General features: G+C 43.3%; 4 protein-coding genes across 4 annotated transcripts in view; 2 read left to right on the top strand and 2 right to left on the bottom strand.

The window, feature by feature from the left end:
- LOC105905191 (E3 ubiquitin-protein ligase HECW1) overlaps positions 1-10,780 on the top strand; it is a 74,963-nt gene extending 64,183 nt beyond the window's left edge. The window contains exons 20-28 of the mRNA XM_042710214.1: positions 1,943-2,057; positions 2,281-2,394; positions 2,940-3,092; positions 3,667-3,765; positions 4,123-4,252; positions 4,462-4,608; positions 5,011-5,125; positions 7,362-7,560; positions 10,315-10,780. Of these exons, the coding sequence (XP_042566148.1) occupies positions 1,943-2,057; positions 2,281-2,394; positions 2,940-3,092; positions 3,667-3,765; positions 4,123-4,252; positions 4,462-4,608; positions 5,011-5,125; positions 7,362-7,560; positions 10,315-10,426 (1,184 nt within the window). The 3' untranslated portion in view covers positions 10,427-10,780. The remainder of the gene's footprint in view (positions 1-1,942; positions 2,058-2,280; positions 2,395-2,939; positions 3,093-3,666; positions 3,766-4,122; positions 4,253-4,461; positions 4,609-5,010; positions 5,126-7,361; positions 7,561-10,314) is intronic.
- Positions 10,781-14,040: 3,260 nt separating this feature from the next.
- stk17a (serine/threonine kinase 17a) lies at positions 14,041-42,395 on the top strand. The gene is made up of 7 exons (XM_012833269.3): positions 14,041-14,752; positions 27,479-27,691; positions 39,217-39,361; positions 39,824-39,950; positions 40,080-40,128; positions 40,364-40,543; positions 41,191-42,395. Exons 1-7 carry the CDS (start codon positions 14,580-14,582, stop codon positions 41,537-41,539), a joined length of 1,236 nt encoding a protein of 411 aa, XP_012688723.2. The 5' UTR covers positions 14,041-14,579; the 3' UTR covers positions 41,540-42,395.
- Positions 42,396-56,318: 13,923 nt separating this feature from the next.
- On the bottom strand, positions 56,319-58,301 carry LOC116224459 (probable G-protein coupled receptor 141). Its single transcript, XM_031584348.1, has 2 exons — positions 57,702-58,301; positions 56,319-57,545 (listed from the first exon to the last, which is right to left on the bottom strand). The coding sequence occupies exons 1-2, from the start codon at positions 57,809-57,811 to the stop codon at positions 56,717-56,719; spliced, it is 939 nt and encodes a 312-aa protein (XP_031440208.1). The 5' UTR covers positions 57,812-58,301; the 3' UTR covers positions 56,319-56,716.
- A 72-nt stretch (positions 58,302-58,373) lies between these two features.
- Positions 58,374-71,213, bottom strand: part of pign (phosphatidylinositol glycan anchor biosynthesis, class N) — a 15,726-nt gene continuing 2,886 nt past the window's right edge. Inside the window, exons 8-29 of the mRNA XM_012833219.3 lie at positions 71,073-71,189; positions 70,898-70,938; positions 70,574-70,633; positions 70,369-70,461; positions 70,233-70,288; positions 69,820-69,898; positions 68,958-69,140; positions 67,481-67,620; positions 66,702-66,801; positions 66,435-66,527; positions 65,975-66,066; positions 65,396-65,501; positions 64,943-65,051; positions 62,526-62,628; positions 62,115-62,214; positions 61,707-61,793; positions 61,067-61,122; positions 60,874-60,949; positions 60,008-60,081; positions 59,880-59,922; positions 59,738-59,790; positions 58,374-59,454 (exon numbers count right to left, since the gene is read on the bottom strand). Of these exons, the coding sequence (XP_012688673.2) occupies positions 59,331-59,454; positions 59,738-59,790; positions 59,880-59,922; positions 60,008-60,081; positions 60,874-60,949; positions 61,067-61,122; positions 61,707-61,793; positions 62,115-62,214; positions 62,526-62,628; positions 64,943-65,051; positions 65,396-65,501; positions 65,975-66,066; positions 66,435-66,527; positions 66,702-66,801; positions 67,481-67,620; positions 68,958-69,140; positions 69,820-69,898; positions 70,233-70,288; positions 70,369-70,461; positions 70,574-70,633; positions 70,898-70,938; positions 71,073-71,189 (1,985 nt within the window). The 3' untranslated portion in view covers positions 58,374-59,330. The remainder of the gene's footprint in view (positions 59,455-59,737; positions 59,791-59,879; positions 59,923-60,007; positions 60,082-60,873; positions 60,950-61,066; positions 61,123-61,706; positions 61,794-62,114; positions 62,215-62,525; positions 62,629-64,942; positions 65,052-65,395; positions 65,502-65,974; positions 66,067-66,434; positions 66,528-66,701; positions 66,802-67,480; positions 67,621-68,957; positions 69,141-69,819; positions 69,899-70,232; positions 70,289-70,368; positions 70,462-70,573; positions 70,634-70,897; positions 70,939-71,072; positions 71,190-71,213) is intronic.

The raw sequence follows: 71,213 nt of genomic DNA, 5'->3' as shown, positions 1-71,213 counted from the left end.
CCAGAAGAGTGAAGTGCTATACTTAGAAAGGGGCCGTGGCTCATTATAAAGTACTGGCATCGCTTCTGTACATGGTTTTCACACTGTGCATCAGTGTGAGAGAACAGCTTTATTGATTTGTGTTGATAACTATTGCATAGCAACAACTATAACCGTTATTACCGTTGCAACTGAACAATGCTATTCTACAGTTAGCATTCATAATTACTGAGCCATCTAATTACCCGTCAGCATCTATCTACCATCGCAAATCAGTGACTAATCTAAACACCAACACCAAGCAGTGTTGACTGGCCTCCAAAATACAAACCATCTTTTGCCGTAGACTACAATAGCGTCTCTATTTCCAACCTTGTCTTCCTTGCACCATTTACCACGAGCCTGAAGAATCGGGCTTCTGAGCCAACAAAACTCCCATCAGGCTCTGCCACCGCAATGCCTCAGCCAATCAGCAATTACCAGGAGCCGCTTTGATCTTGAACATGAAGTAGCAGCTACTGCACGGGTTTCTGGGTATTTGAAGCTGTCGTTTGGCGCCCTGCTTAATTATAATGGTGGAGACAACAGCGGATCCCCCCCCCCCAGCGCAACCATGCATATTAAACTAGGACAAGACCTTTGGGGCGATGAGAGTTGCCTGCCATTTGTGCAGCACAGCACAGCAAGGAGCTCATGGTAATTCAGCCCAGTGTAGGCCTCGGAGGATCGAGGGCTAGTTTCTTGGTGTGCCTTGTTTTGAACTTCACAACACTGCCAAGTGTATTCGAGAAGCTTGTGTGATCCCTTGCTCTGGTACCCATGCCTCAGCCTTTTAAAACTACCTCCCTCCCTCTTTCTCCCTCTCTCCATCTCTTTTTCTGTCTCTCCCCCCATCTCGCCACCCCCCCCCCCCCCCCCCCGCTCTCTCTCTCACTCTCATTCCATGACTTCAATAATTTCAAAAGACTTGGAGTAGTCATTTCCCCCTGCCAGATTCCTGCTGTGCCAAAAAAAAAAAAAGAAAAAGAAGAAGCTTGATAGTGCTGGTCTAATGAACACACACAGCAGCTCCTCGTTAAAAAAAAAAGGGCTTCTGATGACTGTCGGGGCTGTTGGGTTTTTAATATTGATGAGAAGCAGCGGGCGAGTGACAGACAGGAGGAAAACAGTTAGGGGAATGAGGAGGAAAGAGAGAGTGAAGAAAACGATTGAAGGGAAAGGCACGGAGAAAGGGAGCGGTGGGGTGAGGGTGAGGGGGGATGTGGGAGCTGTGAATGGGAGGAATGCATCGCATGGAGGAAAACGACTGCCTGTGTCCCACTTCCCTTGATTTCTGTCCTGCTCTGATGATGAACATGACCCACAAATGCACAAACAAGGAAAGTGACACACAAGGAACAGACGTCTTCTTCAGCTACTCCCAAACACTATTGTGTGTTAGCGGGTCAAAGAGGGTCATTTGCCTACTGGTCAGGCAGTCAATAGATTTGTCATTTGCTTTTATGTGTCTGTCTCCTTTCATCTCTTTTGTGTGTTTGTGTTTGTGCCTATGTTTCCCTTTTCTTGTGCACAGTCGCGTGTGTTTGTGTGTTTGTGTGTTTGTGTGTATGTGTTTATCTGTTTGTAAGTGTGTGTGTGTGCGTGAGTTAGGGTATTTCGTTTTTGTTGATTTGTATGCATGTGTGTGTGTGTGTGTGTGTGTGTGTATTTACCCAATGAATGTGCTTATTCCTTTCTTTGCATATGTTTACCTTTATGTGTATATGTGCAGGTATATTTGTTTGTTTGGTCTGTGTCTGTCTGTGTGTGTTTCCCCAACATATGCGTGTTGGTCTGAATTTATGTGTGCATTTGTTTGTGTGTGCTTGTTTTGTGCTTGCGTGATGGTATTTATCTATTGTCGGTGTGCATGGAAGTGAATGTGTATGCAAAGTTCTTTACCCACCACGGTGTCCTCTGGCAGGCTTGCAGAGAGCCAGAGCACCCGCCCCGTACCGCAGAGACTTCGAAGCCAAGCTGCGCAACTTTTACAGGAAGCTGGAGGCCAAGGGCTATGGCCAGGGGCCAGGAAAAATCAAGTAAGTAGAAGTTAGCATGTTCTCAGCCTCATGTGGGTAGGCGGCTGGGGTGTGCTCAGAATGAGGACCCAGTTTCTGATCAGTAAATGCTCTCACAAAAGCAACATTGAATGTTGACACTTTTGCAGATGCTTTTTTTTGCCATCTAAGGCTCCATGTAACAGAGGGGTAGTGAATGAAACAATGTTAATGAATATCTATGCTTTTTGTTCTTGTCCCATAGACTCCTCATCAGAAGAGAACATCTTCTGGAGGGTACCTTTAATCAGGTGATGGCCTACTCTCGCAAAGAGCTGCAGAGGAGCAAGCTCTACATCACGTTTGTTGGAGAGGAAGGGTACGTAACCATACCAGGACCATGACTATTTCTTGTATTCTATTCTTCTATTATTGTACGAAATAATCAAACTTACAACTTACATTGCTACACATTATTTAGAACTCTATATATTAAAGTTATAGGGCCCTAATTTCATTGATGGGCAACGAGCAATGAGCAAAGCCTGTCACGCATGAACTAAAGTTATCAGCAGTGGGAGCATTGCGCTGACCCACCCATGTTTGCACTTAGAGTCTTGCCCATGGTATTCAATTACCAAGATGATTTGAATAGGTTACTAATTGACTAGATACGCGGTTGAGTTTGCTGCTCATTGCTTTGCTCGTTGCCACTCAATAGAATTAGGGCCCATAAGATCAAACACTGATTTCTGACTTGACTGCCCTATTGATTGTTTAATAGATTGATTCCGTGGTTGATTAACTGTGGATTTGCAATAACAATGGAAAAGAAATATCTATATAGATGAGGATGCATTTAAAATGCATTTGTATATCCAGCATATTAATGACATTCCCTCTGTCTCTCCTACCCCGCATTAGTCTGGACTACAGTGGGCCTTCTCGGGAGTTCTTCTTCCTGTTGTCTCAGGAACTGTTCAACCCTTATTATGGGCTCTTTGAGTACTCGGCCAATGACACCTACACCGTCCAGATCAGTCCCATGTCCGCCTTCGTAGAGAACCATCTGGAATGGTGAGACTCGTGTGATGTCCTCTGAAGAGTTCACTGTAAATTCACGGTTTTATGGTCACCAAAAATGTAATGGTTCAGAACGAATGGCCTGTTAGGGCTGGCTATATTGACCTAAAGGCTCCAGTAATTATTGATCTTAGTGTCCTGGGGAAGGCAGTGGTAACTGGGAACAGATGTTCACAGGGGGTTTGTTGTGCACATTGAGGTCCTTTATGGTGAGGTCACTTTAAAATGAGAGCCTTTCAGGCTACATTGTACTTTTGTGTCTCCTTAAATACACCAAACTACTCTGGTGACTACCACACCATAGAGGTGCAATTAGAAAAACATGTCATTGAACAAATTACACACATTTTAGTCCAACTCTGTTACAGGAATTTCCACTACTATTCTGTGTATCCTTCATAAACGTTTTAGAAATCAAATGTATATGTGAATGAGGAAAATGACATTGCTAAGCACACTGTGTGTGTGTGTGTGTGTGTGTGTGTGTGTGTGTGTGTGTGTGTGTGTGTGTGTGTGTGTGTGTGTGTGTGTGTGTGTGTGTGTGTGTGTGTGTGTGTGTGTGTGTCAGGTTTCGGTTCAGTGGTCGTATCCTCGGCCTGGCTCTAATCCATCAGTACCTGCTGGATGCCTTCTTCACGCGACCCTTTTACAAAGCTCTGCTCAGACTGTGAGTCCAAGTCACTGCTACTCTTCCCAGGCACGACACTTGTGTTGTGAATGAAAGTATACCAAAGGTGTATCTTGCATTGTAGGGCACTGAAGGTTGTCCCTGAAATCCCATTTTATAAACATTTTATTTACAGTTAATTATTTATGAAATTCTTTTTTGTCAACAATGTAAACGCATGAAAAGTTATCTCTCTCCTCCCTGTCTTCACTACCAGCTCTCTGCCACTTTTCCTTCATAAAATCCTCATTAAATGTCTAGCTCTATGTCCAAATAACTCCTCTCTTTACTCCTCCATGTACTTTTAGAATGACTTATAATCAGCTAATTCCATGCCCTACCCTTGTTGCTGTTTAGAGCGACAGACCTGAGTGATCTCGAGTACCTTGACGAGGAGTTTCACCAGAGCCTGCAGTGGATGAAGGACAATGACATCACTGACATCCTGGATCTGACCTTCACGGTCAATGAAGAGGTCTTCGGACAGGTATGGCAGAATGTGCATAACTCCAGTAACGGTCTTCCTCTCAACTGTCAGCTCACTATAAAGAAGTGCATAGTACATAACAAAAGACAAAAACAGCTGACTATGAAGAAGTGCATAGTACATAACAAAAGACAAAAAAAGTACCCAATGGTCCCCTGTTACTCGCTCTAAGTCAGTGCAAAATGACATCATGTATTTGTTCTCCACAGGTGACAGAGAGGGAGCTGAAATCGGGCGGCTCAAACCTCCAGGTGACGGAGAAGAACAAGAAGGAGTACATTGAGCGCATGGCCAAGTGGAGAGTGGAGCGGGGAGTGGTGCAGCAGACGGAGGCGATGGTCCGAGGTTTCTATGAGGTACCATACAGGAACCAGAACCAATCCTATTAGAGCATACTTACAGTCTTTACAGTACTCCTTTGTTTCATACTGCTGACCTGTGTCTTTTTTGTTTGGAATTCGGTACCATAGCTTACCTAACAGATTCCCTGATCATATTTCTCATGTCAGGGTTTTTTATGAGGGAATTCAGTTTGGTTTGAAGGGCTAACAGTCATGGATGCAATGATATAACCAGTCAGTATATCCCAGTATATTCAGTATATCCCAGTCTAACCTGTGTCATGTTTAACCTCGTTGCAGCCGGTAGGAACAGCTAGTGCCGGTCCCCGGTGGAGCTCCCCAAACAAACTCCCTGGGCCTGTAAGAAATAAAGGGCGGTGTTATAATTTACCAAATGTTTTGTTTTTATTTCCACAGGTGGTGGATTCCCGGCTGGTGTCTGTGTTTGATGCCCGTGAACTGGAGTTGGTCATCGCGGGGACGGCAGAGATCGACCTGATCGACTGGAGGAGCAACACGGAGTACAGAGGTGGTAAGAGAAGAAACCTCGTCGAATTACCCACAAGCACCGGGCTCTGTTGTGTAAACATGAGGGATAATACCCCTTCAGGTGCACAGGGGATATGGCGTCACGCTGATACAGAAAATATCTCTGTGTTGGAACATAAATGGCGTTCTAAACGGAAGTTCGGGAGGAGATGTAATGAATTTGGCATGCCCCTCTCATATCAATCACCCACACTTCATTTAAATCCGTTCCCATCAGCTGCGCCACTTGCTTGGCGCTCGTTCGGAACCCACCACCTCCCCTTACACCATCTGTCTTCCTCTGGTATAGAATAGGAGGTGCATGCACGGATCCTGCCTGACTCCTGCCAACACACAGTTGACTTCTGCACGATCCCTGCCAGGCGTTTTAGGGCTGCGCCAAATACACTCTTCTGATTGCAGTTCTTAGGCAACTTCAGAACACCAACTTTTGAATTGCATTATGACACTGTGGTCATCTATCAGCGTTGGCCAGCAGAGCCGTCTAAATCAGATGTCTAAACCAGATGTCTAAATCAGATATCTAAATCAGATGTCTAAATCTGATGTCAAAATCAGATATCTAAATCAGATGTCTAAATCAGATATCTAGATCAGATATCTAAATCAGATGCTCTGCTGCACCATGGGGCCTTGATCATCCCGTTTGTATTCATGTTTCAAGAATGGCCAGCGGACTCTACATTATCCCTTGGTTGTCACACTAGTGACTTTATAGACACCCTATTGAGAACAGGCACTGTGGCAGTAATTGAGCGATTACCCATCCATATATCTTGTGCAGTTGCCCATCACACCATGACCTGACACAGTGACTGTAGATTAAACTGTTCAATTTTAAAACTGCTTATTTACTCTTATTTAATTTTTTCACCATATCTGTATCTCTGATAGTAACTAATAGTTTTCAGAGGTCTGTTGGTGGTGTTGTCTCTTCATTGGAATGTATTATTCATACTGTGGGCCCTGCTTAGCATCGTAGCCAAACGCCAACACAGAACAACCCAAACAGAGACGGATCTGTGGCGCGTTCCCGCCAGGGGGGCGATGCGGTGAATCCCTGGCCACGCCGAACCGTCCATAAAAGCCCCCGAATCATTAATCACTCAGAAACCCCGGGCAGCTTCTTGCCAAAAACGTTCATGTGTTTCTCATTGCTGCTAAGCTCTTAATTGCCCCTGGATAATCATCTGCTCCGTCTGAGCTGTTTGACCCCCTTTTTCCCTCCACCGCGGCGCTTTCTGGAAGCCTTAGGAGGGTCCGTAGCCTCTGGCCGATGGTTGCCGACCGTCGCCGCCGCCAAAGCAAACATTTGCTTGTTTAGCTTGCTGTTCTTCATCTAGAGTGGGGAACATGATGTGTGAAGAAAAACGGCTGTGCTCCCCCCAGTGCGCTTACAACCTTTGCGGTCTGGCAGGAAGGTTTTTGTTTTACAAGGCGGGGAGAGTAAAAGTATTTGCAACCGTAACACCTCTGATGGTTTTATATGCTGAATACGAGGAGTTTATGTATCGGTTATCAAACTCTGTTTTCCCAGGCTAGTGGGAGGTTTGCTTAAGTGTTGCTTGATGTGGGATCGAGCTGTACCGCATCCATCCCATGCCATGCCTCTCACCTTTCCCTTGGCCTCCCCTCCCCCACCTCCTTGCCTCCTTCGGCCCCACTACTCCTCACCTTCACCTCCTCTGCATCTCACCTCCACGTCTTGTCTCCTGCAGCCATCTGGTTTTTTTTTTTTTCATTATTATTCATCAGGGTATCGATTATTTTGTGTTTGCGAAGCTCTGGTGAAATAGTGTTGTATCCAATTAGGTCAAAATGTTGCCTCACACACATTTAAAACACGAGAATACTGTCCTGACCAAGCCAGAGGCCAAGCCGAGTGCTTTCATGTAGACGCCACACATGACCCACTGTTTCTCTTCAAGCAGACTACATTCATCAAGGCTCAAAATAAGTCACAGTTTACATTACACTTGTGCTGCTCTGATTCATTTGGCAGACACAGATATCCAGAGAGATTTCCATGTGGGAAAGCTAACGGCCTACGTTTGTGTGGAAGTTACACTTTCACATTTGTACAGCTGGATTTACATTTTTCGATTATAATCAAAGTCTAGAGATTCTTGATATGGGCACTGTGTAACTCAAATAACCAACATATACTTCACTACCTCTCTCTCTCTCTCTCTCTCTCTCTCTCTCCCTCTCTCTGACAGGATATCACGATGGTCACATTGTGATCCGGTGGTTTTGGGGTGCAGTGGAGCGCTTTAATAACGAGCAGCGTCTGCGTCTACTGCAGTTTGTGACGGGCACGTCCAGCGTTCCGTACGAGGGCTTTGCCGCGCTGCGTGGGAGCAACGGTCTGCGTCGCTTCTGCATCGAGAAGTGGGGCAAAATCACTTCACTACCCAGGTATGGTTCTACACACCACCAGACACTGGGCACTTTCATGGTCAGAGGAATCACGATGCAGGTCCAATAATTCAGTCCTGTTTGCTTCAGTCGAAACACTATTGGAGTCATCTCACTACCCAGATAGTAGGTAGAGCCTGACTGTCAAATGTTAAAATATTAAGGTATCACAAAGTGTACTACAGTATATGACATGTACAAAGCAGGAGGTAACACTGCCATCAAGCTAGAAGAATTTGGAAAAGTGATAAAGAAAATTTATATTAATTGTTAGGTCTGTTTAAGCTTATTTTGTTGGTGTGATTTATGTTGCTAGTGTTGAAAACAACGTCCTGAAAATAGTTGTTCATCATCAAAGCTATTAATCCCACAACGTGTCCTTAGCAATGAACCAAGAGGTGGTGTTCACGTACTGTTTACTGTTTCACCATCCATACATTGCCCAAAATGACCTCTGTTAGAGTCTGGTTCAACCTGATGAGCCACCTTTCAAACTCCAGTGAATGAATGAATGAATGAATAGAACGTTTCTTGAAACTTAATAGGAACAACCCTGGTTCATCTGCAGGCTTGTGTAACGCGATCAAATTCATAGTTTGGAAATTTTTTTGTGTTCACCTATTCCGTCACTGTACTCCTGTGACATGAGGGCAATGAGGAAAATGAAAAGAGTGTAAAATAATGACCATGAAAGAAAAGTAAATACCGTACAGTAGATGACATTTACATTTACATTTAGTCAATTAGCAGACACTTTTATCCAAAGCGACGTACAAGGGAGATGAATGAATGCATTTATGAAAACTCTCCTCTGGGAGGGTCCAGTAATGCTTTGTTGTGGGTACAACTCATTTTTATGTATGCATGTCGACTTATTCATTCAAACCAGATTAATGGGGTAATATATATCCCAACTAGGAACAGGAATGGAAAACTACAGAGAGACATGTGCCATTGTATCCCTCTCTTACTGAACCTCTTACTGAGTAACCATTACTCACCTTGATCATTTCACTTTTTACAAATGGGTGAAGCTCATACAAATGTATCAACAATGAGCAATAATGAGCAATAATGAGCAATCAGTCATGGCTATTATTACGTGGATTCGCTATTATCCTTGTGTATTTAAGACGTATGTTCCTAAAACATCAAGACTGGCTGATAGAGAATATTCCAATAATATGTGGCCCGTGAACATGGCTTAAAATCCACAAAACACAACCAGTCTCAGTACTTTCTGAACACACCTCATTTTCTCATAAAATGGAAAAAAACACAGCTGTTTTTCCAGTTTAATTCACTGCTCCAATTGACCTGTTTGCAGAGGGAAATGCAGTAGGTAGTGCAAACCAGTTGATTCAACACTGGTTCACTGACAGATGGATACAGGGCAGTCTTTGGAGGGGGAAAACCCAACTAAGAAAACAGCTACTTGGAGAGTCGGTGGCTTTGCTAATGGATCCAGACAAAAAAAACGATTAAAAAGGCTATGATAAAATGGATGTTGTTTGTACAACACCCTGTGCCTGGAGAGACAAGGAGCTGCTTGATAGACAGACTGCCCAGCGTTGACCAAGCTGGAGCGGTCGGGCGGACTGTTTTTCTTGGCCCCAGTGCCCATTTGTAAGGCAAATGTCGTGGTCCCTGTGCGCAGTGAAAGCCAAATTCCTTTGGCATGTCATATTTCACAATGTAACTCACCCCATTCCTATATGTTAAAAGAAAAGAAAAACAGTCCAAGTGCCTGTGATTCAATCCATCAGACACACTAAATCCACATATGTTTCTGTGTGAGTTGGTGATAACACCTACCTGTACTTTAACACAATAGATTTGATAACAGCGTGGATAAAGGGGGCCTCTGGACCTAATAATGATGATTGCAAGCTCTTGCAAGGCGCCTTGCAAAGATAACACACATATATGAAAGGAATGGCAGCACAGGTTTCCTCCTGATCCCCCCCCTAATCGCTGTTGCATTGCTTTGGTCCTGTGTGGATGATTGTCACATTGACCTGTTGGACTGAACAGAGGGGTAAAGCATGTAGACTTGATCTCCTTACATAAACAGATGGTGCTTTGTTGAAAACTGTGTGATGTTGGTGGTGCATTGCGAGTTTTGTGCTTCACCTTGAGATGTGCTTGTCGCACTCTGACTTGGCAGACAACAAAGGTTCTGGTTGGGGAGTGTGCACCATCAGCACAATGTTCCACGGGGCTAATATTTCACTGTCAGAGGCAGAATCAGTCAGCGTTTGGAGCATCACAGAGGCTGTAGCTGAAAGAGGGAGATCGCAACTATGGTAGTAAAGATGCTGCTCTCATTCTTCAATCAGATGTAACCTACATTTCCTAGCCAAAGTTGAGATGGCTTTGTGCCAAGCTGGAGGAAGCAAAAAAATGAATCGAGCATCGTGTTCTGTCAAACTGACGGTAATTGATGGAACAGCCTTATTTGCAAGATGTAAAGTTTGAGCTCCAGAATTTCTCTGCATAGATATTGCAGTGAACAACCATGCAGTATTTTGGCTTGCATTTTTGAGCACTATATTTTAGGCACAACCAGCTATGAATAGTTTTCTATGCACTCCCTGCATCTCAGATAAAACAGTTTTAAAAAAGTAGTTAAAAGTAAACCTGCACTGTTTTAAAAAAAACGTATGTGTTCTAATGTCCTGTTCTAGTAATATCATCAATCCAATACAGGCAATTCAGTGTGACCTTTGACCCCACCTCTCGTTCCCCCTGCAGGGCTCACACGTGCTTCAATCGTCTGGACCTCCCAACATACCCTTCGTTCACTATGCTGTATGAGAAGCTCCTGATTGCTGTGGAGGAGACCAGTACATTTGGCCTGGAGTGATGCCCTCAAGTCTGTGTGGGGGCGCAGTGACTGGCATCTTTTTTTTTAAATGTGAATATGATTTTTTCGATAACAAAAAAAAAAGGTGTATTCTCACTTTATTTTTTACTAAATCTACCAGAAGATTCTTACAAAACAAAAACAAAATGGATCCACAGAGACTGATTACTGAAAACTTCTGCATGTTATGTACTGTAATGAATATGTGGCGTAATTGTACATATTGTGCTGTGGGGTGGATACGAGGTAGGCTTGCGTATGTCAAGCTGTGGGCACTAGTTATGACCGGGCTCCAGCCTGAGCTATATGCTGTCCACAAACCTCTGCTGTAGCCCTGCTGTTCAGGCCATCATTGCCATGAAGGCACTGAAGTCTGCCCTCTCACCCGAGACTCATCAAACACTTCCATCGGGAGTGACCTTTTGGATTCCCCACCTCCCTAACGTCTACACGTGAACATAACTTATTTCTCTTGCCTAAAAAGAGCGGAAGGAGGCATTCAGGTTTGATGACCGTTAATCCATCAAACTAGTGACAGCTTCTCTCTGTTCGTGCAGGTAAATTAGCATGCTTGCGCTGGCAAAAGCTCCCATGCCCATGGCCATCACAGTGTATGGATATGCAGCACTACTAGAAACTGAGAGCCATATTAATTTACCTTTGAGTGTTCACTCGAAATCATTCACAAATGTCTTGAGGTAGTGTGGTGCGAAGCCTTATTTCACTACACACAGTAAAGATTGCATTTCATAAATGAAGGGTAAAAACCTGTGTGAATTTAAGGTTAATTCCCCTGAAGCTGACTAGTCATCTTTCAGGTAGGAAAGCTCAGCTGACTCAGGTGATGTAACCGATCGCAGCGAGAAAGAGAGCTCAGATTAGAAGAGAGAACATTCAGGCTTTGTCAAAGCTGTTCCGTCGCTCTGGCTGTGTGTCAGTCTCTAGCTCAAGCCAAAAACAAGGACTTAATCATCTTCTGAATGACCTTGAGCAGTACATCAGAGATGAGAAGCAGAGAATGACAGAGCGTAGGGGAGAAACCCTGTTTATGTCTCTGAGTGTCTGAGTGATAATGTTTTTCAGTATGGAAATTCAAGCCATTGTCCATACATTTGTTTACTATCTATTTAATGATCCTAATTTGGCTTCACAAGTTCGACTTCTAACCATATATAGAATCCTTTCACAGAATTTTATTTTGGATGTGCATAAGATGCCTTTGTGAATAGAGTAATATGCCTTTTATGCACTCCAATGCTGTATCTGAGTGATGTAAACAGAAGGTCAGATCTAATAATTACTAAATTATCTAAATTATAAATGTATTTATATTGAAGCATATACAGTATCTGAAGACCCAGAGAGTCTTTCCAATATGTAAGATGAAGTGAATAAATGATCTTCTTACACAATGGCATTGGGCAATATTATCATGTTTTTTCTTTCTTATGTATGAAAACAAAAATGATCAATTAATTTATTGTGTTTTAATGTTTTGTTTTTTTTATGAATTTTTATCATGTCACAAACCTGTTCTTCTAGTTCTGCTTCTTTTTGTTTTAAATGATGTGGGTTTTCAGAACTAAAAGACCCTGACGATTGTACTAGGTCTTTTTCTATCGTAGCTTTGATTGCAGACTTGCGCCACTTAACCTGCGTGAATTCCTGTGTTTTCACCTCGCCTCAGTGTCCTGGGCTTAGGAGCTGTAATTTGGATGATGGAGATGGGACTCTTTTCAATGGGAAACATTCCTGCGGAGGCTTGTGAGTGTGTGTTATATGGTGTGAAAGGGGAAACGCCTACCGTGTGTGGCAGTTGCTTTCGGAACCACAATGCTCTTGCACTATTTTCTCAATACATGCTATAAAAAGGGAACCTGTCAGCTCTAACTATAGTTGATTAATATTTACGTTAGTATCAGATTTAATATATTTCTCCCCCAGCAGGAGGAAAACAACTTTTTGTCACTGTCAACAATGCATGTAAGAGGATACTGTGAATGGATTTGTGGGAAAATATGTCTTCCTGTCTATTGCACTGTAGCTGTTTTTTTTTCTTACTGGATGAACTACTTGCATTGTTTTTAGAGTTTCTCATATCAGTTGCAAGACTAAGGATATCCTGTTTAATTGTCCAGAAGTCAAATATTGAACTTTTGTGTGTCGATACTTATCTTGGAAAATACTAGATTCATCATTTGAAATGTATTAGTGTTCATGAGTAGATTATGGATTATGTGAAGGCTATGGTGGTATTGGGAGAATTTCATTGTAAGAAGACATGTTTAGTTTGCTTGTCATGTTGGGGTTTTTGAAGTGTGTTAGTTTGGGTTTTGCACTGTGGAAATACTGTGGTATATTTTGAAATGGCTGTGGCCATGACGTTTCCTGTTATTTGTTTCTGGGTGTTTCTGGAATATATTTTAATTGTTATTGGTTGAGAAGATGGTTAAGGGTTTGAGCTGTCCCTTGTCAGGTGGACACAAATACGTTTTGTCGGATTTGCCAGATTTGTCGTACAATTTGACCATAGAATGTGGATCAGTCTACTATTCCTCCTGCATATTAAATATCTCGAAACACAGATTCCGAATCTATTTACTTGAATGAAAAGCCACCTGATAAGTGGAATTAAGTGCTCTCCAACAAAAAGACACTTTCCACAAGAATAAATGAGGTACATGCAGTATCATATAGGAATGTGTCATAACAATGTATTTTGTTCTGTACATGTTGTTTATGTCTCTCATGCTGTACTTGTTTTTAATTTATTTGCCTTTTTATATTTTTTTAAATGAATGCTCACATATAAGTAAAAAAAAAAATCAGCAGATGGATGGGGGAAACTGTCAGTGTCAGGTCACGAAATTCTCAGGCTGTGCTTTTGTTTTGTCTTCTCATAACAGTGTACACGAATGTCAATAAACAATCACTTTGTACAACCTGTCCTTTCAGAATTTTCTGTTCACAATTATGTTGCGGTTTTGAAAGGGTCTATGTTTATTCATGTGCAAGATTTCTTTTCAAGCTTTTTAGAGGGAATTTCTTGTCAGTGGGTTATTACCTGTTCTGGTTGCTGCAAGCCAAGGGGAACGCTAACTTCCTCATTTTTTTTTCTTGCACCCCTATACAGGTAAAGCCAATGCCTGAGCACCATGCCACCCTGCATTCACCTTGTTTTCCAGCAGAGGGCAAAGTTAGGTTTTCGATTTTCAGCGCTGACCAAAAATTAGCCTACACACTGACGTTGGAGCTAGAAAAATAATGAATATGCTACGTTTTTATATGATTTGACGCACGACGTTGTAAGTGTTCAATGGCAATTTTAGTTTTTTTCATTAATCTTTGCTATTCCACATTACATTTTATTTAGCCTGTTATTTTTACGTTTGAGCCTACTTTTGTTAAAGAAACGACAGTGTGCAAAAAGGTACCTCTCTAACCATGTTTTCTTATCTCACACGACTTGCATTATTGAGGCTTGTAGTGTTGTATGCTGAAATGAGAGAGTTGACGATTGAAGTTAATTGAATAAAGCACAGGGCCTACCGAATCCAGTGTGAGAGCAGGGAAACCCTCCCGGTCGGTAGCACCATCCTATATGGCTGAGCGACCTATCAATCAAGATCGTTACCACGGTTACTAAAGGCAAAGTATGAGGCTAGCTGCCAAGTATCCAGAGAGCTAAACAGAAGCCAAACTGCACAGTGTGAAGGACCGCATCATCAGCAGAGAGTAAATGATAACGGATTGTCGTCGTTTCAGTTTAATATCGGGATCACCTAATTCAGTTTAACAGATAAACAAGATGCAAAAGCCTATTGTACCGTAAGGTATATTAACATTTTCTCAGAAATACTGTTAGACAGGCAACAGCCATCAGTCTAGCGGTCTGTGACCGGGGGAAAGTAACTTAACTAAGCCAGCGGCTGCCAACGTTGGCTAGTTTAAGAGAGAACATTCTGAAAGTTTTGCAACTTTTTAACTGTGATAGACTGTCTTAATTAAAACAGTCGCGTAAGTTGCTGGCTGGTGCAGGTTAACGCAGGCGTTTGCCAGGTTTTTGGCTAACTAGTTAGCTAACGTGACCAGTTCGGGTTTGCATCTAACGTAAACGAAGCCAAGAAGTGAGTCTGTGGTCAAAACTGCAGCGATGATTCCTGAATGCCCTCGGACCACCGAGGCAAGAAGCCGAACACGGTACCATGGCCAGACGGCTGAATCTAACCAGAACCGGTCTGGTTTGCTCTGCGAGATCAAAACCCCCATTCAGACCGAAGCTTTTACTGAGCACTACAACATCATACCGGGCAAAGAGTTGGGCAGGTGAGTGTATTTACTGCATGCAGTAACCACCCAATATGCAGCTAGGCATTGCTGTTCCTGCGTTGCTGTTTAACATCAGTAACATCGTCAGTCTTTGCGAACGATATAAGGTGAATCAATTTGGTGGCTACATTGAATATCCTTTTTAATTGACTCGGCGTGGTTTGCCGTCATGTCATCGAATGCTTGGCTTGTTTCTTCCTTTAACTTCGCTGCAAATGATCATTTGCTAAGAGTAACCGTTACTTGTTAACGTATAGTAATCTAAATGGCAGGGCATTTAACGTTATGTTGCCTTTTGACCACCACAACATCAACCTCACAGGGTAGTCTGCTTTGGACGTCATTGTATTAATCATGAATGAGAAGAACATTAGTCTGTCTTAACTTGAATGGATTTTCATTTGGCAATGGTAACAAAGTTTTAAGGGTAACTTGCATCTGTGGGTTCCCTTGCCTTGACTTTTACATGACATTGGACTTGAGCCATAGACGCTTGCCTTCCAATGTTGTCACTTAATGCCATTCAGTTTAGCCAGAACAGTTCTAATTAGGCAGAGATATGCACTGTTCTATATTGCGGTAATACACAAGACATGCTGATGTTTTTTATGTTGTTTAGTGGGCCTTCCATAATAGTTGAAACAGGGAATCAGAATATTATGCAGCATACTAAGGAATTCATTTGATTGACTGGATCATTAACTCCGTCCTTTAAATGAAATTCACATGAGATTCACACCAAAAAAGGCAACCATAGCAATAGCATCCCATAGGAAGTAAGGAAATCCAAGTTCTGTATGGAAGTGCATGGACAACAACTGTGATGCATTTTGCACTAACTTGAGTATGCTATTTTGGTTTGGCACTTGTGATTCGAGATTACTTCATTTGTTGGACCTAGGCCACAGAACAGACTTAACCGAGACTCTTGTCTCACAATGAAACAGGTAGCCTACTCTAATCTGTCTAACACTTTCAGCACCGGCCTTATGCACATTATTCTAAAGCACTTTTTGTTTACGGAGGTTTTTGGCACGTCACTGAAGTGCTGAATCATTTGGCAGCCTAGCCTCATAGTCTGCTCTCTTTGGGGGTGAATGTCCAGCTCAGCTCTCATTTTTTTATGCAGCACTGTTCTGTATGACCCAGCAGTTTTCCAGATAGCTGAAGGTTGCATTATTATAATGCTCCTGCTCGCTTTTATTGTGCGGTCGTTTGATGAAATGCCCTTAAGACGTGGCTTGCAGTTCGTTTCATGTTCCGTAGAAAAGACCAGACCTCTGGTATCCGTCCTAGCTTAATGTTTTCTGCAGGATAATATCACGTGACTTGCTCTGAACACAGCCCTAGTTGTAGTCCTGGCCTGAAACATATTTTAATTCCTTTTTTTTGGAACAGTTTACCTCTTACTCTTTGATGTCAAACACATAGTGTGCCTAGTCTAGCCCTGACTTTGTGTTGTGTCGGCTGAATTTGTCTCCAGTGTCCTTGTTGCTTGAGATTGCTTGAGCAAACAGTAATGCAGAGAAGTGTTTACTCAAGAAAACAGTGGATAATCAGTCTCCGCTAAAATGTAATCTAGGCCAACTGAACTAAAGTGGCCTTTGAGACCAGACACTTTCATGTTACTTATAAAGGGACATTTGGTCTTAACTACCTCCCTCGTTCTGCAATAGGCTAGAGGTTAAGGGAAACTTACAGTGTGGCCGTGATCAAGGGTAGATCCTGTTACATATCAGATTAGTAAGAAACATGTAGTGCACTTCAAAGGAACAGCTTAGCTTTATCCATATAAACAATTCCTATGCATTAGCCATAGTGTGCAGAAAAACCTTCATTTTGAGTTAAGACTTGAAAGGCTGTTGCAATTTACATTTATCTCATAATTATTCTTTCATGTACTATATGTATTATATAGCCATCTAAAATGTTGCTGCAATAGATGATAGGCCTAAAGTTCTGCTATGGAGATCAGACGAATGGCTCTCATTAAGATGGTAGCAAAACAACATAACTCCTCAGTATGGGGCGTCATGCAGTGTTGATGGTCCATACCGATCTCCCTCTCAACAGTACATCCACTCTTCTGGGTCAGGGGAGCACAAAAAATCATGTGGTAAAGTGCTTAAGAAGGCAAACAAACTGAAGGAACCTTTTGGCTGTTGTCAGCCATTCCACAATAACAGATGCAAAAAATAGCTGTCGGCCATGAATTTTGTCTGCTTGGTTCCAGCAAACCTGTTTTAGTCATCTTTAGGCCCAGCGTCTCTGGTCCGGATTGGACGAGCTTGTAGAAGCCTCTGCACATCCGGATTGGCTGCTGGGGGTTTGTGTTTGTGTTTGTGTTTGTGTTTGTGTTTGTGTTTGGCTGGCCATGCTGAAGCAGCTCCCATAGGAGACCAGCCTGGCTAGAGCATCCATGCCTCGTTTGCTTCCAGCACGGGGAAGTAAGAAAAGCTTCACTTTCAGCTCAGGCTATTTTTAGATGTCCATATAGGCCAGGCCTGCCCGTTGCAAGGCACGAGAATACTGTCTATAGAGTCTCGGATGTAAACTGAATTACCCTCAAATTGACTTCTTGAGTGTGAGCAAGGGTTGGGGGGGGATCCCTGGTGTAACGTTAGAAATGTCCTATCTGCTGGCTACTGGATGATTTTGCCTAGTGTGTTTCACAGATTTCTGCACAGAGCTCCAGATCTCAAGTAACTCTTCACCTCAGAGCCCAAAAGATCTTCGCTTTATTAAGTGCAAACAATGACGGCCGTACTACGTCTGTTGTAGAGGTATTTCACCGATGGTAAATTTTATTGTTGGGCTGTATGGAATGAACAATAGACTAGGAATGTGTCGGGCTGGCTGGCAGTAGCCCATTCTTTTGTTTGGTTTGGTTTTAGGTGCTAATATCTGTAATGCTGTAATTAATGAATTAGCTGATCTTGTGGCACTACTGAGGTAAGCCCTTGCTAAGCTGTTTGAATTCCAAGTCTTAATGAATTTTACTGGCTTGGTCGTACCATTTTTTTACACAACCAGACCAAAACATGACCCTTGTTAAACAGCATGGCAGATACTTTTATTTTCTTTCAGCCAGTAGCTCAACTTTTTGGTTGGTTTGGTCTCTCCATGAATTTGTAGGGAAAACTTTTAACCTTAATGAACAGTGTCTTTCCTTCATGATCCAAAGGTCAGTTTTGATTAAACTTAGTTTGTTTCTTTTGGTTATTTGGGACATTTCTTCTTGTTCTCTACCTCATCTGATTCTCATGACATGAACATAATTTAATAAAGTCCTTGTTTTTGTCTCATTGTTTTCCACTTCAAAGGTAGGTCAGACCATAACTTGTATCCCGTGCTACCATCCTGTGTTTTTTTTTTTTTTTTTTTCATTTGCAATTTTGGCTACAGTAATTTTAGAGCCTCTCTTGAGCAGGGCCAAACTGCCCCAGAATGACGTGTTTCACCATAGACAACCAATGTATCACTCTGATGATATTGGAAGCGTCTCTTAACTCCCATACTTCACATGTGGATAGTGTATGTTGGATTTAACCTCAATAATGCCCTTCCACAGCTATTTGATTTATTGTGTGGATAACGCAGGCTAACACTAGCAATGTTAATAAAATTTGTGATGGCTCATTGCGTTCATATTATGTAGATATTTATTAAGAATGTTTAATATTCGATCTACTACGCCTGTGAGGTTAAGGAATACAAACAGTAGACCTGGCTTTTAATTGACTCCTGGTTTTTATTTGAATAAATAAAAACAAACAAAAAACGTATTCTCTCATTGTGACAAGTGGTATAAACTTGATAAATTCTAAGGTTAAAGAACATTGTTATCTGGAGAATTAGCAGGCTGGCAAGGTAACCCACATGGAATTACAAAACGCTAACATTAATTACGAAACAGTTTGGTTTCTTTTTAGACTACATCAAATGTTTCCTTTGTAGGCTAATGTTATATATTCCTAAATACATAGACTACTGGGGTATAAATGGAGAATGCATTGTGAAGTTCATGAAGTTGTCATTGAGCGTTTGCCTCCACTTCGACAAATATTTATGTCGGGACACCTCGGTGGCCTTTATCCCATACTTGAAGAGATACCCTCAAGCGAGCAGACTCTGATGTATGGAAATGCAAATCCTGGCTGTGCTTAGTCGACAGGCTGTGCCGAGCAATGCCATTCATATGGGAAAAACCGCACAGGATGTTCCTTTTAACAGAAAGGTTTTCATTCTTGTGTACAATAAACACTTTTTACGTGCTCTTATAAAATTCCTGTAGTCACCTGACCTCCCAATGATCTTTCATCAAAGAGGAATCTTTGCCATCTTTCATTAAAGAAGGGAATGCAGCTGGAGTCTATTTGCGACTGCTGGGATGTACCAGGCTGGCACTCGCAGTATTTAGTGGGGGGGTTACCCCTCTCTCTGGCCATCTAATGCATCATGTCATTAGAAGAGTATTTCGAACGTTGCAGACAGGCAGGCATATTAAGAAAGGCCCATGTGTGGGTGCTTGTTGGTTAGTTGTGTGCAGTGTGTTCCCCAGACAGACAGACAGACAGACCACTAAATCTCCCCATAACGATTTTGAACTCCAGTCACCCCCCTTTCCCACAGAAGAGGACCTCTGTCCCAGCATTGACAGCCAGATAGAATGCCATGACATCATCGCCTCGCTTTTCACGGTGTTTGGTTCTCGGGGCCTCAGACGGTGGCAGCATCTGCTGAGCGCCGTGGAAACGGTTTCAGGGAGGGAGCTGGAGTGTGTGTGTGTGTGTGTGTTGGGGGGGTGGTGGTGAATAGAAAGTATGTTATTAAGCCTCAGCGTTTTGTTCCCTGCTAGTCTAGTGGACTGGTGTTAAAGAGATTTGGGGTGTGATGTCAGGGAGTGGATGAAGGAAAAGCTGTCATGCTCTCCTCCTCCGTAGTCATCCCGTTAAGTTGATTTCCTTCCTTTTGGTCACGGGCCTCTCCACTAACCACACAGCTGTCCGGCAAGCTTTAGACCAGAACCCCTCACATTTCCCTCAACCTCAGCTTGGCGTAATCCATTTGATTAAAACTGATTTAATACTAAGGACTTTTTAGTCTCCAAGGAAGTTTTCATGGTCTCCTTGAGCCAGACTAAGAGAGCATCATGGTGTGTCCTCCACCCCCTCACCCAGATTTAATTTATCAGATTATTCCTCGTTCCATGTTCCAAGGTGTACCAACAAAGACCCTGATGAAGTCCCCCAGAATAAGGCATTTGTCTGTGTCCACAAAGGCGTTGCAACGTTAAGCCTGGGCCTGATTGTTTGCAATTAGAACCGTGTAACAGAGAGTGAACGAGTGATGAAAGGCCCACGGCCTGCTTTAACAAAATAAAGCACAGGCACACACAGATGAGGTAATGCTCTTTCCCAAGGTATTTAGAGAATGTCTAGTGCCCCTGTGCTGGGAGACCATGTGAATCGGTGGCCCCCTTCTATGTGTGAGGGGTCACATGTCAGAGTTCATTATATCCTTCATAGGCCCTAAGTAAACAGGCCTCCTAGTTTCAATCTAGGAACCGGGTAAAGAGCTCGAACTTTCTCATTCAGGGAAGGTATTTTTTTGGGGGGGGGGAAGCTACTTGAGCGGTACCCTTGTTTTGATTCCTCGATTGGCGGGGATTTAGCCCGTGTCGGGGGGAAGGAACTGCCTCATTACTCAGGCACGAGGTGCTCGTTGTTGATTTAAAATGTGTCGTCTTTGAGAAGAGCAGCAAGGTTTGGAGATGTCATGGTTAAAACCATAATAGCTTCTGCACTCAAGTCAACAGAGCACGAGTTGTTGATTAGCCCAAGTGCACTTGCTCTCGCAACATTAGGAAATCGGCATCTCCCACAGTGTCATTAACTTTCCTTTTGTGCGATATCACCTTTCAGTCGCAGCGAGTGTTCAGTGTGTTCAGACTGTAGTGTATAAGTGTGTTTTTATTTATTTTTATTTATTTTTTTATTTTAAATGGTTTGACAGCTGTACTGACCCGGGAGTGGCCCAGCTAAGTGATTGTCTATTTGTGTCCTACTTAGGGGGGTGGGGGGGGGATTCAATTCCTTAAACACTCACATGCACCCACCCGCAACAGCTGGAGAGAGTAGACAGGGGAATCAGTCCCCAGGCTTACAGTGCGCTCTCTCTCTCTCTCTCTCTCTCTCTCTCTCTCTCTCTCTTCTCTCCTGGCCATCAGACAACACCCAATATCACTTAGCCTCGTTGTTCTGAGCATCCCACTCGCTGTACTCAGAACCAAAGCCAACCTGTCAAATTCCAAAAAGCATCCCTCCCCTTTTTCTTTTTCTTAACAAGGACAACTCATTGGAGGATGCATGCTTGCTTAATTTCCTGCCACATTGTCTGTGAGTCCAGAGCCGGATGGTCAGAGAATGACTGTATGCAGGACTCTCGGGTAATACCCTCTGACTGCTCATGTTAAATGGCACGTGTCCAGATGGTTCAAACAAGAGCTCCATTAGTCCGCAGATCAACCTGCTGCTTCGGCACATGAGGGCAGGGCTGTCTTTTGGGGGCTTTGCAGTCAACTGTTAAATGCACAACAAGAGCTGAGAGGATTTGCACGAGTCGTCTGTCTTTAGTCTCTGTCTGTTAGTCTTTATTTCTGGTCACTTGGATGATGACAACGTAGCACAGAAACTGGTGACCCCTGAGTAGTGAAAGCAAACAAATCAGCTGTATCAGTGAATACTCCAATTACAGAATTACACCCACACCCAATTATTTCCAACATGTGATTCCAGCTGTGGCTTTGTGTACCATTGAAACCCCAGTATAAGGTAATCTCTCTCTGGAGAATGTGTCCATCATGTGTCACTCTCTCCGGTTCTTGCCAGTGGCTCCATGCCTGTTTGTCAGGAGTCGTCCACTTCATGTCCTTTTGCTTATCAACAAACTGACAGAGCCCCTCTTTATCCATCTGTCAGCATCCCTAAGGCTTGAACTGCGACTTAGAGTGACCCAGTGATCTCCTCAAGGGTCAAAGCCCACACTTTGTCTCTAGGCTAGGACAAAGCTTTTTGTCCAGCTTGGGGGCCAACTGGCGAAGACCACGCACCTAATGTTAATACAGTGAGCTGAGAGATTAGATCTGTCAACAGGTCTATCTTATGGCTGGCCCATACAGTACAGTAAGCTAGAAGGGAAAGGATATGAATTCCTCAAATTCCTCCCTAGACAAAAAAAAAAAAAAAAGCACCTGTAGCTTCTTTATAAGCACTAAGGAGAAAGTGTGATTTTTGCATCTCTGCAGAATGAATGAGGAGGATACTGTATGGAAGCCATTCAAGTGGGGAGGTATTCAGCCCTTGGCATGCAATCATTGCTGGAATTTGTCCATGGCCAGCCTTATCAAATTAAATCCTCTCTCGGCTTGGAGGCACGCCACCCCAGATATGTGTATGAGGGAATAAAGATGTCCATTAATTTTCGAGGGAAGAGGGCTTGGGGTGCCCAGACCATTACTGATTAAAAATAGAGCTGGCCAAGCCAACCAAAAGAGCCAAAAGAAAGCGCGTGCACACACACACACACACACACACACACACACACACACACACACACAAATTCCTCCCCTCATAGTCCCTTTATTCTGCCCATGCCATTAATGTCACTGGCCAAGCTGTTGTCTGTGACCGAAAAAGCCATATGTTCCCAAATATGTTTCTTTCTTCTTTTTTTTTTTCAGGCATTGAGTTCAACTGTTGGCCTCGCACACATGAAAGCCACCTCTTTTCAGGGTGTTGCCTGCATGAGGCCACAGGCTTTTGGAAATGTGCTGACGGCGCTGCAGGAAGGGCTTGCGGCTCGTTTTTTTAAAAAGGCAGCAAAGCAGCAGAGCTCTGGTCACCCGAAATCACAGCCCCGATGCTCCTGCTCCTGCTCCAGCTCCAGCTGCAGCAGCGCTCGGCATGACATCAAGGCCTTTGGACAGGCAGTGGACTGTAGTTTGTACTTGGCGTACGCCCTGCACTGTCAATGGTTGAGTTGGTAAAAGATTCTTAGCCTTATCACAAGCGATTTTTAATGAGTTTAGAAAGAAGTTGGGAGGGCAAAAAAAAATGCCTTTTTCATATCCACAAGCAGCAGAATTTGGACAGTTCCTTCACGTCTCATTGAACTTCACACTTAGGTAAACCGGAGGTATTCGGACCAGTGGGCTTCAAAGCTTCATTATTCACACTTACTGAGTGCAAGGCATGCCAGAGGTGCTGCCTGGATTTGAGTCCGGCAGTAAGTCACCCCCTCGCTCCATTTTCAACACACCTCCTTAGAAAGCAACAAGTTTTTATGTAAGGAGATTAGTGGATCACCTGCTCCCAAAAGGTCTAGGGCCCTTTGATTTCCGCGTTGTGGAAAATGCGGATGGAATTGCGGAATTCAGTAAGGAAAATGCCCTGTGGGAGTTGACACTGGCACGTCAAAGATGTTGTCAGAGACAGCTAGCAAAAGTAAACGACTCTGTAAATCTCATATCAACCTCTCGTGTTCGGTGGTTTTAAAATGAATAGTTTGCCTCGTTGATGGTGAACTGACACGTCCCGAAGCATTGTGAACCAAGTACAGTCATTCGTATTTTTATTACATTTGCAGGAAGTTATTACGTTTCTGGGGAAGGTAAAATTGAATCCAATGTAATAAATCACTAATATAGGGAATTTCTACCTATATAAGTTGCATAGGGTTATGTTCATCTAATGAAATTTCCTCAAAATATCATGCAATAATTAGTATTGTGTGTACTATGTCCAGATTATAGTTAGGGGCCAAACAGAAAAGCTCAAGTCAGCTATTGTTGTCAGTTATGAAATGTTTTGTCAAAATTGTAATGATGTAGTACCTCATTACATGATGACTGAATAATGATTAATAATCAGACTGAGGGTTGTCCTCTGCCATTGTGTATTCACCAACCCTACTGGTGTTGCGAGTTCATCCCTGTTGGGACTGGGGTGTTTGGCTTCGATTTCATAGGGCCCTAAAGTTCCTCAGTGGCAAGCGTGTTTTTTTTCAGGAAGCCAGTTTTGGATGGCAGGAGCTAAAAGAAAGACAGAAAGACATGCCTAAAGGAATGCCGTAACTGAGAAGTTAAGTGTGGGGAAAAGCCTATTAGCCTGGTTGATTGGCCTGTTTCAAAAGCGTGGAAGGTGCCTTATTATACTGGTGGTTGTAAGCTGTCAGCCTGTGCGATTGACCTTGCGGCTGCTAAGTTGTAATGAATGCTTTAGATTACGCCGAGACTGTCATGAGACCTGCCCCCTGAAGAATTTTCACACTATTATGTAAAAGTTGGTTATTGCCATCTGTTTGGCTGGTCTGTTTTTCCCATCCTTTGTAAGCCATGTGGTTTTTTTTTTTTCTAACTCTTGCCCTAAAACACACAATATTTCTCATGAATAAACAATCTTATACTCATTGTCTTCTGTAGTCACATACTTGCAGACCTATACAACCATAAACATACTCTTATACACATATACACACAGTTTGATATACTCAGACATCCAGGCAAACACACCCAAACAAACACACAGACACACACACACACACACAAACAAAGGCCTAAGTATAACTAACAACAGGTCCCGCAGTGACATCTGTGGCTTGCCAGGACCCTGAGGTTCAATGGGAGTGAACGGTAGGCTAATTAACGATCTAATGGGATTGGGTGATTGTGGTAGTGCCCGCGTCACTGACCTCCCTCTCACTGTCATGTCCCTTGTCATCCTCCCGTGGGCGACGTAAACACTGTCTGTCCAGCAATCTGACTACTCCTCCGCTCTTATCTCATCCAGACAGTGTCCTCAGAACTGGTCTTAACTCTACGGGGGAAACTGCTCTTTCTTCACTTCCACTCCTCCATTCACAGGGGTTCCAAATCCAGAAGGCCCAGAACAGACACTAATCCTCACAGCTTTTTATCATGCCTGCATTAACCCAAGGAGCCCCCCCTCCCTACCTCCCGTTCTCTGAAGTTTTCCTTTTTTTTTTGTTTTTGAGGACATGTTTTCAAAAGGAAGGTGGACCCCAGCTGCTGGTAGTAAATCTGAGGGGCGCTGGACAGATTGGGGCTGAGGGCAGAGCAGATTGCTTCCTGCCGAGCCCGGAGGCCCAATCCAAACCCATGACGATCACATGAGGTCGGATCAGCACACACAGATACACTCCCCGCGGGCCAGACTCAACACTGACCTGGGCTGTGCTATTCACTGTCAATTATAGCACTTCAGGACATGATTGAACAATAGGGCTATGTTGGGACTTTGTTAGTTAGTTTCAGGGCATGTTTTGTCTGAGACTTACTTGTGTGAGCGCTCATGAACCGTCTTCAGCCCTTTTCTCTTACTCATTTAAATCTTTGTTTTCTGCCTGTTTTTCTCATCTATCTTTCTTTCTTTCTTTCTTTCTTTCTTTCTTTCTCTTTCTTTCTTTGCTTCCTTTTTTCTTTCTCTCCCTCTCTCATTGGAATGTTAACCTTGGTCTTCAGTGGCTCTCTCGAGTATTGAGTTTATTCCTGTCTGCCTCCGTATCTGCCCCCTGGATCATGCTTCTGATTTCTGACGATCTGTGGAAGCATAAATATCTGGAAGACCGCTTCCTCTCTCAATCCAGTTTTGCGACGGGCCTGTGGGTTCAAGCATTGTAGGCCATGCACAACCATTCAACCTGTACAGCCCCCAAAGAGACAGTGAGACTGGAGCATTTGAATGGGACGGCAGTGGCGGCATCTTTTTTGAAATTGACAGACTCCCATAACTGAACAGAAATTTGGTAGTTGTGTGTGTGTGTGTGCTCTAAAACTCAGACTTTAAGTCCTGTTAGCAAAAGGGAGAACGACAGTTTGCAAACATGGAAATATATTTTATCAGTCGTTAATCCTGTTAATATGCAATCTCTCAAACATGTGGTTGTTCGCTACCTTTTAAAGGTAGGTTCGGCAATTCTGGAGAGACCAGCAAGGGTTCAATAGATTTTGAAAGTATACAACCGAAGAAAATGTTAGCCCCTTCCTTCAGACCCCTCCAAAGCCACTCTTCCAAATCATATCAACGCCTGTCTACTGGAGCAAGAGTCCACGACAGCGAGAGAGAAGGAGAGTGCTCAGAGGGAAAAGCGCCGCAAACTGTCGTTGCCAACTGTATCTACCTCATGTCTCTCTTTCTGTACAAGAATACACAAATAAGACATTTGTAAAACGTTCCGTTCAAAGCCAATATAGACTAACATAAGATAAATACCCTAAAATGACACTTGCTCACAAATACAATACAAACACCTGCGAACATGCACACCGGTAGATCACATACAAAGTGCATGTTAACATAGCTACAGTCTACTAGCGTTAGTGCCTTTTTTTTTCTTTTTGTTATCAGAGCATTCATTTATCCATTGCTATCGGGATGTAAAGACGATTTCAAGAAGAGTAACAAATAAATAAATCGCCTACCCTGCCTTCAATGATAAAGTCTAAATAAAGAATGCAAAAGAAAACCAAAACCACTAGAAAAGAAGTTTTAGTTGGCCAGGGGGCAGATGGATCAGCGAGGCCAGCTCAGGACAGAAGCCCTCCAACCAGGCTGCTCTTAAGTCTCTCGACAGCTTGGCCTAAATCTTCCCGGCCTCTCACAGCTTGAGTGGAGCGGACCCTGACGAGTGAAGAGTGTTTTTCCTCACACCATGCCTCACTGAGTCTTGATCATTCACTCGAGGTCCGCGCTGACTTCACAGGCTCTAAAGCACTTGTCTGAAGGCAGGGTTTTCTTTTTATGAATTTTGACCGTTTCTGAAGGAAGACATGATGATGGGCATCTTAAACAGACACGTGTGTTATTCCATCCTAAGATAATGCTCAGACTTTTTTTTTTTTTTCTGACCCAAGTACTTATTTGCTTACTGGCACAGTAACGTGGACATTAAGTGGCTTGTCTGTAAGTGGCTTGGCTTCATTTAGTGCAAGCCTTTTCTCAGCATCACTGGTAAACATAAACTGAAGTTCATACAAGCCCTTGGCACTCTATTAAACAAGGCCCCAGTAATGAGCCAAGTCTCTGTTTAGCTGCTTGTTGTGGCGCTGCACCTTGAGGCCCGCCGAGCTAAAAATGGGTCAGACCCTCATTCTCTCTCTCTCTCTCTCTCTCGCGCTGTGAAAGCAGCTGCTTGTGTGCTTGGAAAATGGACGCGGGATTCCCAATGACTTCATCCCACAGCCATGCCGGCCGGGGACAAAGGGATGTTCAGCTCCAATGATAACAAGCGTGCCAGTCTCCCAATATACAACACCCCCCTCCCGCACACACACACATACTCCCCCAACTCAATACACCCCACTCGTGAGCCATTACCCTCAAGTCTTGTCTCTTAGTGGCTTGAAAAAACGTGTGTGTGTGTGTGTGAGACAGTGGGAGAGTGAGAGAGAGAGTTTGCTTGAGGATTCTGATACAATAAATTCACCTCATTTTTGCCGTATTTGCTTTTAATGTACAGATAGTACACCATGTTTAGAAATGCTGTATTGTAATCTTATTGAATGGCAAGTTGGTTTGCCAGAACAAAATCACTTCCATACATCTGTTATCTGATCCACTTCAGTTGCGTATCAACTCTAAGACCAGTTTGTATGGTAGTACTGAGGTGTGAACTGATTTTTCTCTCTCTTCTCTTGTCTGTTAGAGGGAAGTTTGCGGTGGTGCGGAAGTGCGTGGAGAAGTGCTCGAACCGAGAGTATGCTGCCAAGTACATGAGGAAGAGGAGGAAGGGCCAGGACTGCCGCTCCGAGATCATCCACGAGATCGCCGTGCTGGAGCTTGCCACAGCCAGCTGCCGTGTGGTTAACCTGTACCAGGTCTACGAGATGGCCAGCGAGATGGTGCTCGTGCTCGAATTGTGAGTGGCACGCACACACACACACACACACACACACACACACACACACACACACACACACACACACACACACACACTGTCTCATACTCTCTCACACGCACTCATACACACATTAGCATGTGGATAATCCTGAGCCAAGTCTCCAAAATGGCCAACACGATGATCAGACGCACACACACACGCACGCATACAGTCACACACACACACACCCACACACTGCATACAGACATACATACACGCACACTCCCACACACTGCATACAGACATACACACACACACACGGCAGTCATTAGCCCGCTACAGAATGCCCAGCAAAGTGATGCTAGTGCTTGATTTGTGTTCTAACACACGCACACACGCACACACGCACACATTCCTGTCTCCCATCCCTTTTTTCTTTACATTAACACACACAACACACCAGCGCATCTACATATCTACCGTTTCCCATTGTCTTTTAATTAAAGCACAGGCAACAATAGAAAAAGGAATTAAGTAGGGTGGTCGGTTGTCGAGGTGGCGATTGTGTTGGACCCAAGTCTCAAGTGGGTGAAAGTTCAAGTCCTGGAACTGTCACGTTGGGTGTCACGCATGGCAAACTCCCCTCCTGACACACACACACACACACACACACACACACACACCTCGGACTCTGGGCAGCACACTGGCCCACATGGAGACCGTAATTGGGGGGCAGAACCATGACCGCTGGTTAAAATATTAAGGGAGGAATTTCCTATACCCATTGTGCCCCTACTCCGCATTAGGCAGGGGGAGAGGAAGGGGGGGGAGGGTAGGTAGGGAGAGGGGTGGTTCAGTGAAGAGAACGAAAAAAAAATGACCCTGAGCAAGAGCAAGACAAAGAGTGAGGAAAAGACCCAAATGCATAGAGTGACATGAAAAATGGATTTGGAAAGAGGGGTACAGTGAGTAGCAGAGAGCCACGCGAAGAGCACACGAAGAAAGGGAGATGTGAAAAGGTAAAGGGAGCAGGAGAGAGAGAGACACTGAGGGAAATCTGGAGAGACTGGGAGCGGTAAACGAGAGAGCAGCAAGGGAGGACGGAGAGAGGGAGAAGGGAAGAGCTAGAAATGGAGAGAGAGAGAGAGAGAGAGAGAGAGAGGGAGAGAGAGAGGGAGCGGGAGCGAGGGAGAGGGAGCGAGCGACAGGGGTGAGCAGTAATCCGGTTGTAAGGCCTGGGGCGATATCCAGCACGCTCCAGTGAGCCAGCGCTATTTAAGCAACGTGCCACACTGGTCACCCCACCCACTACCCAATGCTCCTGATACAGGGGCAGTGTGTGTGTGTGTGTGTGTGTGTGTGTGTGTGTGTGTGTGTGTGTGTGTGTGTGTGTGCTTGTGGGGGGCACACACACACACACACACACACAAACATACAGCACACCACAATAAAAAAAAAAAAAACTTTTGTGCATGTATGTGTTTGTGTAAGAGAGTAATATGTATCAAATGAAAACTAAGGTGTGTGTGTGTGTGTGTGTGTCTGACTGTTTGTTGATGGTACTGCTCAGGTCATGCTACCCCAGAGGCTTGAGCCCTGAGCACGCAGTGTTTTGAACTGCATGGTCAAAGGTGGCCTCGTGTCTCACTGTTGTCACTCTGGAGATGGAGGCCTTTAAACCATCACGTGAACCCAGCCTCTGATTTCTACAGCGCCAGTAGCACCTCATCTCTCCCGCTCCACTGTGCGTGTCATGAACGCATGTCAACTCCTAAGCCCAGTTGAGCGTGGCATTGATCCTCGAGTCATTTAAATGCAGCTGAAATCCTCTCGTTCTGAGTGAACTTGCGAGCGAGGTCACGTTATTGGAGCCCGGACCGCTCTGGCCGTGTTTGTCTGCATGTGGCACCATTCGGGCGGTTTGAGCCATCGGCAGGCAGGCAGGCAGGCTGGCCGGCCACAGAGTGACCTGGTTCCCAGCGAGTGTCCAGTGAGAAAGGGCTGCCCTCTGCTTTGGACAGGGGTCAGCAGAGGCCTTTAAATCTGCCAGAGATGCACAGCCATTGAAACCGCACAGGGACTGTTTATAGAGCAGCACAGGGGCACGTGAGGGAGGGAGGGAGGGAGGGAGGGAGGGAGAGGGGGAGGGGGAGAGGGGGAGAGAGAGAAAGAGAGCTAGAGAGAGAGCTAGAGGGAGAGTGAGAGAGATAAAGAGGGGGTGAGAGAGAGATGGAGGGAGATGAGGGGAGCTAGAGAAGCAGAGAGAGAGAGAGAGAAAAAGAGAAACCCAAACCCAGAGAGAGTAAGTGAGGATGTTGGGAGCAGGGGTATGGCTAGATAGGGACTGTGAAAAGTGTGATTAAGTGAACGACAGAGGAGGAAGGTGGGGTGAAGGCTTAGGTTGATAGAGTATGTATGAGGATCCATGTGCTGGTTGTTGTTTTGTTTTGTTTTATTTTGGTGTGTGTGTGTGTGTGTGTGTGTGTGTGTGTGTGTGTGTGTGTGTGTGTGTGTGTGTGTGTGTGTGTGTGTGTGTGTGTGTGTGTGTGTCAGCATTGGTCCTTTCTCATGCCTGGCTTCCAAAACCATGTCCATAGGCTCCTTGTTTCCATGCCAGTGGTGCCGTTGTTTGTAGTGGGTGGGGGGACGCTGAATAGCCTTCACTCAGTATGTGGTCATTCTCATTTCCTTTGCCCTGCCAGTGAAAGGCATGTGCTGGGATGGATTGAGTTCAAGTCCAGCATCATCATCTAACTGTCCTGTGTATCTACCCCCTACCTCCTAATACCCAGAGGGCAACAGGCCCAGTATGGATCGAGCCAGTGTGCCACAGATATTGACCCTCTGGAGCGTTGCTGGCATACCATGCCAGATACACTACAGCACAAAGCCGCTGTGGAGTAAGGAATGCTTGGCTTCACACTTCAGGCCAAATGGAAAAGACTAGTATAGTGCGCTTATATATCTCTGTGTGTGTGTGTGTGTGTGTGTGTGTGTGTGTGTGTGTGTGTGTGTGTGTGTGTGTGTGTGTGTGTGTGTGTGTGTGTGTGTGTGATGACTGCTGGGTGGTGTGTGTGAGAGAATTCAGGGCATGGATATGTGAAATGCCTTTCCCAAGTCTGGAGCCTTTGTGTGTTGTGTTTGCGTTCAAAGTTGAACACCAGAAAGACAGATGATATTCCATTTAGTAAGTCTAGATGCCTACTTTCCAACGGCACAGATGAGGATCGGTTTCCCTCCCTTGGCCACCCTCCTATTTGTAGCCCATAGCATCAATGTTTGATTGGTCAGTCAGTTGCGTTGAGGCTTCTCTCTCTCTCTCTCTCTCTCTCTCTCTCTCTCTCTCTCTCTCTCTCTCTCTCTCTCTCTCTCTCTCAGAGCAAGTCGCGTGCCAAGCACAGGTGGCACAGGCCGTCATCACATGTCACCTTCACCAGCTCATAAAGCGCCGTCGGGGATGTGAAGCACATGTGCCCGCCGCCTGGCAGACATGTGGGTCAGGGCCGCCTCGCTCCACGAGGTCCGGTCCCGCAACAGATCCATCAGATCATAGCCAGCACACACAGAAACAGCCCAGGCTACAAATTAGCAGGTGTTGTGCCGTTTCCTACCCCCCTCACCCCCCTCACCCCACCCACCATGATTAATCCCTTCCAGGTTTTCTTCCAATGACTGCTTTAAGCGCTGTTGCTGGTGGAGTTGTGGGTTTCAGTGCCCAGTTCTAATTATAAACATGCCCCTGTTCCAGAAACATTGTTTTTTATAACTAATAGCTTTAGTTTTTGAAATTACACTAAGTTCTCACCGATTTCATCTGTTATCAGACAGCTTTAGTGCAAATGTGTGAGTGTACGTGTCCTATTTTACTTTTCCCTGCAAGAGGAGTTGGGCTGGCCGGCGAATAATGTGCCACAAATTGTGAGTGCAAGCTAAGCCCGGCGGCCCATGTGGCACCAGATTCATCGGCGTTAAGTTTTCATGGCGACTGCCCGCTGGTTTTCCAGTAAAGCTGCTTCTGGCCGGGCCTGCTGGGATGGGGGCAGCAGGGGTTATTGGAGAGATAATTGATTGCCCCTGCAGATTAGCATGCTAAGCTCAAGGCCAAGGGCATTGTGTTGGTGCTCATTTAGCTGAAACACCCAGTCACTGAGGATTCCTCATAAAATTCATCTCAGCTAATATTTAAACTGATACAACTCCAACTTTTGCACTCACAGGTGTGCCTTGATTTGTACTGTCGTTGACTTTTTTGAGGTGTTGAGCAAGAACAGAAAACGGCAACAACCAACACAGACTCTGCAAAAAAAAAAAAAAAACAGCTGCTCATTCGAGTTTCCAGATCACTTCACGCTATTTGATCAATTTGAGACCAAACCCATTTTGCAGACAACCAGCGACCAGACAAAACATGGATTGAAAAATATGACCCAAGTCAAAAGCTTTTCCAGGACAGCAGGGGAGAAGCTCTTGTGTTTGTGAGAGAGAGAGAGAGAGAGAGAGACTGACCCACTCGACTCAGATTTGGCATCCAGTATTGCCCCAGCGAGATTACATTGTGTTTGTTGCGTGTATTAGTATTTAATCTTCCTTGAAAATATCCCTTAATTGCCGCGGAGCTTCCCCAGTCTTAAATCCCCCCCTCAGCCAGGGCCGACCGGCTGGCAAATCCCAGCTTCCTCTGCTCTTCCTCTTCCTCTTCCTCTGCTGAGTGTGAGAGGGGGCGCTCCATAGGAGACACGAGCCAGAGGGGGGGACGCAGGGGAGGAAGAAAGAGAGAATAAAATGTAATAAAAGAAAGAGGATGCCTCCCCCTCTACACACAGAACTGGCCCTGGTAGTGCTATTCACAACTGATGATAATGGAGCCATTTTATCTTTCTTTTTTTTTTTCTTTCGAGGGGAAGTAGAGCGGAATGCATGGTGTCATTGTGAGGATCTCGCACATGAAATAAAGAGGGAGAAAGAGAGAGCACAGCTGTAAAGGACGGGTCATTTTTTTTTTTTTTTTTTTCTTCTTCCTCTTTCTCTGGGCTTTCTCTTGTCTGTCGTATGTTTTAGACTGATGGATATTTTGGGGCACTGGGCCAGTTTGGAGGGGGAGGGGAGGGGAGGGCAGGGTAAGGGGGGATGTATGTGGGAGCTTTGGATGACAGTCAAGCAGTGATGATAGGGCGCTATTCATGCGTATGAGGGACCGCGAGTCCAGGCAGGGGTGGGGTAAGGGGGGTGCGCACAGCTCCTCTGGGCCGGTCCGGCTGGGCTGTGCTGTGGAATCCAGCCTCCCTCCTCCTCCTCCTCCTCCTCCTCCTCTCTACTCTGTGACTCCAGAGGAGAGTTCATTATGTCAGTGTGCTCAGAGGCAGCACGTGAGTGCCCAGACCATGGCTGCCAGCCCAGTGGGGGGGGGGGGGGGGGGGGAGCACTATAGCGCTGTAATCTCCAGAGAGATGGGGGGGGGGGGGGGGTTGTGATTGCCCTTCTCTGATGGGACTTGCTCTTTATCTGACAATGACTAGGGTAGTGCTTTCAGCTTAGTGTAACTGAGTGCACTAATGTAAAATATAGGCCTATATGTGTAAGTGTATGAGCGATATTTTTTTATTTTATATTTTTATATTTTTTTATTTGATTTAATTTTTTGGGCAATCAACAGAGATATTTGAGTGGGAATTTTATGCCTTAGTTGTAAAGTATTTGAGAATTGAGAACTCAGCAGGTGGCAAGCAGAAGTATAGACTAAGTGTAGGTGGACGAAGGCTCGCCTCCTTTCGGTGGTTTCCAGTTTTTCGGTTGGTATGGGGTCATGGAAAAAAGAATTGGGTCAGTGCAGTTGAAAGCCGTTGTCCGACAGGAAAGAACAGTTTCTCATTGTGATGGCTCTGAAGTTCAAATGTGTTTTGTAGCCGTCACGTTACAGTTTCATATACAAATCCCGGGTTGGCTGAAGTGTGTGTGTGTGTGTGTGTGTGTGTGTGTGTGTGTGTGTGTGTGTGTGTGTGTGTGTGTGTGTGTGTGTGTGTGTGTGTGTGTGTGTGTGTGTGTGTGTGTGTGTGTGTGTGTGTGTGTGTGTGTGTGTGTGTGTGTGTGTGTGTGTGTGTGTGTGTGTGTGTGTGTGTGGGGGAGTGGAATGGGGTAATTACTGTCAGCTTGGACAGAACTCTGCTCTCCATTTGCTGGAAGTGGGCAGATCAAACATGGATCAATGCTCTCCCTTTCCCGGCCTATTGATTTATGAATGTTCGGCACGCTCGGCCTCACTGTAGCTAGCTCTGGAAATGCATGTCGGTTTTTACAGCTAATTCCATTGTTAAACAGCAGCCTGTCGAAAGAATGGAGGGACAGGTTTATTGAGGTGGTTTTAATCGAGAACACAAGCAATTCAGCATGCAGAGGTCTGTGTAGCGTGGCCTTTAAAACAAACAGGGCAGGTGTACCTGTAATGTTATAGCCTCAAGTTATCATTAAAAGACCTGGCACACTGCAGGTTAATGAACTGTGGAGTGACAACACACGTTTCGCATTTGCCCTCACATAAACTTTCTCTAACTCACTCCCTTTCTCTCTCTCGCTCACTCTGTCTTTCTCACACACACACACACATACCCCCCCCCCCCCCACACACACACACACACACACACATTTTGATACACAGGCGTACCAGGAAACACACGCCAGCTATTACACAGCATATACAGTTTCGCGCTACACTCATCCAAGTAACAACGTGGTAGTGGGGTTGCGTGTTAAAAACGGTCAAACAAAGCACAGCGAAAAACAAAAGCCCAGGCTCCAGCCAGCCCCAAACTCCAGACACCCTCGAAGGTGCAGAGGGCGTTCCCCCTCCACGCAGCCGAAACCACGCCAGCAGGCGCACACACACAGAGCACTCATGACACCTGAGACTCGTCAGAGGCCGCACCCAGGAATTTGGTGGGTGTCTGGCAGGGGGAGTTTCGGCTCATATGGGAAACACGGGTGGGGGTGGGGGAGGGGGGGGGGGTGCCACACCTACATCCAGACTCCAGAGGTCACGCAATCTCCCAGTCTCCCTCCCAGATGCTGCCAGCTGGACACGCCACACCACCAAACACAGCAGTGATGTGGGCCAGTGGAAATGTTGCACTTGCAGGCTTTTTAGGGAAGAGGTCTGAGTCCTCTGTACAGTCTGTAAAAAAACAAACACATTCCAACTTCTGAACATACACATTTAAGTGTTGCAGATGGATAAACTGCTATATTGTAATTTCCTGACTATTAGCTGGATGACTGTGTTTGTTTTATATGATTTTATAAAACAAACCCGTATTGACCGCAACATAAAACATGGAGCGGAAGGAGCCGCGTTACTATGAAGATTGAAACCAAAGGCTTCATTGATGAAAGCGCGCACACACACGCTTGTTTAAAGCACACACAAGCACAATGAAGATATTTCTTTTTATTTTATTCTTTTTGAGAAACAAATTCATACCCATGCATAGGACGCACCAGGAAGTTTACAAAATCAATATATAATCCGCAGTTTATAGTCGGAAAATCACAGTCCATGTTTTAGCCCAGTGAGATCAAGGCACTTTTAAACTGTGTCTCTGTGAGTTACTTGGGTTTGCCAACCCTCCTGTTAGTGAATGACTGGGAACCCTCCCCAATAGAGCATCCACACCTAGGATGCACTTCCCCAAACTGTGGACTAACATGGTGATAAATTATTGTTCCATGTATTGCCCACACTAGTGAACACATGCTCTTTTTGTTCTCTTTCTTCCGACTTACCATTTACTTATTTACCATTTCTTATTCTGTCTCTCTTCCCCTGCTTTCTCTCTCTCTCTCTCTCTCTCTCTCTCTCTCTCTCTCTCTCTCTCTCTCTCTCTCTCTCTGAGGTTGCCAGTAAGGCTTTGATTTAAGGGCCTAGTCCAATTAAACGGCCTCCTGTGTTTTCACGCTGGGCTCCTAGCTCCTGGGCATGCTGGGAGTCTTCATCTCTGCGATTACTCACACAGGTCCAGTGAGCAGGAGCCAGCCAAGGTCAAACAGGGCTCTGCAGATAGGCCACAGCAAAAACATCCTCACTCAGTTTGATCTCCTCAAGGCTGCCCTCAAGGCCACGGAACTGAGGGGTGTGTTTGTGTGTGTGTGTGTGAGAGAGAGAAAGAGAAAGGGTTTATTAAAAAGTGTGTGTGTGTGTCTGTTTTGCAGTATGTTTGTGTGGGAGAACGAGACACACAGCTTGGAATAGAGAGAGAGTGTGTGTGTGTGTGTGTGTGTGTGTGTGTGTGTGTGTGTGAGAGAGTAAGAGAGAGCAAGAGATTATAGAGGCCTCATCCTGCAGCCTTTAGCCCCTGATTGCCCAGACTTGGTCTCATCCATCCAAAAACATGACCCACATCTTTCTTTTCTACTTCCTCCTTCTCCCTTTTTCTTGCACTTATGTTTAGACTGAAGAAAAGGGAAAAAAAAAATACAGAATTATCTTGGCACTGCAGGTTGTCATTACTGGCTGCTACCAATGGCACAGCCGCCGCCGCCGCCTCCTCCACACACACACACACACACACACACACACACACACACACACACACACACACACACACACTGGGCAACTCTGCACACTGTCAGAAATATGTTTTTCCTGATGGCCCCTCCTGGGCCGGGGTCACAGGGGCCAAACGCAGGGCGCGCTCCTTGTGTTTGGTAAACACGGGCAGCCCACGACTCGCACAGTCACACGGAGATGCCCGCTCAGGGTGGTTAGGAGGTCACCAAATTACAGGAGACCAGCGGAAAGAGTAAACGGTTCAGAGAAGATTCTGCCGCTTTCTTTTTTCCTTCAATGCCATCGTGTGTGTGTGTGTGTGTGTGTGTGTGTGTGTGTGTGTGTGTGTGTGTGTGTGTGTGTGTGTGTGTGTGTGTGTGTGTGTGTGTGTGTGTGTGTGTGTGTGTGTGTGTGTGTGTGTGTGTGTGTGTGTGTGTGTGTGTGTGTGTGTGTGTGTGTGTGTGTGTGTGTGTGTGTGTGTGTGTCCTCCCTCCCTCAATCAGGGACTTTCCTCCAGCAGCTCCACTTTTACCCAAACAAGTGTCAAATCTGGCTGCTGTTGACACCTACTGGCCAGTCTGGGAAACTACAGGGATTTCCCCCCTCTCCCTAAACCCTGTCATTAAGCATCTCAGCCTGCAAAGCTCATGTCAGCTACCCACATCTCAGTGTCAGCTTAGGTCAGGTACCTGTTGGTGAGGTTTTACCCACAGAAGTCAAGCGCAGCCAGAGTGACACACGCCAAGCCATTAAAGTAATCTCTCAGGAAAGGCCAAGCCTGTGTGTGTGTGTCTGAGCCCTCGCTCCTTTCGTGCCTTAACATCCTCCTCTACGTCAATTGAATTTGTCACAGCAGAGGAGGAGAACAGGCAGACTGGATCAGCTGCACACATGTGACCAAGTTAAGGCTGAGGACACGAGGGCTCTTTTTTTAGAGAGCGAGCGAGAGAGAGAGAGAGAGAGAGACACTGTTCCTATTTGTGGCTGTACCCAGGAAGTGGCATGCTTTTGTCTTTTAACAGGCTCTGTCTTGTATGTCCAGGTGTGACTTCCTGTCGTGTGTGTGAAGTTTTGTTTATGCAGGAGAAATGGTCAGAAAATGTCTTTGAAACATGAGGTAAAAACATCGCACTGCAGCCTGTAGATCATGCTGTTATTGTGGTGATGTTGGCTTTTTCAGAGAATTTGAGTAGCATTTGAAAGTGCCATAATGTTTGCATTATACATGTTTTTCTTTCCTACGGCACATGTTTCACGTACCATAATCGCCTAAGGAGACCCTAAGGTGAGTGATTTGCCTCATCCAAAGGGTCATCCACGCCAGACAGTCAAAAACTCCCCCTGCAAGTTCTAAGCCTATATTTAGTCAGTGATGTTTTTGGTGGTGGGTTATCTATTTCCGGTAATCCTGGTGTCGTCTTGCTCACGTGCACTAAGCCTTTGATTTCCTCCACCTGCCCTCTGATACAGCACTCTCTCATGTGAGGACACCTGGGTTTATTTTGGTGCTGACCCCAGTCTGCTCTCACTTGGCATCTCGCATGACTCCGTCTTTAAGGAGATTTGGTTTTCTGTTCGGGGCTCCAGACTATTAAGATTTAATAGTAGTTTGATGGAATCAAATCAAGTTTTGTGGCTCTTGTTTGTGGCTTTGTTTTGTATCAGGCCGAGGTGGGTGACTGGGCTATGATGGGTTCGGTTGGGCTGCAAAGCTTGCTTTTGGAGACGATTGGAACACTTGGATATAGTGCAGTATTTGGTTTTGGGCTAAGGTCAGTTAAAGGTACAGTACGTACCGTTGCCTGTAAGGAGAAAACTGGTGAGTGGGATTTTCCGTGAGTTCGGAGAAGAGACGGTGAAAGAGTAGGATATAGTCTGGCGTAAACTGCCTCGGACACAATACTAAGACTTTCTTCATGATGCCAGTCATTTCCTGTGAATATGTTGCTTAATTCAAAGAGCCTCCGTGTAATGTGTGGACTAGTAAGGCACAATTTTAGCTTCCTTGTTTTGTGATTCATATTTTGTCTTATTTTTAAAAAAATCAGCTGATTAAACCCTATTTGTATATACTATACTCTACATAAACACACACTGTCAACTGACTTTGACGTGAGTTGTCTGAGCTTTATTTAATAGGTTTAAACCCTGGTTATACATCAACTAAACAGCATCACTGTCATTGCTGCTCAGGCAGTTTCACTCAACAGTCTGTGTGTGGTAACTATATTTCTCCATGCAAGGCATGTAGAGAGCTCTACAGGTTAGGCATATTGCTCAGTAGAGGAAGACACTCACTGATAGTCATGCAACAGTTAACCACCTGGATTGGCTGTACCGTACCACCAGTCCTTACTGCCCCTAAGCTCTCGGTCATGGGCCATGTTTTCCCATCATGGTCTAGAGGGTGCGTTCACTGGCCTGAGACTGAAGCACCTGACCAGGAAAGGTCATGTTCTGTTATTAATGATCAGCTGATGTTCCTGCATGCTTTCTTCCATTAGAGTTTAACCAAATTATATTTTTGGTTTGTTGTGTCGTGACATGACACACTGGTCACTGTTTACTGATTAAGGTCTCGTATTCAATTTGAGTGTGTGTGTGTGTGTGTGTGTGTGTCTGTGTGCGTCTTTCAGCTTATGTTCCTACATATTTTCTTCCATTATAGTTAGCTGAAATGTTGATGTTCTTTGGTTTGTGTTGGGATATGAAGTACATTATTGTGCACTGTTGTCCTGAATATAGTTGTGTGTTGAATTTAAAAGCTGTGTGTATGTTATTGTTCATTTACAGCCCACTCTGAGCAGACTATGTGTGTGTGTGTGTGTGTGTGTGTGTGTGTGTGTGTGTGTGTGTGTGTGTGTGTGTGTGTGTGTGTGTGCTCATGTTTGAATGCACAAACTAGCATCATGCATGTTTGTTTTATGACACAATATACACAAAAAATGAGAGCACGCATACACAATCATGATGGTAAACCATGCCGGGAAAACCTCTAACTTTAGTGTGTGTGTGTGTGTCCATCCAGTGCTGCGGGTGGAGAGATCTTTAACCAGTGTGTTGCGGAGCGGGACGAGGCGTTTAAGGAGGACGACGTCAAGCGGCTCATGAGGCAGATTCTGGAGGGAGTGGCCTTCCTGCACAGGAACAACGTGGTGCACCTGGACCTCAAGGTGAGTCTGGGACCCCACTGTGCACCCTAACAGCTGAACACCTACATGTGGTCTCGTTTACAGCAAAACAGGGTTTGCTCACATATTTAGCTCTTGGACAAAACTTTACCAGAATGAAATAAAATTAATTTCTAGGTTTAGCCACTAGGGAGTAGTATCTTTTCTGCACTGAAATGCTGTGTGTGCCACTCTGTGGAATGACCTTGCCACACAGAGAAACCTTTCACGTGGCGCGTGCACACACACACACACACACACACACACACACACACACACACACACACACAGGTTGGAGCATTACAAATGAGCTGCACACACATAATCACAAAGTGTGTCTGCAGCAGAGACAGGCAGACTCCTGAGACTCCATTCTTGTATGATTTGAATGATTTGGCTGTAACGTTAAATGAACCTGCTTAAAGGTCTCTAACTGTGTCCCCTCACTCTCCTCCTGTGTTGCAGCCTCAGAACATCCTCCTCACCAGCGACGCTCTCCTTGGAGAAATAAAGATTGTGGACTTTGGCCTCTCCAGGATAATGAGCAGCAACCAGGAGATTCGAGAGATCATGGGGACACCGGAGTACGTAGGTGAGTGACTGCTCTCCGGCCCACACGAACACACAGACCTGGATCAGAGTTGGTTCCCAAAACTGGTTGTGGAGAAAAGGCCAGCGATGGTGAAATGTTCATCCTAACAGTACTTGTTTCCTCTCACAGCACCCGAAATCCTGAATTATGAGCCAATCAGCACAGCAACTGACATGTGGTAAGTTTACATTTATGCGCTAATCTTCTTTACATTTGTTTTTGGTGCAAAAAAGAACTTGAGCTCATCAGTGAGTTGCACACTCTCCATCTGATGAATGGATGAGCTTCTTTTTTTTTATTTGAATGACTAGTGGGCTATATTTGATCTCCTGGATGGGGCCCCGTGTTAAACCAGATGGGGCCCCGTGTTAAACCAGATGAGGCCCCTTGTTAAACCAGTGTTTCTGTTTCAGGAGTATCGGTGTTCTAGCGTACGTGATGCTCACCGGCATCTCTCCGTTCCTGGGGGACGATAAGCAGGAGACGTTCCTCAACATCTCCCAGATCAACGTCAGCTACGCCGAGGAGGAGCTGGACTGCCTGGACAAGGCGGCCATCCGCTTCATCGAGTCAGTCCTCATCAAAGACCCACAGTAAGTGGAGCCCACTGAGCAGGAGGAAGTGATCTAGACAGACTAACCCTGTGGACACAGGACGGAGACGAACGGGGCGCGCCTAGCTCGTGGTTCCCAGGTTACAGAACTTGACAAGTAGGCTAGACCCGATCGCTCATTCTTTCAGCAACGTGTGTAACGCTGCCTTCACCCCCATTGGTAGTCACCATGTGGTGTCGCTCAGTATTTGCACAAAATAGAGCTCTAGCCTTATTTCGCCCCACCAAGTTGGTGACGCAACGGTCACTTGTCCAGAGTGGTTATCCATTAAGAAGCTGGACTGAACCGAGGCATCTGCTAATTATGATTCTCATAAATCGTATTGAAAAATCTGCTAATCACTAGATGTGTATGTAAATTAGCACTCCATGCTCAGAGCGCTGTTGTACTCGAGAATAATACGAACATTCAGTGTGCTGTTGGAAAAGTCATGCAGTTATTTAGAGTGTTACTATTCATATTCCACTCGCTCATTCATTTATCTATGGACAGTATATCGCCTCTTAATCCCTGTGTGTGTGTGTGTGTGTGTGTGTGTGTGTGTCCGTGTGTGTCCGTGTGTGTCCGTGTGTGTCCGTGTGTGTCCGTGTGTGTCCGTGTGTGTCCGTGTGTGTGTGTGTGTGTAGGGAACGTGCTACTGCGGAGGAGTGTCTCCAGCACCCCTGGCTCCATCAGCCATCCGAGGCCCTGAAGGAGGACGCCGATCCCCTGGAGAAGCCTGTGGGCGAGTGCCTCCTGGTGCCCCCCAGCCCCGGGAGCACCGGCTCCAGCTACAGCGCCGAGTCCGACCCGGACGCCGACCCAGAAGAGGTCACCGAGGAGCTCATCGTCATGGCCGCATACACCCTGGGCCAGTGTCGCCAGACGTCTGACAAGGAGACACTCACACCAGACCAGAAGGCCATCTCCAAGCGCTTCAAGTTTGAGGAGCCCTTCTCTGCCCTCCAAGAGGTGCCGGGGGAGTTCATTTACTGAGGCGCCAGAGCACACCTCAGACTGCCAACGACCGCTACGAAAAGAAGTAGTAGCAGAGAAAACCAAACGAAAAAAAAAAAAACACACACACTCACACACAACGCACTTCAAATAAGCAAACAAGTCTACTATTACTTTTAACCCCAACCTCATCATTTGAAGTCACAAGCCAAACTTTTGTTTTATTTGTTTTATTTTTTTGTTTCCTTTTTGTTTGTCATTTTTTTTTTTTTTTTTTCTTCTTTTTTTTTCTAATGTTTGTGCTGCTTTGCTTCTTGACTTTTAATGGGTATGTTGCTTCAGACGACGCCTTGCTGTGGTACTTTTTTTTTTATTATTTTTAATCTTTTTTTCTCCAACTTTGGTGCCATGCTTGAAACTTTTTGGGAGTTCATGTTGGGCCATACAGTATATGGAACCCAATCACTTTTTATTTTTTAACCGTTTCTGTGTTTTTCATTTTCAGTAAGTTTCCTTTGCCATTTATCTGAAAGTGAATATTGTATGTTTAAAAGTTTAGATGTCCGTTGGGGATGGGGGTGGCATAATTATATGTAAATGAAACATAATTAATATTTGTTTTAAAAGTATGTCTATATATAAAAAAAACTGTTTAATAAGCCATTATACACATAAACATCTTCCTTCTCATCTTTTGGGTATTCGCTCCTCAGCAATAATAGAAAACATTTTCCATTCCTATGTTCATGCAGAATGTCTTTTTTTCACTCTGTAGTCATTTTTACTGTACATTGGTCCAATGCTGTTTTCATTGGGGGTCAGTCATCCTTTCATGGAAACACATTTGAAAATGACTTCTGATATTGTAAATAAAAGTTAATCTCTGAGACCACTCCATCTGTGTCTTTGTTTTATTTAAAGTGATTCTTAGGTTGCCGCTAACTGCGTCACATCAGCAGCAGAAAACAAATTGACAAACAAGATATAAATAGGAGGAGATTGCTTTTGTAAGACTGTACACTGATTCAATAATGCAGAGGCCAACATGTGCCTTGGGCTAATGGTTAGAGGCCAAACACAATGGCCAGCTCTCTCAACATCATGTGTATCTTCAATATACTTGAATTTACGTTAAATCTGACTCTAATAATGACCTGTGATCTCTTATAACATGAACATTGGCTCTTTTAATCGTATCAACTTTAAAATCTCGCTTGTCTAAAAGAAAATGTATGTACTATGTATTTATTTCCTGAGGTGAGCTACCTTACTAGCTAAAGTGTGAGGTTTTTTTTTTAATCCCAGTTTATGTTTTGCTGATGTAACAGGGCTTAGTATTGAATAAATACCAGCCTCATCTTGCAGGTGGGTCTCCAGGTGAATTCAGTAAATAAAGCAAATAAGCCCGGGCCCTTACTGGGAGTGTGGTTATGGTTTTAACATGTCCACAAGCCGAGGCTGCTCCTTTGTGAGCAGAATTATTATAGTTAACTAAAACTAAAACTAACTCTGGGAAAAATAATTTCGTTAACTCCAATAGAAAAAAAAGTTTTCAAAAACGGCTTCAAAACTACAATAAACAATGCCACACGAAATAAAAATGAAACTGACAAAATCAGCATTGTTCCCCTTGATTTGCACTGTGGTTGCTGTACCACTTTGCCCTGTTCTGTTTGACTTCTCGAGATACACTGGCCTAATACAAATCATCACAGCATCACAGATGAGTGTAAAAGTGGTCATGGAGTTGTGACCGTGACAGAATTAATTTAGAAACACTGTTCATGACTTAATGAATGTATTAATCAAGTGCCTTGTATAAATAATTACCTTGTATGAATCATGTGCTTATGTAAGCTGGAACATGGCTTTTCTGTGTTTCTCTGTGTGTGTAACTTAGATTATTAGGAGCTGAAGCCACTTAGCCACTTAGGCTTCATATGAGCTATACGTGTAAGAGAAGGAACTGTTTGAATGGTCAGAGGTGATAAGAAGGGTCGAACTGTGCTTGTTAAACTGACATCCTTGCATTACAGAAAGCGCAGTTGGGATGACACAAAAGGACTTTTAATTGAGCGTGGCTATTATTGCTGACATTAGAAACATTTATGGCGTCAGAGTTAGATAAATCTTTAGTATATAAACCCTGTTTGATGTTTAAAAAGACAGCCTGTCTCTAGACGTATGAAGAACCAGTATAACTAGTTGTAGAAGTGATCTGATCCAGATAGGCATTTGTGTGTTCAGTGTAAGAAGGCTCTGATTGGTGAGCAGTAGTAATGCTCCCTCCAGCCTCTGCGCTTAAAAGCATTGCTGTGCTGGATAAGGTGAGACTTCTTTCAGGGGGACAGAGGAGCAGAATATCACTTGCATCTTTTGCTGAGATTAGGTATGGCCACTGCTCCTCACAGAAACTCAACCTAAACGCACACATCACAGTATAGCAGTTATGTTCAGTAGTGATCTTAAACATTACTACACACTGTGGTACACATTTGAGAAATCTCACTAATGTTTACATGCTGATATATCCATGTACATTAGATGATGCCATTTTCAAGATGATTTTTTTAGGTTTTCCTAATATGTGTGTGTGTGTGTGTGTGTGTGTGTGTGTTACACATTTATTTTACATTAGGGGTGAAAGCTGTGTGTGTTGAGCATGAAGACTCCCGGTGCTGTGCTGCTGTTGTTGTGGTCTGGTCAGAGGTGTAAAGTAACGAATTACTTTTACTCACGTTACTGTAATTGAGTAGTTTTTTTGTGTACTTTGTAATTTTTAAGTAGTTTTTTAAATCGGTAATTTTACTTTTACTTAAGTAGATTTTGACTGAAGTATTGTACTTCGCTACATTGGAAATTACATCCGTTACTGAGTAAAAAAAAAAAACATAGTTCAAGGCAGGAATCGCGCACCACAATGCTCACTGCAGTGGTGGATGCTGCATAGAGTGGATGATGGAGTCGATGCAAGGCACCAGTACGGTGCCGAGTCACGAGAGATAGATATGGAGGAAGATGATAGTGCGGACTACCAACAAGCTGCGGACCACCAACAAGCTGAAGCACCGAACTTTCCGCCAGTTGAAATTAAAGAAGATGAAGAAAACCCGTGGCCACATCTCAGCAAGCAGTTTGCCTTCCAACGTAAAAGAGGCAACAGCTATATGCTGTGTAAACTGTGCCTAATCCGTCAGTCAGAACTTTCTGCTTATACAAATTCATCTTCAAATCTGCGCAAGCATGTGTTGGTAAGTACAGTATTTGTCCCTTTCCATTAGTAGTTCAGACAGCGTTTTTGTCATTTAGTTAGCTTTGCTCCATTAAGCAAAATATGCGTTTCATGGCACTAGTAGGTAGTAGCCTAATTTTGGCTAGCACTTGCAACCGACCTGAGTATGCTAACGTCGACAGCGGTCATAGACTAATAATACCATTCCTGTCTTCCATTCGTTTCAGGTCATAGAATTATTATGTTCAGTCTCTCATATTGTGTTAAAAACCGCAGATCAGTCATCAGCAATGAAATACACCACATAAACTGATATTAGGCTAATCATTTGGCTGCCTCCCATGCCTTGAAACAGAACAATGTGAATGCGCACACCATCGTTTTCAGACAGTTGGACAAGTCAATGTGTATGTCGTTATCTGCAATTTATCACGATGTTTAGTCAGATATTGATAACGATAAGTGGTGGCTTTGCAACGTGCACGTCTTTCATGTTCATGCTAAGGGGTCCCGGTTAGCAAGAATTGAGGATTATGAATTGTGATGCATGTAGAAATAGAAAATAATGCTATAATTCTGTATACTGTAGGTCTGTCATCTCAAGTAGCTATTTATAGCTATTTCTGTGTTATGATGCACTCTTGAATCTTGATGGCAGCTCAATACTTAATTGTCAGAAATGTTGTTTGTCATTCTACAGGTCTAGTCTATGTCAGACAACACCTTGACCGGATGTTGGAGGCTGGAGCAAGTTGGACAACATTCATCAGATGAAGATGATTTATTTTCCTCAATGAAGTCCAGAAGGTACAGGGGAGTTAGAAGGGTACCTAGCCTGTGTCTCAGTAAATATGGATCTGCTGAACGCCTTTCAGAATATAAAAAAAACTGTCCCTGAAACTCAATACTGGCCTACCTGCCTCGGCCGCCTGCGAGCGACTCTTCAGCTGTGCTGGATTGCTGTTCAATGCAAAGCTAGCCCGGATGAACTCTACTCATCTTGAAAATCAGCTGCTGCTCAAACTCAACAAGAAGTTTGTAGACTAATGCTCTAAAGGTGGACACAAGTAAAGTAACCAAAGTTTAAGTGGGGCAGCGGTATTTTAACTTTTTTATTTTAGCTGTCATGTCTTGACATGTCCTCCCAAAAGTTCTTAAATGTTGTGTTGACATGTTTAATGTTTGACATGTTTAATGTCATTGCACTTATATTTCTAAAGATTCTCCTTTAATAAAAAATAACTAGTTTTTGTATTGGATTTATGACCCCTTGTCCTTTTTTGCACTATATAGGAGCGGCCCCCATCAAGTTGTTGAAAGTAACTAAGTAACTTTTACTTAAAGTACATTTTAAATGAACTACTTTTTACTTTTACTTGAGTAGATTTTTAGATGGGTAATTTTACTTGTACTTAAGTAAAATTTCATCAAAGTAATTGTACTTTTACTTGAGTACAACATTTCAGTACTTTTTACACCTCTGGGTCTGGTCTAGTTGTGGTTGCAGGATTTGGTGAAGATCTCCAACACACCTGCCAGCCTGACATCCACACTGTGCTGAGAGAGATGAGCGCACTGATGGCGGAGCAGAGAGTGGAGCTCAGATACACTAAGACACAAATGGAAGTCTTGGAGGCCAGACTGAGAGCCAGTGAGAATAAAGCAAAGACTGTGGAGACTAGACTGAGAGCCAGTGAGAATAAAGCAGAGACCAGACTGAGAGCCAATGAGAATAAAGCAGAGACCAGACTGAGAGCCAGTGAGAATAAATATTTTTCTATTTTACTGTAGGTATCTTTACAGCTCCAGTCAGAGGTGTATACTACTTTTCTGTATTCCTGTATCTACATGGTGATAGACCAACAGGAGTTTCTCTCTATTAGAATATAGAACATGTTGTCAGCGCTCCTAGAGGGAACACGTCTAATGGAGCTTCTCTGCTGCTGGAGAAGGGAGATGTGGTCTATGTGAAGCTGGGGCAAAATGTACGGGTGATGGGGCAAAATGTACGGGTGTTGGACCAGTATAACCACCACCACAACACCTTCTCTGGTCACCTGCTCTTCTCTATGTAAGGGGAAGAAGCAGACTGACGTAGAAGTTATGCTGGGTGTGGAGTGACACTAGCAGTGAGAAACGCAGACATAATGGAACACACTCCTCTCCTTGTTTCCTACATTGTCACTGGGTGGGTCTGGGCAAGACTTTTAGTGTGACATGTATGGGTGATGGGGCAAAATGTATGGGTGTTGGACCAGTATAACCACCACCACAACACCTTCTCTGGTCACCTGCTCTTCTCCATGTGAGGGGAAGAAGCAGACTGACGTAGAAGTTATGCTGGGTGTGGAGTGACACTAGCAGTGAGAAACGCAGACATAATGGAACACACTCCTCTCCTTGTTTCCTACATGGTCACTGGGTGGGTCTGGGCAAGACTTTTGGTGTGACATAAAGTTAATTCTCCTTGATTACTATCCATCTATTGTGCTGTTTGTTGACATGTTAATGTTAGTATGTCAGTGTGGAACTGAAATCACTAGTGATGAAATGTGCTTTGTCAGGCTTTCCCTTTGTATATCCATCTCTTACTAAATGAAATACATCTTTAATTGACTAATACAAATATATTTGTTACAACACACTGGCATTCCTATTTGCCATGGCTTTCATGCCACCTGAAGACATCCTACATAACATTACAGGTACAGTATATACTAACCAAGTTCAAAATAAGGGACTAGGCCTAATTATCATGTCATCCAGAAATAAGAGCAAGAGCCGCTGTTTAGTAAACTCAGATATTCAACTGAAATAATGATGGGTCCATTCAACCCATCTGCTGCTTTCACCACTCTAGCTATGGTACTGGGAAGCAGGTGCAAAGGGGTTCACATTAATCTCAGCTTAGCGCAAGCTCCTTTAACATAGTGCATTAAACACTAGAGGTGTAATTGTCATACATACTGAGAGGGGATGAATATGACTGTAACACAGCTCAGTAGCTAAGCTAAACTAGTTATGGTTGCAAACATACTGAAAAAGAAAAGCACAGACATAAAGGTCAAGGAAATTGTACAAGGGGAGACCACCATTGGGGGCAAAAAAACCTTCTCCATTAGTTTGCTGTGTATAACCCCACTAGGTAGTGTTTGGAGGCCCTCAGTAGAAAACTGACCCATCCCCTCAGTACGATGGTGACATTCATGTACTGCCCCCCTTTCCCTTACACTAAAACAGCTATATGAGTGTACTGTAACAGAATGATAAACTTATACTGTTCGCTTCCTGAACACATAGTTCATAGAATTGTCAAACACGCACACACACACACACACAAGCCTGTGTATTTCTAATGTAAATGGCCTATTTCAAACTCTAGTCTTAGAGCATGTGTTCAGAAGTTCATAGGAGTGTAAATAACATATGTTAAGATCCCGTCAAATTCTTAGATGTACTATATTAAAGTGGCCACTTGGTGGCGCCAGTGGCTCAGATGGAACATAAAGAGGATCTTCTTCCTCTGGCTCTTCCCCATAGATGATTTTCAGGCCCTCATTGCAGGTGCACAAAGGTTTTGCATAGATGGAATCAAATAAAAACAAACAAACTAAATCTTTCAAATCCACTTCAGGAAAAAAACCTCTGCATGTTCCTCTGTATCAATCGACCTCTGCATAGACACAAGTGTAACAGTTGCTTTTAATGTTGAACAACAGCGTTAAACGTGACACAACATTAAAAGTTAGGCAATCGACATCGTAGCTCAACGAAAAAGTAAAGGTCCTGATATTAGCCAATCAGACGTGATGCGTTTTCCATTCTGGTCAGGTGACTGATCTTAACCAATCATCAATTGGAATTGCTTCCGGTAAGCGGATTGTGGATTCTTCCACCCATCTTTGACCGACAGAGTTTGTCTGTAAAGGATGGGTGGTAACCAAAGTATTGGTGGTAAATCAAGAAGTAAAGAAGTATTTCTGGTCTCTGATTGGTTAAGACCTGTGACCTGATCGGAACGGAAAACACTATAAGTTTGCTTGGCTAATATCAGGACCATATACACATAAACATCTTCCTTCTCCTCTTTTGTGTATTTGCTCCTCAGCAATAATAGAAAACATTTTTCAGTCAGAGTCAGTCATCCTTTCATGGAAACACATTTGAAAATGACTTCTGATATTGTAAATAAAAGTTAATCTCTGAGACCACTTAATCTGTGTCTTGTTTTATTTAAAGTGATTCTTAGGTTGCTGCTAACTGCATCACATCAGCAGCAGAAAACAAATTGACAAACAAGATATAAATAAAGAAAATGGGAAGGAGCAGATTGCTTCTGTAATACTGTACACTGATTCAGTAATGCAGAGGCCAACGTGTGCCTTGGGCTAATGGTTAGAGGCCAAACACAATGGCCAGCTCTCTCAACATCATGTGTATGTGTACTTAAACCTCCTCCAACCATGATTTTGTTAACTACAACAGAACTAAATCACTTGTTACTACCTTTGTAAAATGTCATGGTGTTACTTCCTGTCTACTAAGAAAAACCTGTTTGTACTCTGCAGTAGTCTATTTGTATGACGCAGCTGAACAGAAAAAATATGTACTTTAAATATGTTTTGATGACAATTTTTTTAAATATATGTACACATTCAAAATTGGCTCAATACATATTTTAGTGTAATATATATTACTAATGGAATATATTTACTATTTTTATGCTACATGTGCATTTTGAACCCTTGGCCTTTAAAGTGTTGTAGCTATGAGATTTTATAAATGTGCGTGCATATAGTCCTGCACTGGACTCGAACCTGGACAGCGGACCAATCCTATAACCCAGCATTTTTCACACCAAACTGACGGCCATGAGTAGGCTACAGTGGTAAATAATTATGCATGTTTATATCGTTTATATTTGATTCATTTGAGATGCAACAGACAATTGAAATTGAGTTAAAACATTTGTTTTAAAAGGCACACTATGGCGAACAAGTGTTTCGCTCTGATCGGCGCAACACAATTTCACCACATTCTCACACCAAACAGAAAGACTAAAAAAAGATGACAGAAGATGTCTCAGGATTTTCCATAGCTGACAAACGTAGGCTATTAGGTTGAAACGTAAGATGGCCTTTGTTATAGTCCATCATGAACTGATCATAATAAAACACTGTCTTAAACTTGTCAATAATAGATAAGTGAAGTGCGTTACAAACAAACAGAATTGAGAAAGAAATTGTTCAAAATACGTTTGCCCTACTGCATGAATGACAAGCACCACGCCAGACAAAAATCAGCAAGTCAAAGCAACTAAGAGCAGTGATGGCCAAAAAAATCTCATTTTCATCCTCCAACTCTGGGTTTGACAGGTAGTGCATGCGGAATATATGGTAAGGCACAAAACACACGAGCATAATCAGGACAAAACAGAGGCTCTTGACCTGCGCCCAGAACTCCTGTTGAGAAGATGAAGTGGCACCATACTGCCTGATGATCGTCAACAAAATATGACCCTGAATTCCGGACAACACGATGGGAACAATGAGGAAGACAGCACTGATGATATAATTTATCTCACGCACACCAGGGTCTTTCATCCTTAATCCAAATCTGAAGCAAGTGTGATCGTCGGACGCCTCTCCATATTTCAACCAAAGCACAAGGGGTGCAACTATGAGGACAACTGCCCAAATAGCCGCACTGGCGCCGAGAGAGTGAAGCTTCCTGTAGAACACTTGCCTCTCAGCCCGCTTGTAGAAGCCGTGGAAGCGCAAAGTGAGCACGGCCACATAGATGATGAAGGATATGTACATATGAATGTGGATCATGGCACTGACGACTCTACACACCCACGAGGGCAGGTCCCAGCTGTTTCTGGCATAGTAGTCGATGCGAAACGGGATGGAGGGCAGGAATAATAGATGGGCCACGATGATGTTGAGGACTGCGACGGTGGTCACGGAGCGCAAGTTTGATTTGAGCACGTTGATCATAAGGGCGATCCCCAATGCGCCAACCACCAGGACGACAGTGTAGATGCAGACAAGAATTATCCTGGTGGGCGAGCTTGATAGCGATACATGTCCGTACCTGATGAAAAAGAGAATCTTAAGTAGCCTAGCTTATCTTGTCAAAAGTCTTTACAGACTACAACAAAGTAAACATGCACCAGGGTAAATTCTCATTAGGATATTTTTCACTCAGAACTATGTCCTACAACACTTTATATTTATTTATTTAATTCTGCGCAAAAGCTTTTAGAGGTGTAGATTGCCCACCAAGTCAGAGAGAGGGCAACAAAGGTACTTTTGTGAGAGAAAAAAGCACAACGGTGGTAGGCAAATTATTGTGTTGTATATAACTTATTAAATGGCTTTAAAAGAAAATTCAGACAGAACCCCTCAACTTTTCAGTGGCTGGTATAATTCCCCCTACACGTGATTTTGTTAGTTTTAATATTCATATCAAGTCGAATTGAACCTATATCGATGACTTTTAAAATGAAAAATGAAAGCAATATACCCAGCTCGTGAAGAAGTATTCGTAACCGAAGATGAGGTGGTTGAGTAGAAGGAAGTGTAGTTGTTGGTGGCGGTCATGTTGCAAGAACTGTGCAAGAGCTGGTTCATCATGCAGGGTCAGGGACTAGGACTACATAAATAAGTCCTGCGCTCACCGCCTACCCAACATGATTTCCGCGCAGCATCAATTGCAGAAGAGGATGAACGTATGACATCCACATGAAAGGACGTCTCTTGTTGCTCGACATAACCTTTGAACCAGATGTGAGCTATACGCCTCCTCTTGCACCACCGCTCTATGCAGTGGGTCAACCTTCAAGCGTTTAGAGATTTGGATTGAAAGTGTGAAATCATAAGAATTGCTTGTGATTTTGTGCCGTTGAAATACTGAACATAAACGTGCCTGTTAGAGTTTATAGTGCTACTATTTAGGGGCTAGAGTCATATAAACCTGTGTCAGATCACACTTCAGTGAATGATGTGTTAGGCATTGCTTTAAGATGGGGCATTTTTGAAGGTATACAGATTCTGTGTATTGCAATGCAGCATCTTTCTTCTCTGTCTTTATCCAACACCTCACCACATTCATTTTGAAGAGGTGCCGACATGCCTTTGCGGGGAGATAAAAGTTGCACAATAACTAACACTCAACAATTGCCTCAAAAGCAGAACATAATGGCTGTAGTATAATTGTCACTCTGAATTTCTTGAAATAAAGCAACATGGACTGGTTAACTTGTTTGCATTTATTCATTTGTTCATCCATCCATTCATTCATTCATTCAGTCAGTAGGCCATGTTGAGAGCTTGCAAGGAAATGAACACACAACCTGGAATGTTGTTTGCACCAGTTTAACTGCAGAAACACCTTCTACATGGTCCTAACCCTGTGGACAGCTTTGTGTCAGATCACACTTATGTTTTGGAATGCACTTCATGCATTGTTTCCTTTCTGTGGATTTAACTGATGTAGAATACCTGGATCTCATTACCGTTAAAGGTCAGTTTCCATTTAACAATTTCCCATACTGAACGTCAAGATGCAAATATAAGTGTGATGATACAAACACTGACATAAGGGGCCCATTCACAGGACGGGACACAGGATTATCCTGCTGTAAACTGGAGATTACAAACAAATGTTTGTCTTTGTGTACCGTCAGCATCACAGCCTCTTTATATTGGGTCATTTAAAACAATGTCAAAAAGACTTCCTCTTACACAAGATGGACGTTTGGCTCTCTCCCCACCACAGGCATCAGCGGACACAGTGCGAGACACGCACAGCAAAGAAACCAGGTCAAAGATGTCAAGAGACTAAATGCAACACTAGAGGGCAGCACTGAACATTTCACAGTATCATGCCTTTGACTTGATAGGCTAATTTATGACAAAAAAAGGTTGGTCATGGTCATGAAGACACATTAAATACTCATCCTTTTGGGAAGGCCTGTGAATTTGTCAGACTGACCTTCAATATCACGACAACTGAGCAAATAGTGAGATTATTGAGAGTTGATGAGATGCGGGTCAATACTATAATGACTGCACGTGCCGCATACCTCATTATGGGTCCATTCAACCCATCTGCTGCTTTCACCACTCTAGCTATGGTACTGGGAAGCAGGTGCAAAGGGGTTCACATTCATCTCAGCTTAGCGCAAGCTCCTTTAACATAGTGCATTAAACACTAGAGGTGTAATTGTCATACATACTGAGAGGGGATGAATATGACTGTAACACAGCTCAGTAGCTAAGCTAAACTAGTTATGGTTGCAAACATACTGAAAAAGAAAAGCACAGACATAAAGGTCAAGGAAATTGTACAAGGGGAGACCACCATTGGGGGCAAAAAAAACCTTCTCCATTAGTTTGCTGTGTATAACCCCACTAGGTAGTGTTTGGAGGCCCTCAGTAGAAAACTGACCCATCCCCTCAGTACGATGGTGACATTCATGTACTGCCCCCCTTTCCCTTACACTAAAACAGCTCTATGAGTGTACTATAACAGAATGATAAACGTATACTGTTCGCTTCCTGAACACATAGTTCATAGAATTGTCAAACACGCACACACACACACACAAGCCTGTGTATTTCTAATGTAAATGGCCTATTTCAAACTCTAGTCTTAGAGCATGTGTTCAGAAGTTCATAGGAGTGTAAATAACATATGTTAAGATCCTGTCAAATTCTTAGATGTACTACATTAAAGTGCCCACTTGGTGGCGCCAGTGGCTCAGAGGGCCAGGATCCTCTTCCTCTGACTCTTCCCCATAGATGCTTTTCAGGCCCTTCTCACAGCTGCACACATTGTTGTATATATGGAATCAAATAAAAACAAACAAACAAACAGAATCTTTCAGATCCACGTCAGGAAAAAAACCTCTGCACGTTTCTCTGTACCAATCGACCTCTGCATAAAGTACAATGGGTTAATACGACAAGAATATGAAACATTTCTGAGTATTGCAAACCATCAAATTGTTATTCAACCGCTACACCTGTCAATTCAGATTCTAAAGCTCAGCAAAGCTATGGAAATCATTTCACTGAAACGGCTTGTTGTACAAGCCTTTGCCCTAACCCTTTGTTTAATAGCATATGTATCAAGTGCATCATCACGTTCTTCTACAACAGATTTTAGCACGGCTTAAAGGCCGAAATATACTTCTACGACTCGGTTACTCCGTGGTCGCGCAGTTGCCTCAACGGACTTATTTTGATTTATGGTTCTCCAACGGTTGTGGGTGTTGCAAAGCAATAATAAAAAAAATATGGCGGACCAAACTCCGTAGATGGTCGTATTTGTACATAAAAGTTGTTTGTTTTACTTTTTTTTGCTTAGATTTTGTTTAAGTTAACGAGAAATAGACACTGTGCAATGTAAAAACCCCGTTATTGTAACTGAAAGATGCGTCTGAGGGGATTTGTGAAGGGTCTGAGCCAGCCAGCTAATGTTGGCATACTACTACCCACAAGGTAAACAAGTAGGTTACATGGCAACGTTTGTGGTGAAAGATAAAAATGTAGGCTACTTGGTCTGCGCACAAATAAGTCATTTCATTGTTTATTTCGGCTGTACTCATTAGTGCAGGCGATTGTGATGTTAAACTATATTTAACAGTTAACTTATGTATAACTACTGTAATGTTAACCTTCTGGATAGCCTACTTCACGTTGCCTAACTGCCAGTGTTAATTTCGTTAACCAAAAGTTTGACGAAAAATATGCTTTAACAACCTTTTCCCCATGACTAAGACGTGACATTAACGTGACGAAAACGGATCTTTGAAAATAAAAACTGTTACTAAATCTATTTTTACTTTTGTTGACGAGACGAGAATGTTAGTGGTGGACTAACAGACAATTACAAATAGAATGAATTATTTTTTCGAAACTTGAATGTACCTTGTGCAATACATCCTTAATATCATTGGTTGAATGTTGACCGGTCCTGTATCCATCCTCCACTCCCTGAGATGCCCAGACATGCAAGTGACGCCCTAATAAACGTAATATGTTGGCTAAAGTTCAAGCACTCGGTACTGGAAGAAAAAGAAGAAGACATCTGGACACTCTTTAATTATAATTTGACAGAAAATAAAACCCTGCAATTTATGCCACGGTAAATTAGCTAACAACTGTCAATGATAACTAGCTAATGTTAACTAGTTATTAGCATATATTAGCCAACGTTAAGTCAACTTCAAAGGGGCAGTCGAGTGTATAGGGTGTCAGGTTGGACAGCTAGCTAATAATTATCGATTGAAGCCTCCCGTTAGCCTTGGCAAATGATCGCCAAACTTTTAGCTAACTAACGATGAGGTAGTATAGCTAAGTTACACTAGCTAGTGTTGTGGCGAGAATGGGATCTCACTACACCTTTTCTTTCAATCAGAAGACCGGAGACTGGATGTAGAAATCTGGAGGTTTATTGTAATCAATAAGCTACAATAAGGAGATGGTCCATGGATTAGCTCGATCTCATTGTATGAACGTTCTGCATGCCATTTTAAGGCCTGTAAATTGTGGGGTGTGTTCTATCTGGCTGTTTGCCAAAACCAATCAGAATGAACTATTCCCTCTTCTCTAACACCCTTGAGACCCCCTGTGTGTGTGTGTGTGTCATGTCTGGATCCCCTGAGTCGCCCTGAGATCCTCTGAGACCCCCTCCTCACCAGGGGTTTCTTGGAATGTGCCTGTGTCGTGACTTTAGTGCTGACTTTAACATCAGTGAATCATGCCTATGGCTAAGTTACTGCTTCCCGCCTGGTCTGCCTTTCCTAAAGTGAGACTTTCATACTGATGAGTTAATCCATGTTCATCTAAACATAAAAAATATCCCACACTAGCTAGTAAATTCATTGCAGAAGTGACTGTAGGACAGGACAGGCATGACATTAATCATGAAAAAATAAATACATATGTGATTGGTTTACATATCCTTGTGTATTTAAGCAATTGCTATTATCATTGGCTCCACTTTCCACTGTCAAAACTAGCCGAGTAGCTAAATCTATTGGTTATCGGATTGCACAACAATTCATATGAAGGATATGTGGTTGATTTAGCTCTAAAGCCAGGTATGCATAGTAGTTGTACTGTGCTATCACATCATTTGAATCTTCAAAATCTAGACTTCTTCGAATCTATTCTCTTAAAGTTTAATGATAATACTGTTAATTAGGTATTGCCTTCAAATTATTATTTACATTGAATTAATTGGAATTCAGTTGTAGGCATAGGTCTGGCAGTTCATTGTTAATTTTGGCAGCTTTTGTTTAGATCTAGCCTGTCTTTAGACGAAAATGCATATTAGTTTTAGTCCCATCGAGTCATTTTTATCCTAGTTTTCGTCGACGAAAACTCATTACATTTCAGTCTAGTTTCACATTTCATAGTCCATTTTATAGCCACATTAAACTGATTTCCTTCCCTTCTCAGGCCCAGGGACCCGCTGTGTTGTGTCTACAACTGCATAATAGTCTAGCTTGCAGTAGCCTACTTAAATTGTGCATATAGTTGCATCGGACAAGAACCTGCACCCTCACATAGTAGGCTACAGTGGTAAATAATTATGCATGTTTATCATATAGTTTACATTTGATTCATTTGAGATGCAACAAACAATTGAAATTCTACTGAGTGAAAATTGAGTTTAAAAGACACACTATGGCGAGCAAGTGTTTCGCTCTGATCGGCGCAACACATTTTCACCACATTCTCACACACCAAACAGAAAGACTAAAAAAAGATGACAGACATAAATGGAAGATATCTCAGGATTGTCCATAGATGACAAACAAATTAGTTTGAAACGTAGGCTTGTTGTAGCCCATCATAAACTCATCATAATAAAACACTGACTTAAACTTGCCAATAGTACACGAGTGAAGTGCGCTACAAACAAGAGAAACAAATTGTTCAAAATACGTGTGACGTGTAACGTGTAAACTACCGTTTACCGCATGAATGACAAGCACCACGCCCGACAAAAGTCAGTAGGTCAAAGCAGCTAAGAGCAGTGATGGCCAAGAAAATTTCATTTACACTCTCAATCTCTGTGTTAGACAGGTAGTGCATGCGGAATATATGGTAAGGCACAAAACACACGAGCATAATAAGGACAAAACAGAGGCTCTTGACCTGCGCCCAGAACTCCTGTTGAGAAGATGAAGTGGCACCATACTGCCTGATGATCGTCAACAAAATATGACCCTGAATTCCGGACAACACGATGGGAACAATGAGGAAGACAGCACTGATGATATAATTTATCTCACGCACCCCAGGGTCGTTTATCCTGGATCCAAATCTGAAGCAAGTGTTACTGTCGGACTCCTCTCCATAATTGAAGCAAAGCACAAGGGGTATAACTATGAGGACAACTGCCCAAATAGCCGCGCTGGCGCCAAGAGAGTGAAGCTTCCTGTAGAACACTTGCCTCTCAGCCCGCTTGTAGAAGCCGTGGAAGCGCAAAGTGAGCACGGCCACATAGATGATGAAGGATATGTACATATGAATGTGGATCATGGCACTGACGACTCTACACACCCACGAGGGCAGGTCCCAGCTGTTTCTGACATAGTAGTGGATGCGAAACGGGATGGTGGGCAGGAATAATAGATGGGCCACGATGATGTTGAGGACTGCGACGGTGGTCACGGAGCGCAAGTTTGATTTGAGCACGTTGATCATAAGGGCGATCCCCAATCCGCCAACCATCAGGACGACAGTGTAGATGCAGATAAGAGTTATCCTGGTGGGCAGCGGTACCTCATACCTGATGGTAGTCTCCCTATACATGACAAAAGATTGTATTTTACATTAGGCTAAGTTATAGGCTACATTAAGTCATTTTGTTAGTTTTAATGTTTATATCAAGTCGAAATTAACCTTCGATCGATTACTTTTAAAATGCAAAATGAAAGCAATATACCCAGGTTGTGAAGAAGTAGTCCTAACCGAAGATGAGATGGTCGAGCTGTCGGAAGTGTAGTTGTAGGTGGCGGTCATGTTGCTAGAACTGTGCAAGAGCTGGTTCACCATGCAGGGACTAGATAAATAAGTCCTGCGCTCACCACTGAGAGACGCCTACCCAACATGATTTCCGCGCAGCATCAATTGCCGAAGAGGATGAACGTATGACATCCACATGAAAGGACGTCTCTTGTTGCTCGACACCGGACATAACCTTTGAACCAGATGTGAGCCGTGAGTGGGTAACTATGCCTCCTCTTGCACCACCGCATTGTGCATTTGTGTATTAGAAATACTGAACATAAACATGCATGTTACAGTTTATACTGTTACTATTTAGGGTTAGAGTTATATAGACCTCAGTGTCAGATCACACTTCAGTGAATTATGTGTTATGCATGCTTTAAGATGGGCCATTTTGGAAGGTATAGAGATTCTGTGTATTGTAATGCAGCATCTTTCTTCTGTGTCTTTATCCGACACCTCACCAATTTTTTTTTAAAGAAGTGCTGACATGCCTTTGCGGGGAGATAAAAGTTGCACAGTAACACTCAACGCATCAAAAGCAGAACATAATGGCTGTAGTATAAAGTTCTCTCTGAATTTCTTGAAATAAAGCGACATGGACTGGTTAAGTTGTTGCATTTATTCGTTAATTTATTCATACATTCACTCATTCAGTCAGTCAGTAGACCATGTTGAGAGCTTGCGAGGAAATGAACCCACAACCTGGAGGGATGTTCGCACCAGTTAAACTACAGAAACACCCTTTCTACATGGTCCTGTGGACAGCTTTGTGACTTCTGTAGGCTACGTTTACTTCATGTGCATACGCATGGACACGCATTTCACTGTTAAGTCACAAAGCCAGAAATGGCGTCTCTATAGACCACATCATTAGAAGAGTCCAATACAATCCAGTGATTCTATTGTGCTGTGCACATTTCAAAGTCCCCATTACAATTATTTGACATTATTGTAAATAAAGCCTTAACCGTCCACTGAACTGTTAGCTACTAGTTTTAACCTCACTAATTTATACAGAACTAACTGTATACCAACTGCATAACCACTGTAAGTAATGTCTGTTCAGAACAAACATTTTTCCAATATTATCTTGGATATTACATATTTTACAGTACAGTGCAAAATTAATATGATCCTTTTCCTCTGTTGTTAGTAAACACATTATGATAAACATTCATGTAACCCAAACACCATTACCACTACTGAAATACCCATATTGGATATCCCTCTCTGATAAAGTAATAAATTAAAAGACTTTCATAAACTAGTGCTAGATGAATACAACTCATCTGTCCAGATACTGTACACAGGCCTAGTATGCACTCTCTTTGGAAATTTACATAGCCAACATCTCGCAGCGAGACCATCCCTCAGGGCCTGTTCAAAATAGCACAGGTTTCCTCCATAAGCGCAGGTTGAGGTTAGTGAACAATTCCTCTCTGTTAGCTACTGGTCTGGTACAACACAGTATTAGCGCTGGGCCGTAACCCACAAGCAGCATCTGCCAGCTGTGAACTCAGTGGGGGTGGGGAGTCGGGCTCGTATTGGGGCCCAACCATCCTCATTTGAAGTGCACCTTCATCTTCTTTCCCATGGACACTCTCTTCGAGGTTAGGATGTGCGTCACGATGCTCAGAAGCATCAGAAAAATGGTCATGGACATGACGATGACATAGTGACTGATGCTGGGGCACAGAAACAAAGTAAAACAATGCTGTTATCACAATAATGTATATGGTAAAAATGGTCATAATCTAAGAAGATATTAAATAAATATACACAGTATATGATACAAAACATTTTTTTTTATCCTTGATTAGACATTCTCCTAACTGTAGCATTTACACCAGCAATATACAATTTGCATGAGCTGAACATTCTGGGTAATGCAAATCTGAATGAGCTTTTAAGTACCCTCTACAGACAGGCAACTATATGGAACTATATATTTGAATAGGGAAGACCTACCTGGTGCCAATGTCAAGCCAACTTCCATAATCTTTCACCAAGAAAAAGAAGTGCTGTAACATCAAAATGGAGGTTATTAGTCTGTGCATTTCCTGGAGATGAATTTCACGTGGCTAAACTTTGCACTTCAATGTAGACTCACCAAAGCCATCAAGTCTGAGATGACGAGCACGATTAGGAACAAGCTGGAAATGCAAAACAAGTCTTGAATTAGAGAACACAAAAAAGTGCTAAGAAACAGATACGAGTTGACTTGAAACACATATGTACCTTCTAGAGGAAAGCTGAGTTGAGACCTGAATGGTTTCAAATGTACACATCACAATCACAAATGGAATTAAAACCTGAAGTGGAAAAAAAAAAGATGAATTAATTAATGATGTTACAACTACGACCAATACTAGCACTTCTTTTGTTGCTATTATAAGTACTGTCATAGATGCTACTACTGTTGTAGCCACTACTATTACAACACTAGTAGTGTAGTGTTTGTTCGGGCTTTTTTCAGAGGAAATTAAGCAAGTCAACAGTTTCAGCTGGGATAACTCCTCAAATGGTGGTCACTAATAATAATAATAATGTAAAATAAGATTTCAAATCAGTTCTATACTACGGTAAAAGCTAGCCGATAAAGACAGGTAACCACACACACCCCTATTTCCTTTTGACAGATGAAACACCAACACTTCACCCATGTCAGTTAATCTGTTATGATTTGTTATTGTTTCGTCTGTTACAACAGAGCCGTAGACTGATTTACCAACATATTTATCTGAGCACTATTATTTGGATTATTACCCACTGTTCATGACCACCCTGATCATCATTAGAATTTACAAGATTATACAAGATAAGATAAAATTGTATTAATCCCTGTAGGGGAAGTCAGGTGTAATAGCAGCAAGGTAATATGAATATAATAATAAATAAATATAAATAAATAAAATAAATAAGATAAGTACACATAAGTGAGTGAGGGGTGCATGGTAAACACTGACACAGATACAGACACAGACAGGCAGGCTTCCGGATAGACCAACTGTGTTTCAGGTGAATGCATGTCTGTGTGTGTGTGTGTGTGTGTGTGTGTGTGTGTCATGCTTTGGTGCTTCCCAGAGGAAGTCCAAAAGCTGTACCTTCCACATCATGAGGCCACCCATGACGAAGGGGTTGAAGACCGTAAGAAAACAGTACACAGAGGCCGGGTCGAAGCTGTGAAGGAACAAAGGACTGCACCGTTAGGTGGAAGAGACTGTGTGTGTGTGTGTGTTTTAGAACCACAGAGTTTTGAGTAAACACTGCTTCAGTAGAAACAGTTCTGCTTTTCACCTGTTTATAGAAGCGATATTCCCTGTGCCAAAGAAAGCTGTTATGATGAAAAAAACCTGATCAAAGTGATTAAGGCAAATTAGCACATTTAGACATATTCGAAATTGTATACATATTCAAGGTGTTTCCACAGTACTGCGTGTTGATATTTACTTGTTTATCTGTTTGTATTGTTGGTCTGAAAAAGTGCCAAGAGGATTATATTTGGTTTAAGTACACGGACCAAATGCCAACACAGACCACCCGGAGATGACCACACAAATATGTTCACAAGGTGGCAAAAGATTCAAAATAATAATAATAAAGAAATACGTGACGTTTCAGATGTAGCAGTCAATGAACCGAAACAGAATAGGAGTGGGTCTTTAGTTTGAAAGTGAAACAAATCTAAATGGGGTCCACTATATTGAGGGATTCATCCCCCCCTGTTGGCTGTTGCCAATCATTTTGCCTGAAGGAATCACTTATTCAGCTTTACATGCTATGCCATTCAGCATGACAGACCACGATACAAGAGCATGTTAGCAGGCACAGACTGCTGATGTGTGCAAGTAAAGTAAAGTACTAAAGACAAACACATGAATCACATTTATGATGAAAACCATGAGCGTGGTGCACAGTGAAGAACTCCAAAGGATACAAAAAAGTAGGATCTCCGTATGTCGTCCAGTTTCAGCTGCCTGATCTTGGTGATATCGATGTTTTCTGAGAAGTCAATTCTGAAGAGCTGCAAAACAACAAGCGTTCCTGCTCAACACCATCCCAAGTCAGAGGCGTATGGTTTGCAACATCAAAATGGAGCGCATTCACACATCCACTACATGTGTTGTCAAGTCAACTGCATGTGGTTTGTAAGATAAAAATGCACATTCACACATACAGACAAACACACTCAAACCACCCCCAAACACACACACACACACACACACACACACACACACACACACACACACACACACACACACACACACACACACACACACACTCTTGCAAGGGTGCACACACACTCAACTCTTACTGAACCCATGGTGCAAACATGGCTGCATACCTCAGTCTTGCCGAAGGCCCCTGTGCTCATGGCCTCCTGTTCAATATTGATCCACACAAACATCAGCCATGACAGCACTGGAGGAAACAGAGCTTCATATCTGTACAGGGAGCCCATAGCAGGGTCAGTATTTACCAGCACACATGGGCATAAGCACAAAAGAGACTCTGACAAAATCTGAATCAAAGCTAAATCAACTGGCCCTATATAAAAAATTTAATAAAATTACTGTCAGTTAGACCGTGCATATTCACTGAACAATCAACCAGACACATCTGTAAAACACATAGAGGAACTCTACAGTTGGACATTATGAAGCAGCAAACACAAATCACAATGCTACATCTCTCCCACTAGTGTTCTATGGATTAGAGTAAGGTGTTAGTTAGGGGACGGCTGCACAAGCTTTACCCGGTGCTGAGGAGGAGGTAGGTGGACACCAGGGACAGCAGGATGCTCATGAGCCGGTTGAACAGACGCGTGGAACTCAGCAAGGGCACAAAGAACGACAAGACTAGGAGGGGAAGTGAGATAAGCCAGAGAGGGAACAAAAGTTGAGTTGATTTGCTGATTTGGTTATATGACCAACTGCCAACTGACACCACTCTCTGTATGACTCCAAACGCTACAAAAGTGACACTATAATTGTGATATAAAACCTATATATATACAGTGGGTACGGAAAGTATTCAGACCCCTTTACATTTTTCACTCTTTGTTTCATTGCAGCCATTTGCTAAAATCGAAAAAGTTCATTTTTTTTCCGCAATAATGTACACTCAGCAACCCATCTTGACAGAAAAAAACAGAAATGTAGAAATTTTTGCAAATTTATTAAAAAATAAAAACTGAAATATCACATGGTCATAAGTATTCAGACCCTTTGCTCAGTATTGAGTAGAAGCACCCTTTTGAGCTAGTACAGCCATGAGTCTTCTTGGGAATGATGCAACAAGTTTCTCACATCTGGATTTGGGGATCCTCTGCCATTCTTCCTTGCAGATCCTCTCCAGTTCTGTCAGGTTGGATGGTGAACGTTGGTGGACAGCCATTTTCAGGTCTCTCCAGAGATGCTCAATTGGGTTTAGGTCAGGGCTCTGGATGGGCCAGTCAAGAATGGTCACAGACTTGTTCCGAAGCCACTCCTTTGTTATTTTAGCTGTGTGCTTCGGGTCATTGTCTTGTTGGAAGGTGAACCTTCGGCCCAGTCTGAGGTCCTGAGCACTCTGGAGGAGGTTTTCTTCCAGGATATCTCTGTACTTGGCTGCATTCATCTTTCCTTCAATTGCAACCAGTCGTCCTGTCCCTGCAGCTGAAAAACACCCCCATAGCATGATGCTGCCACCACCATGTTTCACTGTTGGGATTGTATTGGGCAGGTGATGAGCAGTGCCTGGTTTTCTCCACACATACCGCTTAGAATTAACGCCAAAAAGTTCAATCTTGGTCTCATCAGACCAGAGAATCTTATTTCTCATAGTTTGGGAGTCCTCCATGTGTTTTTTGGCAAACTCTATGCGGGCTTTCATATGTCTTGCACTGAGGAGAGGCTTCCGTCGGGCCACTCTGCCATAAAGCCCCGACTGGTGGAGGGCTGCAGTGATAGTTGACTTTGTGGAACTTTCTCCCATCTCCCCTCTCTGGAGCTCAGCCACAGTGATCTTTGGGTTCTTCTTTACCTCTCTCACCAAGGCTCTTCTCCCACGATTGCTCAGTTTGGCTGGACGGCCAGGTCTAGGAAGAGTTCTGGTCATCCCATACTTCTTCCATTTAAGGATTATGGAGGCCACTGTGCTCTTAGGAACCTTGAGTGCTGCAGAAATTCGTTTGTAACCTTGGCCAGATCTGTGCCTTGCCACAATTCTGTCTCTGAGCTCCTTGGTCAGTTCCTTCGACCTCATGATTCTAATTTGTTCTGACATGCACTGTGAGCTGTAAGGTCTTATATAGACAGGTGTGTGCCTTTCCTAATCAAGTCCAATCAGTTTAATTAAACACAACTGGACTCCAATGAAGGAGTAGAAACATCTCAAGGAGGATCAGAAGAAATGGACAGCATGTGAGTTAAATATGAGTGTCACAACAAAGGGTCTGAATACTTATGACCATGTGATATTTCAGTTTTTATTTTTTAATAAATTTGAAAAAATTTCTACATTTCTGTTTTTTTCTGTCAAGATGGGTTGCTGAGTATACATTAATGCGAAAAAAAATGAACTTTTGACTTTGGCAAATGGCTGCAATGAAACAAAGAGTGAAAAATGTAAAGGGGTCTGAATACTTTCCGTACCCACTGTATATATATATATATATATATATATATATATATATATATATATATATATATATAGATCTTGTATATATCATGTATATTTTAAACAGATATCCCGCTATATTGCCATTAAGAAAACCCCTTATTATGCCACCTTTGCTTGTTCACACTGATCCAAATCGAGGCGGCATAATGCCAACCCAGTGTGTGTGCCAACCCAGTGTGTGTTTACACAACATCTGGTAGCCACAGGAAGTCGCAGCTCCGACTCAGAGAAAATGTGTCCCCGGTTTCAGTGAGGTGCGTCATTTAATCAATCTGACATCATTATCAATATGTCGACAAATATAGACCTTGACTTTACATAAAACCTTGACATAAAACAGAGACCTTAGCTTTAACCAGGGTTGAACAACTTCTTAAATGCACGAGAAGATGCACGAAGAGGCAGTGTGTCAAAATGAACAGGCTACGTAAAAAAGCCCAAGAGAGCACACTACCAGAGATGGAGGGTTAAGCCAGGCCTAGCATGGAATGCCAGTGTGAGAGCACTCACCTAAAGTAGTCCAGCTAACGAGCTGATTGAACAAAGGCAGACCCTGTTTCAGCCGTAAACTGAAGTGAGTGCTGGTCAGGACATAAGCACACAACGCCACATGGACCATCTGCAACCACAAAAACCACATACATACATACATACATACATACATACATACATACATACATACATTACATACATACATACATACATACATACATACATACATACATCAAGCCCAGCGCAATTCATTACAACTGTACAGGCAATGAAAGGGCACCACCGTTACTGTTCCGTGAGTACTGTGCTGTATCTGACTACTTAATCATATTTCTGTGAGCTGTGAGACATAAGAACTTGTATGTCTGTTGCCAGGGAAACAGTGAGCGAGTAAACAGAGAATTTAAATCCTCAACCCCCATGAATCTTGAACCCCCCCCCCCCCCGCATAATGTTATATTAGAGCCCAACCTGACAGACGAAGAGCTGTCTGTCTTTTCGTGGCAGGGGTGAGAGCCTCCGGGCCGACACCAGATAAGAAATGGTGTTGAAGAGTGTGAGAGCAGCAGCACACGTCCTAAAATAAACACAAGCAGGTGTGTGTGTGAGTAATGATCTGTGTGAAGCAGAGCAGTATGCACCACCGATCCACATGGACCATCTCCAGTCATGTAGAGTGCCTTCGACGACACAGAAGGTTTCATATTTCATTGATTCTATATTTTAGTTGAGAATTGGTCCACATTATTATTTTATCACGTGCTCTTATGCATTGTTTCCTTTCTGTGGATTTAACCGATGTAGAATACCTGGACCATTACCGGCAATGGTCAGTTTCCATTTAACAATTTCCCATACTGAATGTCAAGATGCAAATATAAGTGTGATGATACAAACACTGACATAAGGGGCCCATTCACAGGACGGGACACAGGATTATCCTGCTGTAAACTGGAGATTACAAACAAATGTTTGTCTTTGTGTACCGTCAGCTTCACAGCCTCTTTATATTGGGCCATTTAAAACAATGTCAAAAAGACTTCCTCTTACACAAGATGGACGTTTGGCTCTCTCCCCACCACAGGCATCAGAGGAAACAGCGCCAGACACAGACAGCTAAGAAACCAGGTCAAAGATCTCGTCTGAGAGAAAACACACACACACACAAACACATACAATCAGATAGACACATTAAATACTCATCCTTTTGGGAAGGCCGGTGAATTTGTCAGACTGACCTTCAATATCACGACAACTGAGCAAATAGTGAGATTATTGAGAGTTGATGAGATACGGGTCAATACTATACTGACTGCATGTGCTGCATACCGTGGTCTACTGCAACATGTATTCCGCAACATATGGTGTCTTATGTTGTGTATTCTGCTGTGTGGTGGCAGGTTGTGTAATGGGTAGTGTTGGCGGGAGGTCAATGTTGTGTAATGTTTTGCAGCCTTGCTGAGTGTAATGTAGGGTACTGCATGTCGGACTGTCCGTGTTGACTCATTACCTTGGCTTTGACATACAGGCCAGAGCCCAGGGGCCACAGTCCCAGCACCAGGAAGCCGACGCTCAGCGTGGCTCGGTAGAAAAAGCTCACCACCTGCAAAAAAAAAAATCAATAACACAAACTTCCAACCAGCTGCCTATAGCCACAAATGAAACAGAACACACTATTCTGGGAAAGGGATAATGCAGTGTGCTGAAAGACTTACTACTATTCAAATAAATCAGTACCTCCTAACAGGGTATATTTGACTATTAACCAAAGTCTTACCAGTAATTCGATCCCGAAAGTAACCAGCACAAAATATCCTAAACACTTGCACAAAGGCAGGGAGGGAGCTGAATGGATCAGGTCTAAGAGAGTTCCAATCCTAAAAGAGGTGAAAGATACTCTTTATTAGATAACAAAAAGTGTACAAAAACACACAGACACACTCACACACGCCCACACACACACACACACACACACACACACACACACACACACACACACACACACACACACACACACGCAAACACACACACACACACACACACGCAAACACACACACACACGCAAACACACACACACACACACACACTTATCGGTGACATTGAGGGGCTGTATGAAAGTGATTTCAGGCACAACATTTATTTCATGCAACTGCTTGCTAGAAATTGAGACTGAATGCTCCTCAGATGCCATATTCACAGAAGGTACCATGGCTATCGATCCGTATTTGCAAAGTAGCGTAACTGTGTGAAATCAGCTGGGCAAAGGTGGTGTCTGACTGACACACACAACCAAACACTTCCTGGTGCATACACAAGGAAGCACAACCCAAATAACCACTATATCTCACCACAGATCACACAAAATATGGGTAATCTTCAGCACCAATACACACAGCCTTTTTGGTTCCCTTCAGTGGAAATGTGAACGACAAAACTGACTTTTTTTTACATCAGCTGTGTAGATAAACATCTTCGGGCATCAGTCAAGCCAGCCACATGCAAATCATGCAGAAAGTGACACACGTGAGGATGGAGAGTGCGGCCATCTTTACTCACTCTTTCACAACAGAGTACCACACAGGAACTGGAAGCAGGCAGTATATGTAGTAGGTCCAGGGACTGTGTTGGACCAATAAGAAGGCAGTAATGGCCAAGCCCATGCACATAAACACTCTCCCAAGGCCCTGGTCAGACATCTTTAAAAAAAATTAGAGAAAATGAGAAGGGGGTTGGAAAAGGAAGAAATTATTAGACACCTGGAAATCAGACCTGTATTGCACTACACAGTCACAACAGGGTTTCCGTTAGCCGGTGACTACTGGCTTTAGTTTGGTAAAATGTTTGTAAGAAAAATTGCCGTTCAAAATGTCTGGTAGTAATGCTAATATAACACATAGCTATAACGTAGTCGTAGGCTATCCCTAAAGGGGCCATTTGTGTTGACAGCGAAACGCTCACCCCCCCCCCCCCCACAAAGGGTGTGACTTCCCTGAAGTGACAACTGATTCCGCAGCTGCTCTTCTCCAAGAAACCAAGCATACAAGACGAAATGGAATGGCAGTGATGACGACACTCCACGGTCATGGCGGTGCAACTTCTGCTAGCATGCAAAGTGCTTATTCATGAGTTCAGCAAGCTGTACCCCAATTGGGCTACACTGACTAAAACTGCCTGTGTTCTGCCCATGTCAAGCCTGCCAGCAGAGAGGCAGAGGAGCGTCACTCTGCAGAATCAAATTAAGACGACGTTGCAAAGTCGTCACGTGGCTTATGCGCATTGCAAGCACAATGAAAAACGTTTTTTTATCTGGTAGACTATAAGCTACATTTATGCCATGTAGGCAAAGCCTTAAAAAAACAACGACAAACAAACAAAACAAAACAAAACAGATGTTACAGATGTTTTGTAAAAGCCTACATTTTAGCGCCTAATGTTGAGGCTTCGCTCAATCGTTAGTCTTCATCAATCATTACTGTTCAGTAAATAGTCTGATTTTAGCTCGTTGTCATTCTTTCATCAACATAGGTGTACATTATATTTGTGTTTGTAACATAGACTGTTATTGAAACGTGACCAGTAAGTTTCAAATCTGTCCGGTAAAGTCAATTCTTTCCGGCAGACTGGCAAGAAATCATCCTAGCGGAAACCCTGAGTCCCATTAGGGAAGTGTGATGAGATGTGATGTGGCCATGCAAATTAAGATAAAGTGTAGAGAGAAAAGGAGCAATCATAACAGCACAATATCTTTCATGGAGCAAACATTACAATGCAGTACAGTAGTGCAGTACACCAGTAGCATGCTATTTGTCATAGCCACTCACTTCCTAAAACTAGAACCCCCACCCCCTATGTTCAGTTCAGTTGTGAGTGTGGTAGCACATATGGTAAGATTGTCACACCACTTAGTTTTCATGCTCACAGTCTATTGCTCAGACCACAAAGGAAACTCTGAACACTGAGCACGATCTTTGCTGCTGTGCTTATTTCACCAATCTGACAGAGTGTTATAAAGGTCCTGTTATAGAGGTCTCACCAGCTCTCTGTTGCCGGGGGGTTTGCGTAGGCTGGCGTGGGTCTTCAGGATGACCAGCACCACGTACGAGGTCCAGCCCGCAAAGCCCAGCACCACACTGCATCCTAGGAAGAAGCGGTCATACGTATGGTAGTAGGACAACCCCTCAAGAGCCTGGGTGATCATCTCCACACACAAGAGTATCTGAGAGAGAGGGAGAGGGAGAGAAAGAGAAGAGCTGTTTGCGTGGGTTGGGCAACACGGCATAACCACAGTGGCATTACCAAGAAAGTCAGTGGTCACTCTTTTTTCCCCCACCACAGAACATTTTCGCACGTTTTCAAGGTCCTCTGATCAATGTGGTTAGACAAAGTGGTGAACAGTCATTGATAGAGTTGGTAGTGTCATTGTTAGTGATAGGTGAAAATTCACCCTAGTTACCTCAGGACTCCGGAGCTGCATATAAGTATATTTATTAGACAAACAACAATTGCAATCGGGCTCACTCCCAGCACAAGGCTGAAAGTGAAGCAATGATAAACACATCACACAAGGTTTATATAGACAGAAGTTTAGCTTTCAGCAGGGATAACCATGTGGTGGAAGTCCGAGGCAAGGATGGAAGTTTTGCAAGGTCGGAAGAAGCACAGTTCGACCCTTCTTATCACTTCTGGTCTAAACATGCTCTTGTACATATGCAGACTAAGTGGCACCTAATATTCTAAGTTACACACACGCAGAAACACAGAAAAGCCATGTTCCTGCTTTCATAAGCACATGATTCATACAAGGAATATATTAATACAAGGCACTTGATTCATATATTCTTAAGTAACAGTGTTTGTAAATTATCTCCATCAGTTAGTGCAGCAAAAGTACCTACCGCCTCATCAAACTGGCCTGTGTGAATCAGGGATTTGGCGTTTCGTATAAAGTCTTGTTGCTTTGACCCTGTCAAAAGCCTGCAAGTAAAATCAGAGCAAATTAAGCTTAGTCTAAAAACATATACACGTGATTGACTACATGAGACAAACATATAGTCAGAGTAACAGACCTACAGACCAAAACTAAAGAATTGATAAATACACCCAAAGATCACAATAAGCAATTTAATGAAAAGGTAAATATTGAAAATGAATGGCTCACTGTTAAAGGTTTAAAACCCTAAAAGTCCTTTTGTGTAAATCAGGGGTTATACAAATGCCTTGCAGTTGTAGTGGGCAGTGCAATATTATTGTGCCGCACTGCAAATAAGCATCTGAAGATTATTCAGACTATTTATTAAGTGTTACTTACGGGTATGGAGTGAAGAGAAACGGTAATGTGGTTTCTTTTTTCTGTGTCATCTTAACCTAGAAATTATAAAGAGTGTGACTATTCAGTAAATCTGAAGTCTTCATATTCTTTCTCTGAATGTACAACTATACTGTACCTTGAACTGTTCCAGTATCTGAAGGGAATTTGCTTTCAAGCTTTCTGCCTTGAAGTGCGGGCTGTTGTTGAGGAATTTTATGGGTAATACACCCTGTAAAAACGGTATGGAAAGGTTTATTGTTAGAAATTGGGTAGTGTCTACATTGGTAATGCTACACAACAAAGTAATTATTTATAAAGAGAAATTTTAAATTATAACTCACAACAGAATTCAGTGGGATGGGGACTCCAATAAGAGATGACATCAGGGGCGCTATGTCCGCCTACGCAAACAATCACTTCCACATCACTTTCAATACACATTTACATTTACATTTACATTTAGCAGACGCTTTTATCCAAAGCGACTTACATATGTGCGACTTACAATGTATACACATTTTACATTTACACTGATGGCACACTGCACATCAGGAGCAATTAGGGGTTCAGTGTCTTGCTCAATACACCTTTTGAATTATAGTATTTAAATGTTATTTCATAATGGGAAATCTGGGAAATACTATCTTAAATTAAGTAGCCCTTACCTGATTGACATCGACTCTTCTCAGCGTGTCAAGCTTCCATTCTAATGTGAAAAAAGGCACAATGAATCAGCATCTTTAGACCAAGCAAGTCAAGTCAAGACAAACAAACCAACAAAAAAAACTGCATTTCCACCATCTATATTCTCTATCTGAAGAAGAACATATCTGAACCCACCCTGTTGGTACTGGTCCTGGTACGGGTGTTCGGTGGCCCTCTGCGCTGCCTGTATCCCAGCTCCCCACGCCACCAGAGGGGTCAGAGTCTCCGAGGGGTGGCCAGCTCCATGGGAGCCTGCAAACAGCCATCCATAGCATT

Source organism: Clupea harengus, chromosome 17 (genome assembly GCF_900700415.2).
Source record: "Clupea harengus chromosome 17, Ch_v2.0.2, whole genome shotgun sequence".
NCBI classification, from domain to species: Eukaryota; Metazoa; Chordata; class Actinopteri; order Clupeiformes; family Clupeidae; genus Clupea; species Clupea harengus.
The sequence above is the reverse complement of the archived record's forward strand: the minus strand, read 5'-3'. Positions and strand labels throughout refer to the sequence as shown.

Coding starts and splice junctions, on each gene's coding strand:
- LOC116224459 (XM_031584348.1), bottom strand. CDS start 57,811: ATGGTGAACCAGCTCTTGCACAGTTCTAGCAACATGACCGCCACCTAC. Junction 57,546..57,701: donor ACTACTTCTTCACAACCTGG/GTATATTGCTTT, acceptor GACTACCATCAG/GTATGAGGTACCGCTGCCCA.
- stk17a (XM_012833269.3), top strand. CDS start 14,580: ATGATTCCTGAATGCCCTCGGACCACCGAGGCAAGAAGCCGAACACGG. Junction 27,692..39,216: donor ATGGTGCTCGTGCTCGAATT/GTGAGTGGCACG, acceptor GTGTCCATCCAG/TGCTGCGGGTGGAGAGATCT. Junction 40,129..40,363: donor AGCACAGCAACTGACATGTG/GTAAGTTTACAT, acceptor TTTCTGTTTCAG/GAGTATCGGTGTTCTAGCGT.